The sequence below is a fragment of the Mobula hypostoma genome, chromosome 13 (assembly GCF_963921235.1).
Source record: "Mobula hypostoma chromosome 13, sMobHyp1.1, whole genome shotgun sequence".
NCBI classification, from domain to species: Eukaryota; Metazoa; Chordata; class Chondrichthyes; order Myliobatiformes; family Myliobatidae; genus Mobula; species Mobula hypostoma.
Window position 1 is genome coordinate 54,013,793 of NC_086109.1, and position 72,089 is coordinate 54,085,881.

The following is a 72,089-nucleotide window of genomic DNA, read 5'->3' on the forward strand; positions in this document are numbered from 1 at the left end:
TTCTCTTTAGTTTTCCATGCTCATTTTCACTTGTGAGTTTCCCGAAAATATACCACATGGGTTTATTCTTTTTTCATTTTGGATAGAATTTTACTGCCTTTGATTGGATTTAACAGCCCATTGACATTAAAAGAAATGAATTTTACTTTGTCCTTAGCCATGTGTATTTATTTGTCAATATATCATTGAAATTAGCAGAATAAAACTTAATCGATCTACTCCCTGAAGAAATAGGAACCAAGAAACACGAATAATTTTTAAAAAGGCAGCAAAGGTGTGATTCCAAGGCTGAGGTCTCTAGTAGATGACCCCGGGTTGAGCTAGAGGAAACATCTAGCCGTGGGGGATAGCCCCTCCTCCCTGTGAGTTGGGGGCCCCTATTACAGTACCCATAAAAGTAAGTGAACAAGTCTATGTCCATTACACAGAAAAGATCTCCCTGTGTATTCCTTATATATATATATTCTCATTTAGGTGGGGAGAAAGGAGTGAATGAATGAATTTTAAAAATTGAGTAATATAAAATCCAGATTATAATAAGTAATTCTTGAAATAGGTACAGCACCATCTATTTTTGCTTCTGTTTATCTTATCAACACTTTTAAAGTTAGCCAAACCTTATGGCTCTTCTGGAGGGGGTGAGGGCTGTCTTCGGAAAACTCAGTCTCTTCCTCATATTCTCTCGCCCTCCTCCTGTCCTCTGCTTTCTCGGTTCTCTTACTATTTCCCAAGCAGATCGGGATAACTGCTCAGCCAGGCTTTCCCTCGGTTTGGTCACGCTGACGGGCAGCCCTCTGTTCCTCATGTCTGTAGTCGCCTCTTCCATCATCTGACACAGTTGCATACCATCTTCATAAAACACCTGCAGTTTAGCAGGAGTTTGGAATCTAATCTTTCTTTGCTTTAATATTTGGTTTATTGCAGAGTATTCTTTACATTTCTGCAGGACCACCAGGGGGTAATCTTGATCAAAATATATTAATTTCCCATCCAAAAAACATCTTCTTCTTACCCCAGGCCCTTCGTAGGATGTCCGCCTTGGTATTGTATTGAAGGAATCTAATTACTATTGAGCGTGGCTTATCTTCTCTGTCTCCAGTAGGCCTCGGGTCAAGCGCACGATGCGCCCTCTCAATTTCATGCTCCATAGTGGAGGGAACCTCTAGCACGTCCCACAGCAACTTTCCTACAAATTCCATCATAGGCAAACCCTCTGCTCCTTCGGGAACATTGTATATCCTGATATTTTTCCGTCGTGATCTCCCCTTCAGGTCAATCAGTTTACTTTCTTGTTGATTTAGTATTTTTATCATCTTACTTAGTATCTGTTCCACGCTTTGCACGTGATTTTCCACCTTCTCAATTCGAGTCTCTGCCACCGCTATTTTCTGATTGACGTTGGCGAGCTCTGACTTGATATCATTCAGTTGCTGTTTTATATCGTTTTGGAATCCCCGTACCTCTTCTAGAACTTTTATCATATCTGCCGCTTCACCTGAATGAGGCCCATCATCATCTTCACTAGCACGTGTTCAGGTAGGAGAGCTGCGCGTTGCACCTCTCTCATCCATAGGCTCTGCAGTGATGCTTTTTTTATCTCCATTCTTTTTCCCCATTCTTACCCACCTTATCAATTCAGATATATGCGTTTTTCCGGAGGAGCTATTGATTTAAGCTGCCATTCTGGACGATGACATCACCAGAACCCCAAGCTGCCTATATTTCAATGCTAGAAATATCATAGGAAGAGCAGAATATAGTGCTGAAAATGAGGTAGCTGGTTTGCAAGCAGAGGCAATGTGTAGTGAGGAGAGGCTGTTGATGGGGCAAAATTGCAGTCAACAGGATGAGTTGCAACATAAAAGGCAGACAAAATCGAAAAGGCTGAATACAGGACTGAAGATGTTTTTTTTGATGGTGTGCAGTATACAGAATAAGGTAGATGAACTTGTAGCACAGTTACAAATTGGCATGTATGATGTCGTAGGCATCACTGAATTATGGCTGAAAGAAGATTATAGCTGGGAGCTTAATGTCCAAAGATGCACTTTCTCACTTTCTATTGAAAGGATGGGCAGGAAGGCAGAGGAGGTGGCATTGCTCTGTTAGTAAACAAAATGAAATCAAATCATTAGAAAGAGGTTACATAGGATTGGAGGATGTTGAATCATTGTGGGTAGAGCTAAGGAACCGCAAGGGTTAGAAGACCCTGATAGGAGTTGAATGCAGACCCCCAAATAGTAGTAAGGATGTGACCTACAAATTACAACAGGAGATAGAAAATGTATGCCAAAGGGGGAATATTACAATCATCATGGGGGACTTCAATCTGCAGGTATATTGGGAAAACAGGTTGGTGCTGGATTCCAGGAGGGGGATTTTCCAGAATGCCTACAAGATGGCTTTTTAGAGTAGCTCATGGTTGAGCCCATTAAAGGATCAGCAATTCAGGATTGGGTGTTATACAATGAGCCAGAATTGATTAGAGAGCTTAAAGTACAAGAACCTTCAGAGGCAAGTGATCATAGTATGATTGAATTCACCCTGAAATCTGAGAGGGGGAAGCTAAAGTCGGGTATGTCAATATTACAGTGGAGTAAAGGGAATTATGGAGCATGAGAGAGGAAATGGCCAGAATTGATTGGAAAAGAGCACTGGCAGGGATGATAGCAGAGCAGCAACGGCTGCAATTGCTGGGAGCAATTTGGAAGGCACAGGATATATACATCCCAAAGAGGAAGAAGTATTCCAAAGGAAAGATGACACAATAGAGCAAAAAAATTAGTGGCAAGTTAGAGGATTGGGAAGCTTTTAAAAATGAACAAAAGGCAACTAAAAAAGTCATTAAGAAGGTAAAGATGGCATGCAAAAGTAAACTAGCCAACAATATTAAAAAAGGATACCAGAAGTTTCTTCAGATACCTTAAGTGTCACTCTGTACACAAGTTCGAGGACAGGGTGTCTTCTGTTCGTCTGCTTAATCATTGTGAAACACTCTGGTTTCCTCGGCTGTGTAAGTCTAGGGAAGACGATAACTGGCCCTGCCAAACCTGTGAAGTTGAGGCGCGAACCCCCTCCAAACCTCGGTTTGTGTGGATGTTGTGTCATTTACCACCCTGTTACAAATTTATGTCATGAAATAACAGACAGTACACTGCACACGATTAAAGGAATTAGATTTATGAATCTTAACTAAAAGGTTAGTAAAGAACCTTAAGTTAGAAAAGAAAAAGGCCCGTTCTAATTAAACAGTCAAACGTGCACAAGTTGGAGTTCATCTTAAACTTCTCTGTTGCTCCCATGCTGGGGTCTCAGTCAACGTGAAAGCACAACCCACCTTCCAAACGTCACTCGCAATCCATCTCAAACAAACGGGTCTCCCACCAGATCGTATGCTATGACCAGTTCTCCCCAGTGTCTTCTCTCCATCTCCTCTCAAACAAAAGCCCAAGACCAACCATATTGTCCCTCACCAAGAAAAACCTCCTGCTAATTGGATGGAACACATTCCACATCATCCCTTATCTTCAACAATAACCCAAACAGGCTGAAAGCAGATCAAACAGCTCTTACAGAGCGGCTAAATGAAATACCTACAGAATAACAGTAAAGATGTGAACCAGGGCATTACACTTGTCTTTGGCACTCCTCTAGTAACGCATCTTTGAGTAGGCAGTTTCCATCTGTATAAAGTACTCTGGTACAATACAGGTTCCATTTTGTTACAGAAATGCCATTTTGTTTCTACAAGTAAAGTACATTTCCACATTACAATCAGATCAGCTGAGCTCTTATTGCATGAGGGGGCAGTCCTCTTGTTCCCAATTCCATCTTGTCACAGGTAACTATGTATGGAGTAAAGTACAATCAGCCTTATCCCATCACAAATCCTGTACTCTGACCATGACATCCTTCCCGTCCCTTGGGACTGAGATGAACCACATCATTTCCATCCTTCATGTCACATATTCACTCCTTTGCGAAGGATGCCCACAGTAACCACCACACTCCGCCACCTCTCATTTCCTCAGCTAATCAGCTACACAAAGTCTTACCTTCACTTGTGGAATTATCCAGTGTAGATCTAGTAGTGTCATCCTCATCTGACCCCTTTCTTCCATCCTCATAAACTTATGTCACATCCTAACTTACAACACTCAATAGCATTAACCCCAGAAGCACCTCAATTATAAAGTATGATTCTCATTTAATTCCCACTTCCCCCAGTCCACTCATCTCCATAACCTTCACCTTCCCACAGCCCTCTTATCTCCATGACCCACTCCTCCACTCAGTCCTCTCATCTCCATAACTCTCCCCATCCCCACAGCCCTCTCACCTCCATTACCCTCCCCATCCCCACAATCCCCTCATCTCCATAACCCTCCTCATCCCCACAGCTGTCCAATCTCCGTAACCCTCCCCATCCCCACAGACCTCTCATCTCCATAACCCTCCCCATCCCCACAGACCTCTCATCTCCATAACCCTCCCCATCCCCACAGCCCTCTCACCTCCATAACCCTCCCCATCCCCACAGCCCTCTCACCTCCATAACCCTCCCCATCCCCACAATCCCCTCATCTCCATAACCCTCCTCATCCCCACAGCTGTCCAATCTCCGTAACCCTCCCCATCCCCACAGCCCTCTCATCTCCATAACCCTCCCCATCCCCACAGCCCTCTCATCTCCATAACCCTCCCCATCCCCACAGTCTCTCATCTCCATAACCCTCCCCATCGCTACAGCCCTCTCATCTCCATAACCCTCCCCATCCCCACAGCCTCTCATCTCCATAACCCTCCCCATCGCTACAGCCCTCTCGTCTCAGAAGAACATAAGAAATAGGAGCAGGAGTAGGGCATCCAGCCCGTCGAGCCTGCCCTGCCATTCAATAAGATCATGGCTGATCTGTCCGTAACTCAGCTCCATCTACCTGCCTTTTCCCCATAACCCTTAATTCCTTTACTATGTAAAGACCTATCTAACTGTTTTGTTAAATATATTTAGTAAAGAAGCCTCAACTGCTTCCCTGGGCAGAGAATTCCACAGATTCAACACTCTCTGGGAAAAACAATTTCTCCTCATCTCCATCTTAAATCTTCTCCCCTGGATCTTGAGGCAATGTCCCCTAGTTCTCGTCTCACCTATCAATGGAAACAACTTTCCTATTTCTATCTTATCTATCCCTTTCAAAATTTTGTATGTTTCTATGAGATCCCCTCTCATTCTTCTGAACTCCAGAAAGTATAGTCCCAGGCAACTCAATCTCTCCTCATAGGTTAACCTGTTCATCCCTGGAATCAACCTGGTGAACCTCCTCTGCACTGCCTCCAAAGCCGGTATATCCTTCCTCAAGTATGGAGACAATAACTGCACACAGTACTCCAGGTGCGACCTTACCAGTACCCTGTATAGTTGCAGCATAACCACCCTGCTCTTGAATTCAATCCCTCTAGCAATGAAGGCCAACATTCCATTTGCCTTCTTAATAACCTGTTGTACCTGCAAGCCAACTTTTTGTGATTCATGTACAAACACTCCCAAGTCCGTCTGCACAACAGCATGCTGCAATCTTTCACCATTTAAATAATAATCTGCTCTTCTATTATTCCTTCCAAAGTGCATGATGTCGCATTTACCAACATTGTATTCCATCTGCCAGACCTTGGCCCACTCACTTAACCTATCTATATCCCTCTGCAGACTCTCCACATCCCCTGTACCATTTGCTTTTCCACTCAGTTTAGTGTCATCAGCAAATTTTGCTATGCTACACTCAGTCCTCTCTTCCAAATCATCACTGTAAATGGTAAACAGCTGCGGACCCAGCACTGACCCCTGTGGCACCCCACTCACCACTGACTGCCAACCGGAGAAACACCCATTTATACCAACTCTCTGCCTTCTATTGGTTAACCAATCCACTATCCATGCCAGAACACTTCTTCCGACTCCATGCATCTGTATCTTGTGCAGCACCTTATCAAACGCCTTCTGGAAATCCAAGTATGCGACATCCACTTGTTCCCCTCTATCCACTGCACTCATTATGTCCTCAAAGAACTCCAGTAAGTTTGTCAAACAGGACCTGCCCTTTCTGAATCCATGCTGCATCTGTTTAATGGAACCACTCCTTTCTAAATGTTTCACTATTTCTTCCTTAATGACAGCTTCAAGCATTTTCCCGACTACAGGTGTTAAGCTAATTGGCCTATAATTGCCCGTCTTTTGCCTACATCCTTTTTTAAAAAGTGGCATGACATTTGCTGTCTTCCAATCCGCCGGGACCTGCCCAGAGTCAAGAGGGTATTGATAAATGATTACCAACGCGTCTACTATAACCTCCGCCAATTCCTTCAGCACCCTGGGATGCATCCCATCAGGACCAGGGGACTTATCTACCTTCAGGCCCTCTAGTTTGCTCACCACTCTCTCTTTAGTGACAGTGATTTTATCGAGGTCCTCACCTCCCATTTCATCCATAACATCTTCTTTGGCATATTATCTCCATAACCCTCTCCTCCCTACAGCCCTCTCATCTCCTAAACTCTCTCTACCACTCCAGCGTCTGGAGTTCCTAAAGCTATAAACTTGTGCACATTAGTTGTAATTACCACATCATTGGAAACTGGTCCAAGCTCATACAAAACTACCCTTGACTAGTGAATAAATACCCTTAGCAACACACACAAAAAGCTGGAGGAACTCAGATGACCAGACAGCATCTATGAAAAAGAGTAAACAGTCAATGTTTCAGGCCAATTCCCTTCATTAGTACTGGAAAACTACAAATTACTACATTGAGGCCCCAGCGGCCTCAATGTCTACAGACCGGTGGCATTGACCTCCCACATCATGAAGACCCTGGAGAGACTTGTTCTGGAGCTGCTCCGGCCTATGGTTAGGCCACATTTAGATCCCCTCCAGATCGCCTACCAGCCCCGACTAGGAGTTGAGGATGCCATCGTCTACCTGCTGAACCGTGCCTACCTGGACAAGCCAGCGAGCACTGTGAGGGTCATCTTTTTTGACTTCTCCAGTGCGTTCAACACCATCTGCCCTGCTCTGCTGGGGGAGAAGCTGACAGGGATGCAGGTGGATGCTTTCCTGGTGTCATGGATTCTTGATTACCTGACTGGCAGACCACAGTACCTGTGCTTGCAACACTGTGTGTCCGACAGTGTGATCAGCAGCACTGGGGCTCCACAGGGGACTGTCTTGTCTCCCTTTCTCTTCACCATTTACACCTCGGACTTCAACTACTGCACAGAGTCTTGTCATCTTCAGAAGTTTTCTGATGATTCTGCCATAGTTGGATACATCAGCAAGGGAGATGAGGCTGAGTACAGGGCTACGGTAGGAAACTTTGTCACATGGTGTGAGTAGAATTATCTGCAGCTTAATGTGAAAAAGATTAAGGAGCTGGTGGTAGACCTGAGGCACCGGTGACCCCTGTTTCTATCCAGGGGGTCAGTGTGGACATGGTGCAGGATTACAAATACCTGGGGATATGAATTGACAATAAACTGGACTGATCAAAGAACACTGAGGCTGTCTACAAGAAGGATCAGAGCCGTCTCTATTTCCTGAGGAGACTGAGGTCCTTTAACATCTGTCGGACGATGCTGAGGATGTTCTACGAGTCTGTGGTGGCCAGTGCGATCATGTTTGCTGTTGTGTGCTGGGGCAGAAGGCTGAGGGTAGCAGACACCAACAGAATCAACAAACTCATTTGTAAGGCCAGTGATGTTGTGGGGATGGAACTGGACTCTCTCACGGTGGTGTCTGAAAAGAGGATGCTGTCCAAGTTGCATGCCATCTTGGACAATGTCTCCCATCCACTACATAATGTACTGGGTGGGCACAGGAGTACATTCAGCCAGAGACTCATGCCACCGAGATGCAACACAGAGCATCATAGGAAGTCATTCCTGCCTGTGGCCATCAAACTTTACAACTCCTCCCTTGGAGGGTCAGACACCCTGAGCCAATAGGCTGGTCCTGGACTTATTTCCTGGCATAATTTACATATTACTATTTAATTATTTATGGTTTTATTACTATTTAATTATTTATGGTGCAACTGTAACAAAAACCAATTTCCCCTGGGATCAATAAAGTATGACCATGACTATGACAAAAACGGGAAGTGTGCATAAGAAGGTGGGGGAAGGGGAGGAAGAAGAATAAGGTGGTATGGATACTACCTCAGAATTCTCACTCTTCACTGGGGGACATGGACTGATTAGACATTCTAAATCCGACCACTCCTTCCCCTCACTCCCCAGAAACAATAGAGTCCTGTCTTTGAAACCTCAGCCCCCAGCTACCGTTACATTAGTGCTGGTCTGCATTAAAAACAGGAGCTGCCCCCGCCATTTTATCAAACCTCCGCCCACAATCACAACTTTAACAGTACATAACAAGTGAATTAACAATTCATCCAGAGAATGAATATCTGCCCCACTGGTTCATTGCTCAGGGTAATCACACAGCATCCAATGGAATCAATCCCAAACGTAGCCCCCACAATTGTAACTCTCGCTTCGGTTGGCTGCTTAAACCAGTGGATGACAGCTCCGGCCCAGCCAAACTTAAGAAATCTTGTTTGGGTGGATGCTGTGTGATGTGTCTCCTGTTACAAATCAGTACCACAATTAACAAACAATACACAATATGCAATTAAACGATTGAGCTTTATAATTCTTAATTTGACTATATGGTCAGTAAAGAAAACAAAAAAAGAAAAAGGGCCTATTCTCATGAAACAGTCTAGTGTGCAATGTTGGAGCTCACTGATAAGGCCGTTCGTGAACCATCAACCTCCTCCAATCGTCGCTGACCTTCGGACCCTCGCTCCAAGTCCACTCCGTCCGACGTCTACCAATTCTCTCCATTCGCGTCCTCTCTCCTCGTCACTGCCTGGCAAAAGAACCACGAAATTCCGGCTCCCAGACACACAAGGAAGAACAACATCCTGCTCATTGGCTAACATGCCCCATTATCTCCAGTCATAACTCAAACATTGTGCCTACAGAGAAACCATTACGTCAGCAGTGGAACATTACGGAGAAGCCATTACATTAGCAGTGAAACCTTCCAGCATGTTACAGTTGTCTGAGAATACAAGGTGACATACAATAAATCAACTGTGAAAGATGTACTTAGTTCAGATAAGTGGTAGGTTATGTATTTTGGGAGTGAGATTCTGAGAGGATGTACGGAGTAAGTGCTAGGTAGGTTAGGTGCATTAATGTACTGGTATAAAGACATCTTGGGATAGAAGTCCATAGCTCACTGAAAGTAACAAAACTGTGGATAGGGTAAGCAAGAAGGCCATTGGTATGCTTGCATGCTGATTAAACAACAACCATTTAAGGCAAAAATAATCTCATTATTTCTGTAAATTTTGTTAATTCCACATGGGATTCTGCAGGTCTTCACACTAAATCTACTGAAACATAGCATTTGCTCCCTTCATGGAGAGGCCTCAAGTGTCCACATCACATGTCCGGTGTTGTCTCTTACCCACCAAAAGGCTGACTCTCATATTAACTCTTGGAACACGGGGGCACGCCAGGCTTGTGCGATATAGTTGGGGTGTGCCCCGTAGGCATCCGCGTATATCCATTATTTAACACTTTGAACGTGAAGTTCGCTATACAAAAATTGCTTTTCTTTAACTAATAGCAATGAACAGCTTATGCATTTCTCACAATGGATGAAGTTTGCATACAAGTTGCATAGTATTTTGCTTTACACCTTAGGTCTATTGACTAGGACATCCAATAACATTGGATGTGGAAAATTATATAGGAAAAGTACAAATGGACAGGATTTTTAAAATTGGGATAGATTATTTTAATATGATGATGCTTAACAAGGTCTCCCATAGTAGGCTTTGGACGATTAAAAGGCTGATTAATCCCCGAGGCATGATGGGATGTATTCCTGTGATGCAAGGGAAGAAGTTGCTAGTGTCCTGATGCACATTTTTGCATCTTCAATTGCCCAAGTGTCAGAAAACTGGAAATAGCTGATGTTGATGCTTTATTCAGATGGCGACGAGGAAGAATAGATTGTGAGTGGTGTCACAACAACAACCTTGCACTCAGCATCAGCAAGACCAAGAAAATGATTGTGGACTTAAGTCAGGAGAACGCACACCAATCCTCATTGACCAGTCAGCAGTGAAAAGGATGACAAGCTCCTGGAAGTCAATCTCTCGGTGGACCTTCTCTGGGCCCACCATATTGATGCAATCATGATGAAGGCATGCCAGCACCTATACTTATTACGAGTTTGAGGAGACATTAGCAAGCTTCTACAGATGTACCATGCAAAGCATTCTGACTGGTCGCATCAGTCCAGTATGGAGGTGCCAATGCACAGGATTGTAAGAAGCTTTAGAGCATTGTAGACTCAGCCATCTCGATTACCGGCACAAACTGCACCATCACTGAAGACATCCTCAAAAAGGCTGTGCCTCAAGAATGTGGTATCCATCATTACAGACCATCCCCACCCGGAGCATGCCCTCTTCTCATGACCATTGACAAGGGCGGGGGTGGTGGGAGGGGCGATTACAGGAAGCTGAAGACCCACTTGCAACATTTTAGGAGCATCTTCTTCCCCTTGGCCATCGGAAAGCTGAACCTATGCAATTTCTCTTTTGTATTATTTACAGTATTTTTTTGTTTAGGCATTTGTTTATTTATTATTGTTACACAGAGTAATTTGTTATGCCTGCAATGTATTGCTGACAGAAAACAACACATTTCTGGAGTATCATGCACAAAATGCTGGAGGAATCAGCAGGCCAGGCAGCATCTATGGAAGAGTACAGTCGACATTTCGAGCCGAGATCCTTCAGCTGGACTAATGTCAGGGACAAGTGACTGCTTGCCAGTGAAAATTCCAAGGGACCTGATTTATCTGTGCTTGGAAAGGTGAGGATTGATTAAGAATGTTCAACATGGGTTTGTGAGTGGTAAGTCCTATTTCAACAATTTTGATGAAATTTTTTGTGAAGAAGTAACTAAGCACATCGATGACAGCAATATGGTAGATATTGTCTGCACAAACTTCACTAAGATCTTTGACAAAGTCCCACATGATAGGCTGATCTAACAGGCAGGAGTCCATTGTATTCAAGGCAGGCTGGCTGGGAAAATAGATACAAAATTGAGTTGTTTTCTCTGGAGTGATGGAGGCTGCGGGAAGATCTGATAGAGATTTATTAAATTATGAGAGGCATAAATAGAGTAGACAGCCAGTATTTTATTCCCCAGGGTTGAAGGGTCTAATGTCAGAGGGCAATCATTTAAGATGAGAGGGGGTAAATTTAAAAGAGGGATATGGGGCAATTTATTCTTAGACAGAGAGTGGTGGGTGGCTAAATGTGCTTTAGTGGGTAGTGTGGAATCAATATGATCTGAAACACAGCCAGAGGTGGTGAAGGCAGACCCCTCACAATCTTTAAGCAGCACTATTTCTACAGTTCTGTAGACATATGTACATGGAGAGCATTCTGGCTGGTTGTATCACAGTCTGGTATGGAGGCTCCGATGTATAGGATTGAAAGAGATTGCAGTCTCAGCTACCTCCATTGAAGCCACAACCGAACCCACCATCAAGGGGTGGTGCTCAAGAAGTGTCATCTCTCACTGAGGACCTTCACCATCTGGGACATAGCCTCTTTGATTACTATGATTGTGGAAGAGGTACAGGAGCCTAAAGACCTACACTCAACATTTTAGGAACAGCCCCGTTCACTTCACCATCAAACTTCTGCTGAATGTTCCATGAATCTGCGAACAATACCTTGTCATTCATCCTTTGCATTCTTTTCTTATTTGTGCAACTTAGAGTAGTTTTTATGTCTTTCTCTGTACTGCTGCTGCTAAATAACAAATTTCATGACATCTGTCAGTGATAATGAGTCAGAATCTGATTCTGAGACGAGCATTTGAATTGCCATGGTATAGAAGGCTAAGGATCTAATGTGGGCAAATGGGATTGACATGGATCAACATGGAGGATTGAAGTACCGTGTGACTATGACTCAAAGTGTAGCTCGAGACCACGGCTAGAATTGAACCAAGCAACACAAGAATTCAATTATTATTTCTAAGTCACACATTAATTTTAACATAGCTTGATTTTTTTTAAACTGGAAGAACTTTGAAAGCAGACTAGTCCTATTGGCTGCAGTGTAGCAGCACAAGAAAGACTTCCACTATGCAGGGACATTATCCCAATGTCACTTGATATAATATACCATTTACTTCCACTAAATATGGAAACTTTCATGACAAAAATATAACCAAGCTTTGATTCAGATGGATGTTTAAAAAAAACATTTACAGATGCTGGAAATCAGAAATATGAGCAAATGTTGTAGGTTCTCAAACTGAGTTGCCAGCCAAGAAAGAAACAGTTCATATTCTTCTCTACAATGGAGAAACCAAACATGGATGGGCTTACTGCTCTGTTGTACATCTCCATTCAGACTAAGGGTTCTAGTTGCCTATCTGTGCTGCCTTATTAGTCAGTTATTTTATTTGTCATTTAGCACCCTTTGCTGGTAGTTTTGTATAGCAGTCATTTAGGTCATGTGATCTGTGTCTCTAGTTGATCGAGACGGTTCTCCATGTAGAGTTGAGGGAGAGCTTGTGCCTTTTCATCCGACATCATCCTGACGTTCAGGTCTTTGAAAGCATCGTCTTTATGTAAAAGTAATCTTTGGGTTTATTATTTATTGACATATATGTATATTTCCACAAATCAGAGATATTTGAATAGTTTGTGTGCAGATAAAATACAGATTTCATGCGGGCCACATGTTCTGGCTAACCTGTAGCGAGAAAATGTGTATAAGATACATTGTATGCAGCAACACCTTGCTTACCAGTATCCTATCTTTATGATAGATTTGGAACTTAACAGTATCTTGTGTATTATTTTGTATCTTTTCTGGTATACTTAATGCTTGCCTTGTACCATAATGGGAATTTGGACATCTTTTGATTGTATGTTTTTCTTTCTGTCAGTTTTACCCTAGCGCCAGTTGCTACGTTAAAGAACGTCAACTTGGAACGTCTTTGTCAGTGTAGTAATTGGGGATGGAGCTCATCTGCCTGTCAATTCATGCAGCGCATGTGAAGAGGACAGGACACCATCACTTCACTTCTTCATCCCACTCAGAATTGCTTTTAGCATCTTATTCTAACTCAATGTAAACCAACACAAGATTAAGGAACACCAACTCAAAAAATTCAAAGTTCAAAATAAATTTATTATCAAAGTACATATATATCACCTTATACAACCTTGAGATTCATTTTGTTGTGGGGATATTCAATAAATCCAATAAGCATATTAGAATCACTGAAGGAGTGCACTAACTGAGCGTATAACCAGTGTGCAAATACAAAAACAAAGAACAGACAGACAGGTAATAAATAAATAAATACTGAGAACCTGAGATGAGGCCCCTTGAAAGTGAGTGCATAGGTCATGGGAACATTTCAGTGATGGACCAAGTGAAGTTGTGTGAAGTTATCCCCTTTGATTCAAGAGCTTGATGATTGACAAGTAATAACTGTTCCTGAAGCTGGTGGTGTGAGTCCTGAAGTTCCTGTACCTTCTTCCTGATGGCAACAGTGAGAAGAGAGTATGTCCTGGGTGGTGGGGGTTTCTAATGCTGAATGCTGCTTTCCTATGACAACACTCCATGTAGATGTGTTCAATAGTAGGGGGCGGGTTTTACCTGTGATGGACTGGGCTGTAGGATTTTCCATTCGGGGTATTGGTGTTCCATACTAAGTTGTAATGCAGCCAGTCAAAATACTTATCACCACATAACCACAGAAGGTTGTCAAAGTTTTAGATATCATGCCAAGTCTTCATGAACACCTAAGGAAGGAGAGGTACTGTCATGTTTTCTTCATAAATGCTGTTACAGACTGGGCCCAGAACAGGTCCTCTGAAGTGAACACACCGAGGAATTTAAAGTAGCTGACCCTCTCTACTTCTGACATTCCAATGAAGACTGGTTCATGAACCTATGGCTTTCTCCCTCTGTAGTCAAAAATTAACTCCTTGGTCTTACTGACACTAAATGAGAGGTTGTTGTTGTGACTCCCCTGAGCCAGATTTTCAATCTCCCTCCTATACGCATTGTCAACAAACTTGAATATGGCATTGGGGCTGTGCTTAACCACACAGACATAAATATAAAGCAAGTAGAGCAGAGGGCGAAGCACACAGACTTGTGGTACACCTGTGCTGATGAAGATTGTGGAGGAGATGTTGTTGCCAATCCAAATTGACCTGGGATCTACAAGTGAGGAGATTGAGATCCAGTTGTAGGCATTGAGACCAGGGACTTGAAACTTATTGATTAGATTTGAGGGGATGATGGTATTGAATGCCAAGCTGCAGTCAATTGTGAAGGGATCCTGAATTACCCCTATTAACTGTGCTTTTGAAAAGAGAGAGAGAGTTATTTAACATTGATATCTTGTTTTGAAAGAGAGAGAGAGAGATGAAGACTAACTGTTGGACTGCCACTTTAAGAACTGGTTAACTTTTGGATTTCTGCTGAGGTGGAGACAGCACCAAGCAACTCGTAAGTTGCTATGGTGACCGGGGGTATTATTTAATGGACACTCGATGATATGATTTTCGGCAGGTTGTTGATACTTTCTTCAAGGATTTTTGCCTGCTTCCATTTCTTTCACGGAGAGAGGAAGGAGGAGTTATTTGAATGACAGATGATGCTCAGCATGGGAAGATAAAATAGGAGGTCAGATGATAGACCTCAGACACATGTTCTGGACACTGAATGAGCATTGTTGTGCCTGCAGGAAAAGTGGGTTCTGGAGGATCGATCAGGCGGATTGATCCATTGCTCTTGCAGTGGAAAGAAGGAAATAGGGGTTGACTGGTGGGGAGTTGTCCATGTGTCCACCCTCACCTGGGGGATAGCTCCACCACAGAAAACCAGACCCCTTTGTTAAAGTCACAGTCGGTGACTTTCAAAGGATTTCAAAGGACAATGAGAAGATCGACAGCGTCAGCTCACCTGAAGACTCAAATCTCTCCCTCTTTCTCTCTCCATCACTATTCAACTCAATACCACGAACTGAAGTGAACTGAACTTTACTCGTCATCGTAAGACTGTATCTTTTTACCCCTAGACTTAAAGAAGCTTGGTTTTTCATACATATATATTCCACTCTTACTTTTATGTAATCATTGCTAACCTGTTTGATTTACATACATTTATATTACTGTATTGCGTAGTTATTAATAAATATTATTAGTTTATAGCAATACTGGACTCCAAAGTGTTTTCCATCTCTGCTGGTTCTTCATTCCTGTCACAGGGTTAGTGACACAATAAAGAGCATCCTAATATATCATACTTGCTCCACGGTTGAATGAAGAGGCAATGAGATGGCCTCTGCTGTGGACCTGTTGTGCAGGTAGGCACATTGGAATGGATCCAAGTTGCTTCTCAGGCAGGAGTTAGTATGTTTCATCAAAATATTTTCAAAACGCTTCACTTCAAGTGCTGCTGGGCGATAGTCATTGAGGCAAGGTTACCATGCACTTCTTAGGCACTGGTGTAATTGAAGCCTGCTGGAAGTAGTTGGGTACCCCAGACTGCTGAAGCAAGAAGTTAAAGATCTCAGTGAACACTCCAGCTAGTTGATCAGCACACATCTGGCCAAGTACTCCATCCGGGCTGGATGCTTTCCATGGTTTCACCCTCCTGAAGGCTGCTCACACGTCAGCCTCAGAGACTGAAATCACAGGAACATCAGGGGATGTGGGAGTTTGTGATGCTTCCTCCATGTTTTGATGAGCATGGAAGGCATTGAGCTCATCCAGAAGCGAAGACCTGTTGTCGCCTATGTCACTTGATTTTACCTTATAAAAGGTGATACTATTCAAGCCCTGCCACAACTATCGAGCATCCTTCATTGATTCCCGTTTAGTCTGAAATTGCCATTTGCCTGTGAGATGGCTTTTTGAGGGATCATACCAAGAAAGATAGAAGAGGTCCAGCAATTCCAGACTAAACTTGAAACAATGAAGGATGCTCAACAGTTGTGGCAGGGCTTGTATACAATCACCTTTTATACAATAAAATCAGGTGGCACAGGCAACACCAGGGCTTCATTCTGTTCCAGATGAAATCTCAGACCCCAGTCTGCCGTATTCAGAACTCACAATTTAGTATCATTTGTCATAACCAATTTTTCTGATCATCATCACTAATAGAAAGTCAAGAACCTGTAACTCACCACTTTTTTCTCCCTTCCCAGATGCTGACTGGCCTGTTGAATATATCCAGCAGAATCTGCAGTATTTCAGATTTCCAGCACCTGCACTGTTACACGTCTCAGCTCTAGGATTGTTTTGCATTTTTTCTCCTTTCTAAGTTTTCATTTACCTCCTCAATGTAGGCTATGTTTAATATACTTTCCCCGCCTACTCTCATCCAGCACCACTGCCAGTCATTCAGTTTATTAAGCTCCATCTTGTCATGTCCACCCCCTTTGTTTCCGCCCTATTTCACCCCAACTTTTCCAAATTGAAAACATGTTTGACTTTCAATTTTTATCTATTCTAAAACATTAACTATTTTCTGTCCACAAACACTGATATGCTGCTCATGCTGTTTTTAAAATTAGATGTTCCATCTTAGTTCCAAGAGGAAAGATATCTGAATAACTGTTACTGAAATGTGTGGATCTATTTCTTTTAGAGCAATGACTACATATGGACTGTTGTCTATGTACGCGTATTGCTCTGTCTATGCATGCGTATTGCTCTGTCTATGCATGTGTATTGCTCTGTCTATGCATGTGTATTGTTGCTGTCTCTCACTCTCTCCCTGTTACTGCAATGTAAATAGACCATCTCGTATGTGTGTGCTTTTAATTGATATGTAGTTGCAAGGACACAACAAATTGGCGATGAGTACGAAACGGAATGTCAGAGAATATCACCAACTGCACTGACAGTTATGGGACGACAGACTTCGGAGAGAGACAGTGAGAGGAAAGAGTTAAATAGTATGGAGTTTGCCATCACAGATGCTAACAAAGGGATACGCAAGGACACTGCATAGTACATATGCACAACTCTCAAATAACGTGACGATGGCTTTAGTCAGTAAAGTTGATGAATTTAATAGTGCTAATGAAGACTGAGAGTTGTATATCGACAGGGTCCAACTGTATTGAAATGCTAACAATGTGGATGAGGTAAAGAAAGTTTCCACATTTCTTAGCTTAATGGAAGCTATAACGTACAGTCTCTTACGCAACTTAGTAACTCCTGAAAAGCCAAAGCAAGACATTTAATGAAATTGTTACAATTTAACTTGAGACCTAAACCACTGGTAATAGCTGAGAGATTTAGATTTTACAAAAGGAAGCAGTCGAAGGATAAAAACCTTTCTGAATACATTAGAGAACTGTGCAAACTTCCCCAGTACTGGGACTTTAGAGATGAACTTTCTGATGCATTAAGGGCACGGGCTTGTATGTGGCACGCATAGTCAAAATGCCTCTGAATGTTGAAGAAAGCCAAAAATGTTATCAATGTAGCAAATCCTCCCACGATGCAAATGACTGCTGTTTCAAAGAAAAAGTTTGCAGAAAGTGTCACAGACAAGATCACATAGAGAGAGTGTGCAAGGCAGACAAAAAGTATCACTGAGTGAAAAGTTTCAAACACAAAACTAAGCAAGTGCATAAAGTGACCAAATGGGAAACTGAATCAGACAAAACAGAGTTTGACAAAGGTGAACTGTTATGCCTAGAACTGCACAGTATTACTGAAACAGATCACAAAATCATATGGATCACAATAGATGGGTCGGGTGTAAAACTGAAAATGGAACTGGATAGTGTTCAAAATTGCTGGAGCTGATGTGACGCCAAAGACAAGACGATAATACTGGAACAGTCCCTTATGAGTGTTGATAGTGAGGAACTTTCTGCTTCCCAGATGCTCCAAGATAACCCAGGAACACAATGTCAGCTTTGTCTATGATTCCAGAGGCTAACCACAACAGACTGTTTCTAAGCTACCATTACAGAAGACCTCAGTGATGCTAAAGGCCTATACAGGCAAAAAAGTGTCTCCCAAAGGCAAACTGGTGAATGTATGGAGGCTAATCACAGCAGTTAGAGCTTTATGTATTGAAAAGTGAAGGGCCAGCACTTTTTGGATGTGAATGCTTTGAGAAAAAACCGACTAGACTGGCACTCAATCAAAGCTCTCAATATGTCAGCAGCAGGCAACTGCAGCCCAAATGGCAGCATTAACCAGAAACAGTCACAGCTGCTTAATGCTAATGAGAAGGTGTTTGAGAAGGGGATTGGTAAATTCAAAGGCATGAAGGCCAGAATTGAATTGAATGAAGCAGATTCCATAAAGCGCACCCGGTGCCTTACGCTCTATGTCCTAAAGTGATGCTGAATTGCAGAGCTTGGAGGTGCCTGGAATTCTCTCCAAGGTGGACTGGAGCGATTGGGCCACACCCATTATTCCAGTGATCAGAAAAGGGAAGGCCAGAGCTGTTTGCATGCAAGTGAGCTTTGACCTGATGCTGTGTACTGTGCAGTATCTCCTGCCACGAAAAGAAGACATTTTTTTATCATTGGCAGGTGGGGAGAGGTTTTCAAAGATTGACTTGTCACAAGCCTATCTGCAAATGGAGATTGAGGAATCAAGCAGAAGTTCCTCACAATCAACACTCACAAAGGACTGTCCCAGTATAATCGTCTCATCTTTGGTGTCACATCAGCTCCACAATTTGGCAAAGAGCAATGGACCAAATGCTCCAAGATACCCCAGGAACACAATGTTACCTTGCTGACATCATCTTGACTGGCAAGAATAATGAAGAGCCCCTCCAGAACCTTGGTAAAGTACTTACCATGCTGAGTGAGTATGGTGTGCATGCAGAGAGGGAGAATTGTGAGTTTTTCAAGAATGAAATCTCATATTGTGGATATGTCATTGACAAGCATGGCTTACATATGTCACAAGAGAAGATTGAAGCAATGCTACAGACACCCAAACCGGAAAATGTGTCACAACTCAGGTCATACTTGAACCTTGTAAACTACTACCACCAGTTTCTCCCAAACATTGCTACAGTGCTGCACCCAGTGAAAACACTGTTGTAGACAGGAGCAAAGTGGGAATGGTCAGAAAGATGTGAAAAAGCATTCAAGGGAAAAAGGCGACTAATAACGTCAGTGAACTCCTCACACATTATGACTCATCAGACTGGCACGTGATGCATTGCAGCCATTTTGTGACACATTATTAAAGATGGATCTGACATCCAATTATGTTTTGCTTCAAGATCACTGACGAGTGCAGAACGCAACTATGCACAAATACACAGAGGCCCTTTGTCAAGTACGAGGAATAAAGAAGTTCCACTACTTAACTCTATGGACAAAAGTTTACTCTAGTGACAGATCACCAGCCCCTTGTGTCCATTTTCAATCCCAGGAAGGGAATTCCAGTGACATCTGCTACCTGGTTACAACATTGGTCACTGTTCCTAGGAGCTCATTCTTATGGAGAGTTCAAGGGTAGGAAACAATACAGCAATGCTCACAGCTTGTCACTGTTGGCAACTGAAGAAGGAAAGCCTTCATATTGTGTCCCAGTTGAAGTGTTCCACACAGCATTGGTGAACCAGTTGCCGGTAACAAATTCTGAAATACAAAGGGAAACAAGGAATGACTTGACATTGTCAAAAGTCAATGAAGTCACCGTGGCCATCTCATGGTAACCCTGTTTCCAGAGTTCTCAGTGAGCCGAGACCAACTGTCGGTATGTTAAAGGATGCTGATGTGTGGATCACGTGTTGTGGTTCCCTCTAAACTGCAAACCAGAATGTTAAGAGAATCTGCATGAAGGATATCTGGTTACAGTCGAGATGAAGAGTCTCGCTCAGAACCATGTGTGGTGACGGGGAATAGATAAACAGATTGAAGACTTGGCCAAAATCTGTTCAGGAAGCCAAGAAGTTCAAAATGCACACCCGTAGGCACTGTTACACCCATGGGAGTGGCCGTTGTTACCATGGCAAAGAGCACATCTTGACTTTGCTGGGCCATTCATGGACTCCATTTTTCTGATTGCTGTGGGTGCTCATTCGAGGTGGCCGGAGGTTATACCAATGAAGCCAACCACCTCAGCAAGGACTGTCTCCGCTCTGAGGACTATCTTCACCAGAAATGGCTTGCCAGAACGAATTGTGAGTGACAACAGACCACAATACATGTCAGAAGAATTCCGACTGTTCATGAAGAAAAATGACTTCAGACATTTCAAGTCAGCTTCTCACCACCCAGCAACAATTGGGTTAGCTGAAAGGTTTATCCAAACTTTCAAGAAGTGCATTAAAGCGATGGACAAGGAGGTCATTTCTCTACGGCACAAGGTGGACAACTTCCGTTTTGTGTATCAAACCTCTGTTCATGCGACCACAAATCAAACACCTGTAATGTTGTTCATGAGCAGGAATCTAAGATCTCGCATAGACCTCCTGAAACCAGATCTATGGAGGGAAGTGCAGAATAAACAGCTCAGCCAGTTGCCAAATGAACTAGCAAGGAACTGCAAGGTTGGACAGGAAGTCCTAGCTTGTGATTACCGAGAAGACATATGGACATCCGGTCGGATAACTACAAGAACTGGACCACTGATGTACCCAGTTGATATTGGAGATGTCATGTGGACCAGATACTGGATGCACAATTGAAGAACACACCTGAGTTGATGGCATTCAACAAGACAGACACATTACAGCCACTGGACTTGTCTGTCAGTAATAATCATATCACTGACAGTAATGTGACATTGGCAACCGGGAACATCATCTTTGACAAGACACGTGCCAAACCTGATGCCACTCCACAGGCCCAGAGGCACCATCCTGAAAGAAACAGAGCACCACCCAAAAGACTGAATCTTTTGAACAGTGAAGCTAGCTATGGACTGTTTTTGTGAAAGCATATTTATTTGGAATATGGTTTGTGAAAGGGAAATCGAATGTTCTGTACATACAGTTTTATGCTGCATTAATCTAAAGGGGGAGGAAGCATAATGTATGGATCTATTTCTTTTAGAGAAATGACTCTCCTTAGCACTACATATGAACTGTTGTCTATGCACGTGCATCATATTCTCTCTCTCACCCTCTCACTGCTATGTGAATACACCATTCAGGTGTGCATGCTTTTATTTAATTGATTTATTTAATTTATTTAATTGCAAAGACACAACAGTTACCATATTGGCCAGGAGACCAAATGTGTCCGAGCAGCTGAAATATTTGATTTTAGAAATAGCTAAAGCAATTTAGCAAAGCCAAGATTTTCCCAAATCTCTGGAACCATAGAAATGGGCAATGTCATTTCTTCATTCTACCTTGTTAGCAACCATTCCTGCTTTTTTTTTAAAAAAGCATGCTTCACATGCTAAACAATAGACAAGTTGACTACGTTATGCTATGGGTTGCTTCAAAGGAAAACTCTCACTCAGTATCTCAAGAGAACACTGGTACTCAGCATGTATACTTCAAACCAGCAAATGAATCAATTTTACCACAAGAGTACTCAGTGTTGAACAGAGATAATATAATTTTTGAACAACTTCACAATTTATTGTCTTTTCCCAATACTTCACTTAAGTATCCCCTCATACTTCTGGAAGTGAAGTAATGTTGAAATGAGTTTAAATACCCATAGGTCAGCCAATATCATTGGAGAGAACAGAGCAACATTTTAGTTTAATGACCTTTCAACAGCACTGAAAAAAATGATAGGGTGACACTTCATAAGTACACCTTTTCCTACAGTCACACAGTCTATTGTTTCTCCAGTATAATTATTTACATATTCAGCAAACAACTTTCTGTACCGGTGCCTCTGAGCCTTCCTTTTTCCTTACCTGTCCCTTTCCTCTACTGTTGTTGACAGGGTCTTGATCGTCTGCTTTATTTCCTGCACTGAATCTCTAGCTTCTTCTCTTCCCAGCCAAGGAAGAGTGGATCAGCTTCCACCTCACTAGCCTCCCACTTAATTTTTTAAAAATGTGTCCTCTTTTACAAGATTGCAGTAGCATAGACATCTTCCCTCCTTTCCTGTCAGCATTCTGAATGGATTCTCTCTGACTCCGTTTTCTTTCTTCAATAATAATCACTCTATCCTCACAGCATCTTCATATAACTGCAAAAGGTGCAACATCCTCCTCTCTCACCATCAAGGCCTTTCATCTGAGATGTATTACATGCAGTACTTACAACATGGGTCTCCACTAGACTTAAATCCAGCCAGACTGATTGACTGCTTTATAGAACACCTCTTCAGTCTGCAACTAACTTCTAGTTACCCTACTTTCCATACCACTCTGACCTGTCTTTGGCTTCCTACACTGTTCTGATCCAGGCAAACATCCCAACTTTCATCTAGACACGTTCTTGCCTTTGGACTCACAATGCATTCAAATTCTTCAGATAACTCAACTTGTATCAGAACAGCAAGTTGGGGTCCTTCCAAGTCCAGAAGACAGTGCCCAAAAGTCAAACCCTGCAAGGTTTGGAAGGCAAATCTGAAGGCCAAAATCCAAAGCCTGGAGATAGAAGCTTGATGATCCAAGTCCAAAGGTAGAGTCCCAAAAGAGTAACCAGGATCAGAGATCCATGCAAATCGATGCTTGAAGTGCTAAGTCCAAAGTTGGAGGTCTAATATCTGCAAGTCTAAGAACCCAGGGCCAAGGATTGGAGGCCCAGCAGCCACCTGTCCTGGAGGCATGTTTATGTGTGTGAGTGGGAGGGATGGGAAAGGGGCTTGTGTCGTTATGTGGAACATTGTGGACATACTACATTAACCCTGGAATGTATGACCACAGTTACAGGTTGTCCCAGCAGAATTGGAGATATACAACATAAAACAGGGCCTTCGGCCCAATTTATCCATGTCGACCAGGGTGCCTTCTAAGCTAGTTAATTTGCCTATAATTGGCCCAAGTTCTTTTAAGCCCCTCTTATCTATGCACCTATCCAATGGTCTTACACATTGTAATTGTATCTACAATGTTTAAGACAATCTGACAACTCATCCATGCACCCACTACCTGGGACGTTTTTCATTGGAGACGGGTGATCTTATAAATGTGTATAAGGCAAACAGCATAGATTTATTGACCCGGTCTTTTATCCGGCGGGGGGTGGGGGGAGAGAGAGGGAGAGAGAGAGATAATCAGGAACTAAAGGACATGGGGGGGGGGAATGTAGCAGGAATCGAGGGACATTTTCACCCAGAAGGTAGTGCATATTTGGAATGAGTTTCCATTAGTTGCTAGGCAGGACAACAACAACGTTTATAAAACACATTGAACAAGTACATGGTAGATTAAGGATTCCACCCCTTACTTAATGATATTTGTCCATGGCATTAAAAAAAGTTGGGAATCCTGGTTTAGAGGGACGTGGCTGAAATGTGGGCAAATGGCACGGATGAGTTGGGCTGTGGGGCCTATTTCCTGGGGTATATGACTGAGCATTTGGAATAAAATCTTAAAAATGCATCCAAAATCAGAAAAAAAGCTATGCATTTCTTGTTCATGAGAGTTGAAATCATAATGTGCAAGTTTAAATTTGGTGGCATTACACTTAAGTGACAAGAAGGTACTGCAAGAGACCAGATATCTGATTACTGAGATTGGCTAAAATGCTGACCATCTACATAGAACATTGGGTTTAATACATTGAATTAAGAAAATATACCCCAAGGAAAACAAAAGGTACATGGGGTAAAACTAGGGAGAATTTGAATGAACTGTAACTAGAACTGTGTGAATCAGAAATTCAGGACCAGGAGATGATGTTCCATACAAACAACATCCAAGGTTGGAAGAGAACTTGGGTGTCTGGAGCAGGGGGGGCAGAAACATTACCCCTGCACCACTGTGCCAACCTGCAGTGTAAAGCTGTTGGGATTTTCACACTGTAAATGAAAAGTTCAATTCACAGATTCAGGTCTCGTGATCAACAACGCCCACTAAACAGAGACTAGGAAAGAAAATATCTAAACTTTCAGGATTAAACTAAGAGACACCCAAGTACAAGATAGTTATTGAATAATTGAATTTATTAATGACCAAGATATTCTTCATTAAGAGAATAATAACATGAGACTAACTCAAGGGCAGTCAACCCATAGTGTGCCATTTAATAAAAGGACTAGCATAAAGCAGAAAGTAAAGTGATCTGTAAATAAGGTTGAATGAAGAGATCTAAGAGGTGTCATATACAACAAATGCTGCCACATTTTGCTCAGTAATGAGCCAGAATACAGTTCATGGAATTTAATTAGAAAAGTGAGAAAGCAAAATAATTGCATAAATATTACAATTCCCCAAACTCAATATATCAGTTTATTTTTAATTTAATGACTGACTAGAATTTTCCAGTCTAGCTTACACTTGAAGCTGGCAGATCAGTCACAAACATTTTAAAAATATACTTGTTATACTTATGGAACAGAACATTTATTATGGAACAGAAAAAAGGAGAAGTATCATCAGATTTTTCAAAACCACAGAGAGCATTTCCAAATGTTCTGTTTATCCACCAGTCATCATTCTTCCTACTGTCATTGAAGCAAAGAGCTTTCTTAATATTTAATAATCAATTTTACAGAGGTCAACTAGAGCCTGGAAGGACAAGACTAGGAAATCTGATGTGTGTCGGTCAAATTTGCAAAGGATTGTTATGTCACTAGAAGATAAATTAGATATATTTATATCAGTAGCTCAACAGATGGAAACTGATGGGATCTTGTATGTCATCAGCAGATACAGTTATGAATCTTCTGCCATTTCCATATCTTCCTGCAAAGTCTCCACTATCTTTTCCTCCAACTTCTTTGACTTTTCTGTTAAAAGAGAATGAGACTTGAACTATCAAAATAAAGTATGAAATGTCATTTCCAAATGACTTACAAATCACAATGTTAATTATCTACATTATGTATCTTGCTTGCAAGATTCTTATGATCGCTTTAAACACCAAGGAGCATTGTAAATTTCAGACCATTACCTGCATGAGGAGCCTTGATAAGATGGATATTCTGTTTGACCTCTTTGATGTCTGCCTTTGTCTCCAACTCTTTATTTTTCTTCAACCTTAGACAAATTTGAATACTCATTAGATCAGAAATTGTTTTTACTATACATCAGATATCAAAACATCAATGAAGTTTCAGCTGCTTATTCCAGTTGATCATGAATAACCAGATACTCCAATTAAGCAGCACTGCAAGATTAAACACCAAGAATACAGGACTAAATTACATAAATACAAATTATTCAAGAATAATTTTACTCTGTGTCCTATACTTAGCAAACTTTCCAATAGAAACAAGCACACATTTAACCTTGATTTTCATGAATTAGTCACATTGACATATACCTTCCCCGTATGATATGAATTCATCATGTTTTGAATAATTGAATTTATTAATGACCAAGATATTCTCATTAAGAGAATAATAACATGAGACTAACTCAAGGGCACAAAATTTCTGTAAATTCCCACTAGTTTTGCTCCTCTTTTCCAGCAAAACTTTCAACATGAAAAGGCAACTGGAAATATGACCAAACTGTCACTGGCTATCAGTGATTTTCACCCTACTTATTCAACTGCATCTCAAGAATGCATCTAAAGTGACGGGCTTCATTTCTTCAACTGAACAGGTAACAGGATCATACTCCAAAATTAAACCTCAAATATGATACTTCAAATGAATGAGCACTGTATTCAAATAAATTGCACTAAGGTTTCATCTATCTTTTATCGTTTGCAATAAAACAATCAGTGAGTTCACCCAGGAACATGTTTAACATTCATCTCACACAGGTTAAATGTTGTCCAGACTGCCAATCATCTCATCCACTGACTTGTGTACAACCTAGATAATACAGTACTGTGTAAAAGTCTGTAAAAAAAAAATTCTGTAAAGTGAAGGTGATTTGAAAAATAATGAAATTAAAAGCTTAAACATCAAATTACAATAAAGAGCAGTAAATAGTAAAAAAAAATAAAATCACTATTTGGTGCAACCACACTTTGCCTTTAAAACTGTATCAATTCTAATTAAACAAATTAGGGATGATGCAGGATCAGGTGATGTGCTGTAGCTGCATAATGTGGGAACTGTGGACCCCATTGTGGTTCCTGGTGACCACATCTGCAGCAAGTGTTGGCTGCTCGAGGAACTCCGGCTCAAAGTTGATGACCTAGAATCTGAGCTTCAAGCACTGTGGTACATCAGGAACGGGGAAGAGTTACCTGGATTCTCTGTTTCAGAAGGCAGTCACACCCATTAGATTAGCTGCTTCAAATTCGGTCTGTGGTCAGGGACAAGAGGGTGTGACTGCGAGTGAGGTGGTTAGTGAAACCCAAGAGACAGTGCTGGAGGAGCCTCAGTCCTTGAGCTTGTCCAACAGGTCTGAGATTCTTGCTCCTTGTGTGGATGAGAGTGGGAGCTGTAGGAAGAATGAGCAACCTAACTGTGGCACCATAGTTCAGGGAGCCATTCAAAAGGGGGGGGGGGGGAGAGAAGAGAAATGTAGTGGTAATTGAGCATAGTATAGGCAGGGGAATAGACAGAGTTCTCTGTTCCGAGGATAGAACATCCCGAAGACTGCCTGGTGCCCAGGTTTGGGACATCTTATCTGACCTGCAGAGGAATGTGCAGTGGGAAGGGAAGCATCAATTTGTCTTGGTCTATGTGGATACCTATGACATAGGTAGAATGAGGAAAGAGGGAATTTTCTGCTGAGAGAATTTGAGCAGCTAGGGACTAAATTACTACCTGAACCACGTGCAAATTGGCATAAGGTCAGAAGATTAGAGAGTTAAATGTGTGACTCAAGGATTGGTGTGAGAGAAGTGGGTTTGAATTCTTGGGAAATTGGCATCAGTTTTGGAGAAGGAGGGAGCTGTACCAATGGGACAGGCTCCACCTGAACCGGGATGGGACCTGGATCCTAGTGAATTGCATAACTAGGGCTGTGGATAGGGGTTTACACTAAATAGTCGGGGGGGGGCGGGGTGAAGTCAACAGACTGGAGAAGTAAGATTAAGATTAAAGATTAAAGTGACTAAAAATAAGGAACCTTGGTTCTCAAGGGATACTTGAACTCTGATAAAGAAGAGATGACAAGTATAGGAAACAGGGAGCAAATAAGGTGCTTGAGGAGTATAAAAAGTGCAAAAGAAGTACCTAAGAAAGAAATCAGGAGGGCTAAAAGAAGACATGAGGTTGCTTTGGCAGTCAAGGTGAAGAGCTTCTACAGGTATAATAAGAGCAAAAGGATAGTAAGGGATAAAATTGGTCCTCTTGAAGATCAGAGTGGTCGGCTATGTATGGAACCAAAAGAAATGGGGAAGATCTTAAATGGGTTTTTTGCATCTGTATTTACTAAGGAAATTGGCATGGAGTCTACAGAAATAAGGCATAACAAGTAGTGAGGTCATGGAACCTATACAGATTGAAGAGGAGGTGGTGCTTGCTATCTTCAGGCAAATTAGAGTAGATAAATACGCAGGACCTGACAGTGTATTCCTCGGACCTTGAAGGAGACTAGCGTTGAAATTACAGGGGCCCTGGCAGATATATTTTAAATGTCGGTATCTACGGGTGAGGTGCCGGAGGATTGGAGGATAGCTCATGTTGTTCCATTGTTTAAAAAAAGGCTCGAAAAGTAATCCGGGAAATTATAGGCCAGCAAGTTTGACGTCGGTAGTAGGTAAATTACTGGAAGGAGATAGGATCTACAAGTATTTGGATAGACAGGGCCTCATTAGGGAGAGTCAACATGGCTTTGTGCGTGGTAGGTCATGTTTAACCAATCTATTAGAGTTTTTCGAGGAGGTTACCAGGGAAGTGGATGAAGGGAAGGCAGTGGATATTGTCTATATGGAAATTCAGTAAGGCCTTTGACAAGGTCCCGCATGGGAGGTTAGTTAGGAAGATTCAGTCGCTAGGTATACATGGAGAGATAGTAAATTGGATTGGGCATTGGCTCAATGGAAGAAGCCAGAGAGTGGTAGTGGAGGATTGTTTCTCTGAGTGGAGGCCTGTGACCAGTGGTGTGCCACAGGGATCAGTGCTGGGTCCATTGTTATTTGTCATCTATATCAATGATCTGGATGATAATGTGGTAAATTGGATCAGCAAATTTGCTGATGATACAAAGATTGGAGGTGTAGTGGACAGTGAGGAAGGTTTTCAAAGCTTGCAGAGGGATTTGGACCAGTTGGAAAAATGGGCTGAAAAATGGCAGATGGAGTTTAATACAGACAAATGTGAGGTATTGTACTTTGGAAGGACAAACCAAGGTAGAACATACAAAGTAAATGGTAGGGCACTGAGGAGTGCAGTAGAGCAGAGGGATCTGGGAATACAGATACAAAATTCCCTAAAAGTGGTGCCACAGGTAGATAGGATCGTAAAGAGAGCTTTTGGTACATAGACAATAAGTGCAGAAGTAGACCTTTCGGCCCTTCGAGCCTGCACCGCCATTCAGAGATCATGGCTGATCATCTACTATCAATACCCAGTTCCTACCTTGTCCCCATAACCCTTGATTCCTCTATCCATAAGATACCTATCCAAACAACAGGAATTTATCACCCCTTGTTCAATCCCTTCCGACCTATGTTCGTGACACTTCTCACGCTCTTAAACTTTTCGATGATTTTAAGTTCCCTGGCCCCCACCGCTTTATTTTCACCATGGATGTCCAGTCCCTATATACTTCCATCCCCCATCAGGAAGGTCTCAAAGCTCTACGCTTCTTTTTGGATTCCAGACCTAATCAGTTCCCCTCTACCACCACTCTGCTCCGTCTAGCAGAATTAGTCCTTACTCTTAATAATTTCTCCTTTTGCTCCTCCCATTTCCTCCAAACTAAAGGTGTAGCTATGGGCACCCGTATGGGTCCTAGCTATGCCTGCCTTTTTTGTTGGCTTTGTGGAACAATCTATGTTCCGTGCCTATTCTGGTATCTGTCCCCCACTTTTCCTTCGCTACATCGACGACTGCATTGGCGCTGCTTCCTGCACGCATGCAGAACTCGTTGACTTTATTAACTTTGCCTCCAACTTTCACCCTGCCCTCAAGTTTACCTGGTCCATTTCCGACACCTCCCTCCCCTTTCTAGATCTTTCTGTCTCTGTCTCTGGAGACAGCTTATCCACTGATGTCTACTATAAGCCTACTGACTCTCACAGCTATCTGGACTATTCCTCTTCTCACCCTGTCTCTTGCAAAAACGCCATCCCCTTCTCGCAATTCCTCCGTCTCCGCCGCATCTGCTCTCAGGATGAGGCTTTTCATTCTAGGACGAGGGAGATGTCTTCATTTTTTAAAGAAAGGGGCTTCCCTTCCTCCACTATCAACTCTGCTCTTAAACGCATCTCCCCCATTTCACGTACATCTGCTCTCACTCCATCCTCCCACCACCCCACTAGGAATAGGGTTCCCCTGGTCCTCACCTACCACCCCACCAGCCTCCGGGTCCAACATATTATTCTCCGTAACTTCCGCCACCTCCAACGGGATCCCACCACTAAGCATATCTTTCCCTCCCCCCCTCTCTCTGCATTCCGCAGGGATTGCTCCCTACACAACTCCCTTGTCCATTCGTCCGCCCCATCCCTCCCCACTGATCTCCCTCCTGGCACTTATCCATGTAAGCGGAACAAGTGCTACACATGCCCTTACACTTCCTCCCTTACCACCATTCAGGGCCCCAAACAGTCCTTCCAGGTGAGGCATCACTTCACCTGTGAGTCGACTGGGGTGATATACTGCGTCCGGTGCTCCCGATGTGGCCTTTTATATATTGGTGAGACCCGACGCAGACTGGGAGACCGCTTTGCTGAACATCTACGCTCTGTCCGCCAGAGAAAGCAGGATCTCCCAGTGGCCACACATTTTAATTCCACATCCCATTCCCATTCTGACATGTCTATCCACGGCCTCCTCTACTGTAAAGATGAAGCCACACTCAGGTTGGAGGAACAACACCTTATATTCCGTCTGGGTAGCCTCCAACCTGATGGCATGAACATTGACTTCTCTAACTTCCGCTAGGCCCCACCTCCCCCTCGTACCCCATCTGTTACTCTTTTTTATGCACACATTCTTTCTCTCACTCTCCTTTTTCTCCCTCTGTCCCTCTGAATATACCTCTTGCCCATCCTCTGGGTCACCCCCCCCCCCCCGTCTTTCTTCCCGGACCTCCTGTCCCATGATCCTCTCGTATCCCCTTCTGCCTATCACCTGTCCAGCTCTCGGCTCCATCCCTCCCCCTCCTGTCTTCTCCTATCATTTTGCATCTCCCCCTCCCCCTCCAGCTTTCAAATCCCTTACTCACTCTTCCTTCAGTTAGTCCTGACGAAGGGTCTCGGCCTGAAACGTCGACTGCACCTCTTCCTATCGATGCTGCCTGGCCTGCTGCGTTCACCAGCAACTTTGATGTGAGATACCGATCTAGCTCCTTCTTGAAAGCATCCAGAGAATTGGCCTCCACTGCCTTCTGAGGCAGCGCGTTCCACACCTCCACAACTTTCTGGGAGAAGTTGTTCCTCTTCAACTCTGTCCTAGATGACCTACCCCTTATTCTTAAACCATGCCCTCTGGTACTGGACTCTCCCAGCATCTGGAACATATTTCCTGCCTGTATCTTGTCCAATCCCTTAATAATCTTATATGTCTCAATCAGATCCCCCCTCAATCTCCGTAATTCCAGCGTGTACAAGCCCAGTCTCGCTAACCTCTCTGCATAAGACAGTCCGGACATCCCAGGAATTAACCTAGTGAACCTACGCTGCACATCCTCCAAAGCCAGGATGTCCTTCCTTAACCCTGGAGACCAAAACTGCACACAATACTCCAGATGTGGTCTCACCAGGGCCCTGTACAAATGCAAAAGGATTTCCTTGCTCTTGTACTCAATTCCCTTTGTAATAAAGACCAACATTCCATTAGCCTTCTTCACTGCCTGCTGCACTTGCTCATTCACCTTCAGAGACTGATGAACAAGTACTCCTAGATCTCTTTGTATTTCTCCCTTACCTAACTCCACACCGTTCAGATAATAATCTGCCTTCCTGTTCTTGCTCCCAAAGTGAATAACCTCACACTTATTCACATTAAACGCCATCTGCCAAGTTTCTGCCCACTCACCCAGCCTATCCAAGTCACCTTGAATTCTCCTAACATCCTCATCACACGTCACACTGCCACCCAGCTTAGTATCATCAGCAAACTTGCTGATGTTATTCACAATGCCTTCCTCTAAATCATTGACGTAAATCGTAAACAGCTGTGGTCCCAATACCGAGCCCTGTGGCACCCCACTAGTCACCACCTGCCATTCCGAGAAACACCCTTTCACTGCTACCCTTTGCTTTCTATCTGCCAACCAGTTTTCTATCCGTGTCAATATCCTCCCCCCCAATGCCATGAGCTCTGATTTTACCCACCAATCTCCTCTGTGGTACCTTATCAAATGCCTTCTGAAAGTCAAGGTACACCACATCCACTGGATCTCCCGCGTCTATCTTCCTGGTTACATCCTCAAAAAACTTCAATAGATTAGTCAAGCATGATTTGCCCTTGGTAAATCCATGCTGGCTCGGCCCAATCCTATCACTGCTATCAAGATATGCTGCTATTTCATCTTTAATAATGGACTCTAGCATCTTCCCCACTACTGATGTTAGGCTAACAGGGCGATAGTTCTCTGTTTTCTCCCTCCCTCCTTTCCTAAAAAGTGGGATAATATTAGCCATTCGCCAATCCTCAAGAACTGATCCTGAGTCTAAGGAACATTGGAAAATGATCACCAATGCATCTGCAATTTCCAGAGCCACCTCCTTTAGTACCCTAGGATGCAGACCATCGGGACCTGGGGATTTGTTAGCCTTCAGTCCCACCAGTCTACTCATCACCGTTTCCTTCCTAATGTCAATCTGTTTCAGTTCCTCTGTACCCTATGTCCTTGGCCCATCCATACATCTGGGAGATTGCTTGTGTCTTCCCTAGTGAAGACAGATCCAAAGTACTTAAATTCGTCTGCCATTTCTCTGTTTCCCATAACAATTTCTCCCAATTCATTCTTCAAGGGCCCAACATTGTTCTTAACCATCTTCCTTCTCTTCACATACCTAAAAAAACTTTTGCTATCCCCCTTTATATTCCTAGCTAGCTTGCGTTCATACCTCATTTTTTCTCCCCGTATTGCCTTTTTAGTTAAGTTCTGTTGCTCCTTAAAAATTTCCCAATCATCCATCTTCCCACTCACCTTAGCTCTGTTATACTTTTTTAATGCTATGCTATCTCTGACTTCCTTTGTCAACCACTGTGGCCACTTTCCCCCCTTTGAATCCTTCCTTCTCCGGGGGATGAACTGATTTTGCACCTTGTGCATTATTCCCAAGAATACCTGCCATTGCTGTTCCACTGTCTTTTCTGCTAGGATATCCGACCAGTCAACTTTGGCCAGCTTCTCCCTCTTGGCTCCATAGTCTCCTTTGTTCAACTGCAATACTGACACTTCTGATCTGCCCTTATCCCTCTCAACTTGAAGATATAAACTCATCATATTATGGTCACTACCTCCTAATGGCTTACTTCAAGATCACTTATCAAATCCTGTTCATTGCACAACACTAAATCCAGAATAGCCTTATCCCTGGTCGGCTCTCGTACAAGCTGCTCCAAAAATGCATCCCGTAGGCACTCTACAAACTCCCTATCCTGGGATCCAGTACCAACCTGATTTTCCCAGTTCACCTGCATGTTGAAATCCCCCATAACTACTGTGACATTTCCTTTGCCACATGCCATTGTTAACTCCCTATTCAACTTGCATCCAATATCCATGCTACTGTTTGGGGGCCTGTAGATAACACCTATTAGGGTCTTTTTGCCCTTACTGTTCCTCAGTTCTATCCACACTGACTCTACTTCTCCTGATTCTATGTCCCCCCTTGCAAGGGACTGAATCTCATTCCTCACCAACAGGGCCACCTCACCCCCTCTGCCCACCTTTCTGTCCCTTCGATAGCACGTATACCCTTGTACATTCAATTCCCAGGTCTGATCCCCCATGCAGCCATGTCTCCGTTATCCCAACAACATCATAGTTACCCATTCGCACCTGAGCTTCAAGCTCATCCGCCTTATTTCTGACACTTCGTGCATTCAGATATAGAATTTTTAACCCATTTCTCCTCTCTCTGTTTAAATCGCTGCCTATTGTGCATAACCCAGCTCCCCGAACTCTCACTGGGTTATACGCCCCTCGAATTTTGTTGTCCTTCTTAAATTTACTTACTCTTTCTGCACATTTAACTCCATGCTCCGTTAGACCATCCCTCTGCACAGGTATCCTCCTTATCACTGGCCTTTATAAATCAAAGTACTGAATATAAGAGTTGGAATGTTATGGTGAGGTTGTATAAGGCATTGATGAGGTCGAATTTGGAGTACTGTGTGCAGTTTTGGTCACCAAATTACAGGAAGGATAGTGATAAGGTTGAAAGAGTGCAAAGAAGGTTTGCTGCTGGGACTTGAGAAACTGAGTTACAGAGAAAGGTTGAATAGGTTAGGACTCTATTCCCTGAAGCGTAGAAAAATGAGGGGAGATTTGATAGAGGTATATAAAATTATGATGGGTATAGATAGAGGGAATGCAGGCAGGCTTTTTCCGCTGAGGCTAGGGGGAAAAAAAAAGAGGACATGGGTTAAGGGTGAAGGGGAAGAAGTTTAAAGGGAACATTAGGATACTGTGTGCTCCTTCACACAGAGAGTGGTGCGAGGGTGAAATGAGCTGCCAGATGAATTGGTAAATTCAGGCTCACTTGTAACTTTTAAGAAAAACTTGGACAGGTACATGGATGAGAGGTGTATGGAGGGATATGGTCCAGGTGCAGGTCAGTGGGACTAGGCAGAAAAATGGTTCCGCACAGCCAAGAAGGGCCAAAAGGCCTGTTTCTGTGCTGTGATATTCTATGGTTCTATTGAAAAAAGGGCAAGATAAAAAAAGAGAAAAGTAAAAGTGAAGAAAACTCAAGTGCAAAAGAGTAAAAGATTACAAGGTTTTAAATGAGTGTAAGGAGACTTTATTTGAATGCCTGCAGTATTGAAAATAAGGTCAGTGAACTTGTGGCACAAATCTGTACAATAGGGGCCATTAGAGAGACGTGGTTGCAGGGTGGAGAGGGCTGAGAATTAAATATCCAAGGATATCAGGTAATACAGAAGGATAGGTAGGAAGGTAAGGGAGGTGGGTAGCACTCTTAATTAAAGATGAGATCAGGGCAATAGTGAGAAACGATACAAGATCTAAGGAGCAGAATGTTGAATCCATCTGGGTAGAGGTTTGGAATAGTAAAGGGAAAAAAAAAACTCACTGATGGGAGTCGTCTGTCAATCACCGAATAATAACATTACTGTTGCACAGCAATAAACAGAGAAATATGTGAGGCATGTAAGAAAGGAACAGCAGTTATCATGGAGAACTTTAACTTGCATGTAGATTGGGTGAATCAAGTTGGTCGAGGCAGTCTTGAGGAGGACTTCATAGAATGCATCCGTGATGGCTTTCTTGAACAGCATACAAGGGAACATGCTGTCTTAAATCTAATCTTGTGCAATGAGACAGGCAAAATTAGTGATCTTGGTAGTTAGGGATCCTCTTGGAAAGAGTAATCACTGTATGATTTTCTCATACAAATGGAGGGTGCAATAGTTCGATTGAAAACCAGGGTATTATGCCTAATCAATGGAGATTACAATCAGATGAGGGAGGATTTGGCTAGTGTAGACTGGGAACACAGGCTATATGGTGGGACAGTGGAGGAACAGTGGAAGACTCTCAAAGACATTTTTTTATGGTGTTCAACAAAAGTACATTACAGTTAAAGCAAGGTCTGTAAGGGTGGGGAGAGCCAGCTTTGGATAACTAAGGAAATAAAGGAAGGCATCAAACTAAAAGCTTGTGCATACAAAGTCATCAAGAGTAGTGGGAAACTGGAAGATTGGGAAAACTTAAAAACGAACAAAGAACCACTAAGCGAGCAATAAAGGAAGGGAAGCTAGATTATGAAAATAAACTAGCACAAAATATAAAAACAGACAGTAAAACTTTTTTACTAAAAGCAGAAAAGGGTGGCTAAAGTGAACGTAGGTCCCTTGGAGGATGAGAAGGAGGAATTGATATTGGGTAATGAGGAAATGGCAGAGGCTTTGAATGATTATTTTGTGTTGGTCTTCACGGAGGAGGAGACATCTAACATGCCAAAGAGAGATGTTTTGGATGCGACAGGAGGTGAGGGACCTTGATAAAATAGCTATCACTAAAGAGTTAGTGCTGAGCAAACTTGTGGGGGGCCTGAAGATAGACAAGTCCCCTGGTCCTGATGGAATGCATCCCAGGGTACTGAAAGAAAAGACAGAGGTTATAGTTGAGGCTTTACCAAAATTCTCTGGACTCTGGGCAGGTCCCAGCGGACTGGAAGACAGTGAATGTTACGCCACTGTTCAAAAAGGATGTAGGCAAAAGGCAGGTAACTATAGGCTAGTTAGTTTAACATCTGTAGTTGGGAAAATGTTTGAAGCTACCATTAAAGAAACAACGAGGTATCTGGAAAGAAATGGATCCATCAGGCAGGCGCAGCATGGATTCAGCAAAGGCAGGTCCTGTTTGACAAACTTACTGGAGTTCTTTGAGGATATAACAAGCGCAGTGGATAGAAGGGAACAGATGGACATTATTTACTTGAGTTTCCAGAAGGCATTCGATAATGTGTGACAAAAGAGATTTATAGATAAGGATGCATAGAGTTCGGGTGATGTATTAGCATGGATGGAGAATTGGTTAACTAACAGAAAGCTGAGAGTTGGGATACATGGGTGTAACTCTGGTTGGCAGTCAGTAGAATCTGAAAGAGAGGACCAAGTGTAGTGTATCTAAGTTTGCTGATGATACTAAATTGACTGGAAAAGCAAACTGCGCAGAAGATAGAAAGAGATAAAGATAGGTTTTGTGAGTGGGCAAGGGTCTGGCAGATGGAGTACAATGTTGGTAAATGCAAGGTCATCTACTTTGAAAGGAAAAATGAAAGACCACATTATTATTTAAATGGTAAAAAAAAATTGCAGCATGCTGCTGTGCAGAGGGACTTGTGCATGAATCACAAAAGGTTGGTTTGCAGATGCAGCAAGCTATCAAGGAGGCAAACGTAATTTTGGTCTTTGTGTTGGGCATGTGGCCAAGTGGTTAAGGCGTCGTCTAGTTATCTCAAGGTCGCTAGTTCGAGCCTCAGCTGTGACAGCATGTTTGTGCCCTTGAGCAAGGCACATAATCACACATTGCTCTAGTCTGTGCAAGGAGTGGCGCCCCACACAGACTTCCAATCTGCGCCTCGTAAGGCATGAAAATGCCCGGCGCAGGCCTCTCATGGTCTGAGTCGATGTTCCCTCATTGCTAGAGGGATTAAATTTAAGAGCAGGGAGGTTATGCTGCAACTGTACAGGGTACCGGTGAGGCCACACCTGGGTACTGTGTACAGTTCTGGTCTCCTTACTTGAGGAAGGATGTACTGGCTTTTGAGGTGGCACAAAGGAGGTTCACCAGGTTGATTCCAGAGATGAGGGGGCTAGGCTATGAGGAGATTGAGTCACATGGGACCGTACTCGCTGGAATTCGGAAGAATGAGAGGAGATCTTATAGAAACATATAAAATTATAAAAGGGATAGGTAAGATAGAGGCAGAAAAGTTGTTTCCACTGGTAGGTGAGTCTAGAACTAGAGGACATAGTCTCAAGATTTTCTGAGGTAATCTCAAATAAGATTGACAAGGGAGAGGCTGTGGATGTTGTGTATTTGGATTTTCAAAAGGCCTTCAATAAGAGGCTGCTTAATAAGATGAGAGCCCATGGAATTACAGGAATGATATTGAAATGGGTGGAGCATTGGCTGATAGGCAGAAAGCAAAGGGTGGGAATAAAGGGATCCTATTCTGATTGGTTGCCAGTTACCAGTGGTGTTCCGCAGGGGTTGGTGTTGGGGCCGCTTCTTTTTACAACGTATATCAATGATTTAGATTATGGATTAAATGGCTTTGTGGCTAAATTTGCGGATGACACCAAGATAGGTGGAGGAGCAGGAAGTGTTGAAGAAACGGCAATGTTGCAGAGAGACTTGGTCAGTTTAGGAGAGTGGGCAAAGAAATGGCAGATGAGATACAATGTTGAGAAATGTACAGTTGTACATTTTGGAAGAAGAATTAATTGGGCAGATTATTATTTAGATGGGGAGAAAATTCAAAAATCGTAAGTGCAAAGGGACTTGGAGATTCTCGTGCAGGATACCCTAAAGGTTAACCACCAGGTTGGATCGGCAGTAAGGAAAGCGAATACTATGTTGGCATTCATTTCAAAAGGAATAGTGTAAAAGAGTAAGGAGGTGTTGATGAGGCTCTATGGGGCACTGGTGAGACCTCATTTGGAATACTGTGTGCAGTTTTGGGCCCCCTATCTTAGAAGGGATGTACTGATGTTGGAGAGAGTTCAGAGAAGATTTATGAGAATGATTCCTGGAATGCAGGGTCTAACATATGAGGAGCGATTGTCGGCTCTTGGACTGTATTCATTAGAGTATAGAAGAATGAGAGGGGATCTCATAGAAGTATTTTGAATGTTGAAAGGGTTGGATGGAGTAGATGTGGAAAGGCTATTTCCCTTGGTGGGTGAGTCCAGGACAAGAGGCCACAGTCTTAGAATTAGAGGGTACCTATTTACAACAGAGATGAGGAGAATTTTTTTTAGCCAGAGGGTCGTGGATTTATGGAATTCATTGCCACATACAGCTGTGGAGGCCCGATCATTGAGGGTGTTTAAGGAGATTGATAGGTATCTAATGAGCCAGGGTATCAAGGGATATGGGGAAAAAGCCGGAAATTGGAACTAGATGGGAGAATAGTTTAGCTCATGGTGGAGTGGCAGAGCAGACTCTATAGGCCGAATGGCCTACTTCTGCTCCTTTGTCTTGTGATCTTGTGAAGATTCCAGGGGAGTAAATTTAGGATGGAGATGAGGAGGAACTGCTTTTCCCAAAGAGTGGTAAATCTGTGGAATTCTCTGCCCAATGAAGCTGTGGAGTCTACCTCAGTAAATATATTTAAGACAAGGTTGGATACATTTTTGTATAGCAGGGGAATTAAGGGTTATGGGGAAAAGGCAGGTAGATGGAGATGAGTCCATGATCAGATCAGCCATGATCTTATGTAACGGCAGAGCAAGCTCGGCGGGCCAGATGCCCCACTCCTATTTATTATGTTATGTTCTCTATAAAATCAGCTGGTAGGTTGCTGCAAGCAGCTTAAAGAACATTGCACAGGTCTTCTGCAGATCTTGGCTGTTTCAGAAAAGCTTAGTCAGCACATCTTGAAACTCCTGTCGCTGCAAAACTTCTGTTTGGGCGAGACCTTGCTGATGTAGGATGACCACCTTGTGCCTTGCTCTATACTCACTCATGCAGTGGTGGAAGATTAGATGATTTGAAGGTTAAACTATCACATCTGCCACAAACTCACCTTTCAGTTTGTTTTTCCTTTGTCTAGTCTGATTCCTTCTACACTTGTTTCTGTTTCAGTTAATCAGTTTAGTTTATTCAACTAATTAATCATTAGCATGTTTGTTATCTTTGTTTCATCATGCTCTATACTTACAAAGTAATGAAGTTTTTATTTGAAAAGAGGTCTATACTACTTTCTTTAACGAAATACAAAAAAATCTCAAACAAATTTTTTGGGAAAATGAATGTTTGGAAATCTAAAATTTGCTCTTTCTACTGAGATGCTAATGCAGAAGACAAAATAAGCATCTAAAACAAAATGTATATAAAAATCCAGGGAGCCCAAGATTTTTGCACACTGTACTTATCTAGCATTTTAGGACACATATGTCCACCACAGTTAAGAACAAGGTAAAATCTCTCTGCACAGTGTCATTCTATGAAATGAAATATTAAAGCAATAATTACACTGTAAATAATTATACACACCCATCTCTCTCTCACCTGTTCATAATAAATCTTGCTTGGCGCTTCTGCTTGATTTCCTCAACTGTCTTCATTGCTTTAACTGTTGAACAGAGTTTTATCATTAATTAAACTAAAACCATTTTTCTACAATGACCCAAAATGAGGGCAACAAAAATCTGCAAGATTCGAAAAAGTAGTGCTCAAAAGCAACCTGCAAGAGATAAGCAAGACTCCAAAAGACTATCCAATGTTTACTGAAAGATGTACAGAGACTAATTCTTAAATACATTAAAGTTCAGGCTAATACACTTGTCAAATGGCCACAAAAATGTAACCCAATAACTTCAAACCCAAACTGAAATTTTATTTAAGAACACTTTTATGAATTATATCAGGATTTTTATTTCACTCCACAAATCCAAACTTTTGGTATTGTCTCAGGGTATGTGTTGGTTTGAGAGCTTTGGGCAAATCATCCAAACAAAATTAAGTATTACATGATGATGCTTCTCTGAACCAAATCCAATATGGAACAAAGAATCAGACATATAATCTCCATTTTAGCTATTTACACCAGAACCTTAAGACATAAAATGATCATCTTAGTACTCTAGATAATCAGTTCATGTTTCTTTGCTGCCTCAATATGCTCTGTTGCTACCATTGACAAGACACAAGGCGTATCATGAATGTTAAACCTAGCAGCAATTTTCCATGAGATTTTAGATCATTTTAACAAGTCATCTTAAAAATCTTAGTACAGGTCAACCTTCACTAATCTGACTACCTGTAATCCAGTTCCTTGGGTAATCCGGCACTGATTTCAAATTTTCCGCACAACTGTAATTTCAAATTTCCCGGGGCCACCGTACCAATCTGCTGAGTAGTGTTTTGGTTGCGCTAGATCTGTTCACTTGTTGACGTGCTCTTGTAAGCATAGACAGGCAATTCCTGCTTGTTTTCCTGCATTTATTAATATCATTTGTGTGAGGCGCGGCCGCCCGGCACCCTTCAGCGGCGGGGGAGCTGGCATGCGCTGGGCTGGTCCGCCTTCTCGCACACGTGCCAACAGTCGCACACTGCCCTCCAGCGTCACCCAGCCAGCACTCCATTCTTTTCTGCCTACGACCTTAGATCAGACGTGGCGACCCATTGAATTTAGGCATATTACTAAGCAGAGGAAAAGAAACTAACGAGGATTCCCTCAGTAACTGCGAGTGAAGAGGGAAGTTAATTCCTGTACATTTACCTGTACCCTTTATTTTATCTGTGCCTGTACAGTATATTACTTCATTAAAATTTCACCTGCTACTCATGTAATATTTCTGTTTCATTATTATCTAACTTGCACTGATTTACATGACATTTTAAAAGTATGATGAGGCCGTTAGCTATTGCTTATTGTGATTTTTCTGTAATTCGGCATTTTCCCTAATCTGGCACTCCTCAGGTCCCAATGGTGCCTGATTAGTGAAGGTCAATCTGTATTAAAATAAACAGTTAACTGATGTGCTCAGCCCAACAGTAAATGTACTGCAAGCACTACCTCGCGCCAAGCACAATGACATTTTTTGCACAATACTGCCAATTCTATTCTCAGCCTGCAAAGACTAATTTCTCTTTAAAATGCAAAGTGAATTCATGTCAGCTCCTTTGCTTGCCCATGATTTACAATTCAAACAGAACCCAAAGCATACTTCCTCAGCTATTCACATTCCTCTAAAATACTTGAAAGCAGAACAGTATCTATGCCACATATAACAACATTTCAGCCAGCACTTTAGAGTTTGTTAAAGGTCTGTAGGAATGCAAATCTTCAGCACAAATCCGAAGTGATCCTATTCTTCACATCAGGCATACAGAATCCTATCAAATGTTGCTGCACTCTTTCTTCACATTAAGACCATCACTAATTTAAAATGGATCTGAAACATCAGAAAGCATTCCCACTAGTCAATTATTTAACAGTTAAGAAGTCTGCCTCACTTTCTCTCCAGACTTGTTTCATTGCTTTCTTTATATCAGAGAGCTTAAAAAATAGATTCTGTGCCAGTGCAACCTAAATAGCCAGGGAAGCACTATATAGATGTTGAAAAACGTAATTAAATTCATCAAGATTGCAAACATACATTTGTGGTGCACTGCAAGAACAGCTTACCTGACATAGACCACAGTTCTCTCTGGTACTTGACTGGCACATTCCTACGTTTTTCAAATTCAAATGAATTATCCTATAAATAAAAGATCAGGTGTCAAGAGCATCAAATTATAATGAATACCATGTAAATGAAGACAAGAATAACTTCTTACATACCACTGTCAATTCCTTGCCAGCTGACTTGCGGAAGGCCTTTGTCCACCTGACCTTTCTTGGGTTACGCTTCTTCTTAAAATTCTTATGACATTTTGATCTGCAGAATCTGAAAACCTAGAAGATGTTTCAATGATTATTTGTGTATTTCATGTGACGCTGACGTAACAAAAATTACAAACAAATTTTCCACCTCCTTCCCCCAAGTGAAAATCTGCCTTCCCTCCAACACCCAAATACCAGCCAGGTTCCTGATGAAAGGAGAGTTAAAGGGAAATACTGCATTTCCATACGCTGAATAGGATGGTGCCATTGAAGTGAAGGAAGTATTGACTGTGCTGCCACCCACCCCCACCCTCATTTTCCTCATTCAGGCTTTCCCCGGTGAGCACAGCACACTCTACTGCAGTGATAAAGTAACCACTTTGACCTGTAGCCGTTACTTCCACAGCCATGCTGAGTGTTGAGGATATAGACCCAAAGACTACAAAGAATTATGATTCATGATGTGCAGATTGAATGAGAAACTACAGGTGATGAAGCTCACAGGATTGGGAGATGTCATCAAAACAATCAAAGTGAGTAACTAGAGTGTAATTTGCAGAGAGCTTATTACTGTCATGAAATACCTAGAAATAACCTGGTTTGCATGGCCACCCAGATAAGACTTCGCACTCGGATAAAACCTGGAATTTCAGCTCTTCCCCTCTCTACAAACGCTGCCTGCCATGAACTTCTGGTTTTACTTCAGAATTCCAGCATCAACTGTTTTATTTTTAGTATCTAATTTGCAATGACTAGGAAGTGAAGGTATATCAGGATTCGATGGTCATAACTGAAAAGAAGGTGACCAGAAGATGCATAATGTCAGACTGGCAATGGAAATTAGGAGGATATAAACTGGTAAAGAAAGAGAAGTCAACTCAAAGAAAAAACAAATCCACAGGGGAAGATAAAACTAGAATATTGAGTCTCAGAACAAACCTGATCTCGGTAGAAAATAGAATCTGGCTGAGAGGATACTACTAGGTTGAAAAGATGGGAATAAGGTAGAAGAGTACTCAGGTAAGACCCAAAATGTCGTTTTTAGTTTTTGAAAAGAGATACTGAATTAGGAAGGTTACCTTAATCTGAAAATTTAAAAATTAAGAACTTTAATAGCCAAAGAAACAAAAGGGGAAGTATTACATTTCATCAGCTCTAGACTATATTTTGGGTTATCAAAGTTATACAGCATGGAAATAAACCCTTCAGCCTAAGACCAAATCCATGCTGACCATCAAGTAATGGGAATCCCATTTCCCAGTACTGGGTTCATTGAGTTCTATACCTTAGGATTCAAGTATTTGTTCAGATACTTTTCAAATGCAGTGCAAGTCTGCCTCCAACACCTTCTCAGACAGTACATTTCAAATTGCAACCACCCTGTGTGAAAAACTAAATTAATCACATCACCTCTAACCCCTCACCTTAAACCTATGCCCTCTAGTTTTTGGTTGCCCTTACCTGAGAATAAGATTAGGTGTGTCCACCTATCTATTCTCATGATTTTACACACCTCTCTCTCTCTCCTGCTTTCCAAGGATTAAAGCACCAGCCTACCCAACTTCTCTCTATAACTCAGGTCCTCGAATCCTGGCAGCATCCTCACAAATGTTCTCTGCACTCTTTCCAATTTGATGACAACTCTCCTTTAACAGGGCAATTCAATCTCAAATACGGGCACACCAATGCCCTATACAACTGCAACGTACACCAATACCCTCACCCATGATCTGAACCAAACAAGTGGCAAAAATGCCAGCAATTGGATCCTAAGATAACTATCATCTTTCCTCAGCCAGCTACAAGTCACCTGAAAGCATTCCAACTGATGATCAATGGTGCACGATTCACCCCTGAGCACCTGTTGCTGTCAGAATTTATTTCACTGTAGTCTTACAGAAACTTTGAGCTATTAACAAAACCTCAGATATCCCACAGAGACAAAAAAAAGTGATAAGCAGACAGTTAATTGAAGACCTTGCACCGAAATTATCTAGCTTCAATTCCTGCAAGTGGATGTTTAATTTCATCTGGACAATACCATCTCCTTCACAAGTTAAAACAAGAGAAACAAACTGTTCACCACCCATCCAATTGTAGTCCACTTCCCGCTAACACAGCAGGAGTTGCGGACACATCGCTGCTGATGTCAATGGTTTGCCAAACTCAGTATTCAGTTACTTCAGCCAGAAAAAGGAAAAAATGGTGGAGAAACATAACCCTTCACCACAGGCAGGGCAACACATTAAAATAGAACCCAACCACACTCTAAGCACATTGGGCTGCTTTCTTGATCTCAGTGGGGATTGCTAAAGAATTAAATTAAAAAACCTTCTGCCTAATAAATTACAGGCACATGCCTCCCCACTATCGATAACATCCACAACAGACACCGCTTCAAGAAGGTAAAATCCAAAGACCCTCTGCCATCTTCTCACATCTAACATTATGCAGGAGACACAGAGACGCCTTAAGTCCCACACTACAAAATTCAAGAATGGCTCCTACCCTTCGTCTATCAGCTCTTCAATCAATTGGTGCCCCCCAATCACTAGTTTAGCAACAGTATGACCACTTCGATTACTTAGCACCAAAATGTACTCATTTTTGTTGTTTAAGCTGCATTTCTTCTTGTAAAAATTGCGTATGGTTTATGTTTTTCCTTGTGAATGGTGCTCATATGCTATGTGCTTGTGATAGTAGTTGCATTGATATACTTGTGCACATAGGAAGGGTGGGGTTACCCAAAACTTGCAAAACTCAACAATATAGTCCTGCTTAAACCTGAAACATAGCTGCTGCCTGACTTTCTCAGAATTTGATTTCAGAGGTCTTAACCTGGTATTTTAACACATTAAGCTTAATTTGCTTCACAAAGTTCTTTTAAATACTTTGACATACTTTTAACATTGTATCAGGTCACACTGCAATGGGTCAAGTGGTAATTGTGCTACTAAACTGATTGAGTCTGGAAACTCCAATACTTAATCCTAACTGTCTTGCGCTAGCTTGGTAGATGAACATGTTTCGATAAATTTCAGCTTTCCCAACTGGAGTGGGACTAAGCAGGATCTCTTGCATGGATTGGATCCATAGAATTAGATCATTAACAGCATTAGCAGCAGACCAATCAGTTCCAAGAGAGAGCGAGCTTCGCACAGGTCAGAGACAAGAGTTTTAAAAAGGTGTGTTCCGTGGGGCTCAGCGCATTAGAATAGGGGGTATGACTGCAAGGCCAGTTTTCTGTTCTGGGCGTCAGACATGGGATGTCCAGGAGACTTCCAGCCTCCCCAGTGGCCAATCTGCACCAGCTGCATCGAGCCGCATGCAGCTCCTCAGAGGACGAGTTAGGGGACTGGAGATGCAGCTCAATGACCTTCAGCTTGTTAGGAATAGTGAGGATGTGACAGACAGGAGCTACAGGCAGGTAGTCACCCCGGGACCACAGGAGACAGATAAGTGGGTGACTGTCAGAAGAGAGGGTGTCAGGTAGTAGAGAGCACCCCTGTGGCTGGCCCCCTTAACAATAAGTACTCCATTTTGAGCACCATTGGGGGAAATGACCTACCTGGGTGGCCCTGCCTCTGGCACTGAGTCTGGCCCTGTGGCTCAGGAGGGTAGGGAACAGAAAAGGATGGCAGCGGTAATAGTGAATTCTATAGTTACAGGGACAGATAGGCAATTCTGTGGGTGCGAAAAAGTAACAAGGGTAGTAGTTTGCCTCCCAGGTGCCAAGGTTCGTGATGTTTCTGACCTCATCCACAACATCCTGAATTGAGAGGGTGAGCAACCGGAGGTCGTGGTACATATCGGTACCAACGACATTAGTAGAAAAAAGGTGGAGGTCCTGAAAGCAGAATACAGGGAGTTAGGAAGGCAGCTGAGAAGCAAGACCTTAAAGGTAGTTATCTCGGGATTGCTGGCTGTGCCATGCGACAGTGAGTATAGGAATAAAATGAGGTGGAGGATAAATGCGTGGCTGAAGGATTGGACCATGGGGCAGGGATTCTGAATTTTGGATCATTGGGATCTCTTCTGGGGCAGGTGTGACCTGTACAAAAAGGACGGATTGCACTTGAATCCGATGGGGACCAATATCCTGGCAGGGAGGTTTGCTAATGCTATTGGGGAGGGTTTAACGCAAACACGAAGAATTCTGCAGATGCTGGAAATTCGAGCAACACACATCAAAGTTGCTGGTGAACGCAGCAGGCCAGGCAGCATCTCTAGGAAGAGGTACAATCGACGTTTCAGGCCGAGACCCTTCGTCAGGACTCCGGCCTGAAACGTCAACTGTACCTCTTCCTAGAGATGCTGCCTGGCCTGTTGCATTCACCAGCAACTTTGATGTGGGGAGGGTTTAAACTAGATTTGCAGGGGGTGGGAACCCAAGTGAAGAGGCAGAGGATGGAGAGTTAGAGACAGCTTGTAGGGAGTTTGTGAGGAAGGATAGGCAGATAGAGCAAAGATGCACTCAGACTGATGGTTTGAGATCTGTCTATTTTAATGCAAGGAGTATTAACTTGAGCTTGGATCAATACGTGAACTATGACATTGTGGCCAATACAGAAACTTGGATGTCTCAGGAGCAGGAATGGCTGCTGAATGTGCCAGGCTTTAGATGCTTCAAATGGAACAGAGGGAGAAGCAAAAGAGCTGGGGGCATGGTATTGCTAATTAGGGATAGTGTCACGGCTGCAGAAAAGGAGGAAGTCATGGAGGGATGGTCTACTGAGTCAGTGTGGGTGTAAGTCAGAAACAGGAAAGGGGCAATAACTCTACTAGGTATTTTTTTATAGACCCCCCCCCCCCAACAGTAATAGGGATATCGAGGAGCAGACTAGGAGACAAATTCTGGAATGGAACAATAATAAGGGTTGTTGTGATGGGAGATTTTAACTTTCCTAATATTGACTGGCATCTCCTTAGAGAAAGGGGTTTAGATGGGGTGGAGTTTGTTAGGTGTGTTCAAGAAGGTTTCCTGACACAATATATAGATAAGCCAACTAGATAAGAGGCTGTACTTGATCTGGTATTGGGAAATGAACCTGGTCAGGAGTCAGATCTCTCAGTAGGACAGCATTTTGGAGGTAGTGACCACAACTCTATCTCATTCACCATAGCGCTGGAGGGGGATAGGAACAAACAATTTGGGAAAACATTTAATTGGGGTAGGGGGAATATGATGCTATTAGGCAGGAACTTGGGCGCATGAATTGGGAGCAGATGTTCTCAGGGAAGTGCATGTCAGAAATGTTGCAAATGTTCAGGGAACACTTGTATGGAGTTCTGAATAAGTATGTTCCATGGTGACAGGGAAAGAACGATAAGGTTAAAGAACCATGGTGTACAAAGAATGTAGAAAATCTAGCTAAGAAGAAAAGCTTACAAAAGGTTCAAGAAACTAGGTACTGTTAGAGCTCCAGAAAATTACATGGTTGCTAGGAAGGAGCTTAAGAATGGAATTAGGAGAGGCAGAAGGGGCCATGAGAAGGCTTTGGTGGGCAGGATTAGGGAAAACCCTAAGGCATTCTACAAGTATGTGAAGAGCAAGGGGATGAGCCGTGTGAGAATAGGACCAATCAGGTGCGATAGTGGAAACCTGTGCATGGAATCGGAGGAGGTAGTGGAGGTACTTGATGAATACTTTGCTTCAGTATTCACCAGTGAAAAGGACTTTGATAATTGTGGGGATGACTTACAGCGGACTGAAACGCTTGAGCATATAGACATTAAAAAAGACGATGTGCTGGAGTTTTTGAGAAGCATTAAGTTAGATAAGTCAACGGGACCGGCTACTGTGAAAAGTGAAGGATGAAATTGCTGAGCCTCTTGCGATGATCTTTGCATCATCAACGGGGACGGGAGAAGTACCAGAGGATTGAAGGGTTGCAAATGTTGTTCCCTTGTTCAAGGGAGTAGAGATAACCGAGGAAATTATAGACTAGTGAGTCTGACTTTAGTGGCGGGCAAGTTGTTGGAGATCCTGAGAGGCAGGATTTATGACTATTTGGAGAGAAACAGTCTGATTAGGGACTCACCGCACCTTGTCCCCATTCCAACCTCACTCCTTCGGAACGCTCTGCTCTCCACTCCCTCCACACTAATCCTAACCTTATTATTAAACCTGCTGATAAGGGGAGTGCTGTTGTAGTCTGGCGTACTGACCTCTACCTTGCCGAGGCACAGCGACAACTCGCGGATACCTCCTCTTATTTACCCCACGATCGTGACCCCACTAAGGAGCACCAGGCCATTGTCTCCCACACTATCACCAACTTCATCCGCTCAGGGGATCTCCCATCCACTGCTACCAACCTTATAGTTCCCACACCCCGCACTTCCCGTTTCTACCTCCTACCCAAGATCCACAAACCTGCCTGTCCTGGCCAACCTATTGTCTCAGCTTGCTCCTGCCCCACCGAACTCGTTTCTGCATACCTCGACACTGTTTTATCACCCCTTGTTCAATCCCTTCCGACCTATGTTCGTGACACTTCTCACGCTCTTAAACTTTTCGATGATTTTAAGTTCCCTGGCCCCCACCGCTTTATTTTCACCATGGATGTCCAGCCCTTATATACTTCCATCCCCCATCAGGAGGGTCTCAAAGCTCTACGCTTCTTTTTGGATTCCAGACCTAATCAGTTCCCCTCTACCACCACTCTGCTCCGTCTAGCGGAATTAGTCCTTACTCTTAATAATTTCTCCTTTTGCTCCTCCCATTTCCTCCAAACTAAAGGTGTAGCTATGGGCACCCGTATGGGTCCTAGCTATGCCTGCCTTTTTGTTGGGTTTGTGGAACAATCTATCTTCCGTGCCTATTCTGGTATCTGTCCCCCACTTTTCCTTTGCTACATCGACGACTGCATTGGCGCTGCTTCCTGCACGCATGCAGAACTCGTTGACTTTATTAACTTTGCCTCCAACTTTCACCCTGCCCTCAAGTTTACCTGGTCCATTTCCGACACCTCCCTCCCCTTTCTAGATCTTTCTGTCTCTGTCTCTGGAGACAGCTTATCCACTGATGTCTACTATAAGCCTACTGACTCTCACAGCTATCTGGACTATTCCTCTTCTCACCCTGTCTCTTGCAAAAACGCCATCCCCTTCTCGCAATTCCTCCGTCTCCGCCGCATCTGCTCTCAGGATGAGGCTTTTCATTCTAGGACGAGGGGGATGTCTTCATTTTTTAAAGAAAGGGGCTTCCCTTCCTCCACTATCAACTCTGCTCTTAAACGCATCTCCCCCATTTCACCTACATCTGCTCTCACTCCATCCTCCCACCACCCCACTAGGAATAGGGTTCCCCTGGTCCTCACCTACCACCCCACCAGCCTCCGGGTCCAACATATTATTCTCCGTAACTTCCGCCACCTCCAACGGGATCCCACCACTAAGCACATCTTTCCCTCCCCGCCTCTCTCTGCATTCCGCAGGGATCGCTCCCTACACAACTCCCTTGTCCGTTCGTCCCCCCCATCCCTCCCCACTGATCTCCTTCCTGGCACTTATCCGTGTAAGCGGAACAAGTGCTACACATGCCCTTACACTTCCTCCCTTACCACCATTCAGGGCCCCAAACAGTCCTTCCAGGTGAGGCATCACTTCACCTGTGAGTCGACTGGGGTGATATACTGTGTCCGGTGCTCCTGATGTGGCCTTTTATATATTGGTGAGACCCGACGCAGACTGGGAGACCGCTTTGCTGAACATCTACGCTCTGTCCGCCAGAGAAAGCAGGATCTCCCAGTGGCCACACATTTTAATTCCACATCCCATTCTCATTCTGACATGTCTATCCACGGCCTCCTCTACTGTAAAGATGAAGCCACACTCAGGTTGGAGGAACACCACCTTATATTCCGTCTGGGTAGCCTCCAACCTGATGGCATGAACATTGACTTCTCTAACTTCCGCTAAGGCCCCACCTCCCCCTCGTACCCCATCTGTTACTCATTTTTATGCACACATTCTTTCTCTCACTCTCCTTTTTCTCCCTCTGTCCCTCTGAATATACCTCTTGCCCATCCTCTGGGTCACCCCCCCCCCCGTCCCGTCTTTCTTCCCGGACCTCCTGTCCCATGATCCTCTCGTATCCCCTTTTGCCTATCACCTGTCCAGCTCTTGGCTCTATCCCTCCCCCTCCTGTCTTCTCCTATCATTTTGCATCTCCCCCTCCCCCTCCAGCTTTCAAATCCCTTACTCACTCTTCCTTCAGTTAGTCTTGACGAAGGGTCTCGGCCTGAAACGTCGACTGCGCCTCTTCCTATAGATGCTGCTTGGCCTGCTGCGTTCACCAGCAACTTTGATGTATGTTGCCTGATTAGGGATAGTCAGTATGGCTTTGTCAAGGGCAGGTCATGCCTTACAAGCCTGATTGAATTCTTTGAGGATACAACAAAACAAATTGATGAAGATAGAGCAGTGTATATGGATTTCAATAAGGCATTTGATAAGGTTCCCCATGCAAGGCTCCTTCAGAAGTTAAGGAGGCATGGAACCCAAGGAGACCTTGCTTTGTGGATCCGGAATTGACTCGCCCACAGAAGGCTAAGGGTAGTTGTAAATGGTTCATATTCTACAAAATCAGTGACCAGCGGTGTTCCGCAGGGATCTGTTCTGAGAACGTTCCTCTTTGGATTTTTATAAATGACCTGAATGAAGAAGTAGAAGGGTGGGTTAGTAAGTTGGCTGATGACACAATGGTTGGGGGTGTTGTGGATAGTCTGGAGGTTTGTCAGAGGTTACAGTGGGACATCGATAGGATGCAGAACTGGGCTGAGAAGTATGAAGTGGTTCTTTTTGGCAGGTCAAATTTGAAGTCAGAATATAATATTAATGGTAAGACTCTTGGCAGTGTGGAGGATCTGAGATATTTTGGGGTCTGTATCCATAGGACACTCAAAGCTGCTGTGCAGGTTGACAACGTTGTTAAGAAGGCATATGGTGTGCTGGCATTCATTAACCATGGGATTGAGTTCAAGAGCCCAGAGGGAATGTTACAGCTATATAAGACCTTGGTCAGACCCCACTTGGAGTACTGTGTTCAGTTCTGCTCACCTCACTACAGGAAGGATGTGGATACTATGGAGAGAGTGCAGAGCAGATTTACAAGGATGTTACCTGGACTGAGGGCGTACTTTATGAGAACAGGTTGAGTGAACTTGGCCTTTTCTCCTTGGAGCAACGGAGGATGAGAAATGACCTGATAGAAGTGTATAAGATGATGAAAGGCATTGATCATGTTGATAGCCAAAGGCTTTTTCTCAGAGCTGAAATGGCTAACACGAGGGGGCAAAGTTTTAAGGTGCTTGGAAATAGGTACCGAGGCAATGTCAGGGTTAAGTTTTTTTTACGCAGAGAGTGGCAGGTGCGAGGAATGCACTGCCGGTGGCGGCAGAACCGGATACAATAGGGTCTTTTAAGACAGGGGTCCCCAACCTTTTTTGCACTGCGGACCGGTTTAATATTGACAATACTCTTGCGGACTGGCCAACCCCGGGGGAGGGGGGGAGGTAGGGTTGCCAACAGACAAGAGTAGCAGTCAAATACGTTGTGTATACCCCGAGAAAGACTACAATGACCATGAAGACATGCGTGGGCACCTGTGTGCACATGCGTGTACGTGCCGATTTTTTCTACAAATCGTTTTTGGCGATTCTGTTCGGGGGGTGTTAATCACGACTGGAATATCGGTGATAAGTGGCTAATACACTCAATTTCATTTCTAAAAGGGTTTATCTAACAAATTTAATATTAAACACAGCACATATTTTCCTCACATGAATATAGTCATAAGTCAATTTCAGGGGAGTTTGAAATAAGTGTTGAAGGAACTTCCAGTAGAAGTGGTAGAGGTAGGTTCGATATTATCATTTAAAGAAAAATTTGGATAGGTATTTGGACAGGAAAGGAATGGAGGGTTATGGGCTGAGTGCAGGTCGGTGGGACTAGATGAGAGTAGCGTTCGGCACGGACTAGAAGGGCAGAGATGGCCTGTTTCTGTACTGTGATTGTTATATGGTTATATAAGTCACTTATAAGTCAATATCATAACACTTTAAGTAACGTCCGGATATTAAACACACAGCACATATTTTCCCCTATGAACATATAAAATCATTGCAACACACCAATATCGCTGAATCAGTGGGAGCCCTGGACTTGTTTCCTGCAACAACACGGCGATGGGAGACAGCGATACTCAAAGGGGGTTCCTTACGTCCACTCTGTTCCGCAAATTTAGTTTTCGTTGCATTCATTGCAGATATGTTGGAAAGAGAAGCAACGTTTTCAGTGCTTTCGTGGCTATCTCAGGATATTTAGCCTTGACTTTGATCTGGAATGCTGGCAGAGGTGTTATATCAAACATACTTCTCAGCCACCATCATTTGCAGAGGAGTTAATCTCCTTCCCATGCTGACACGGATGACACGCGGGTAATGACCTCACGTGCATTCAAGCGCAACAGTGGGCATGACAGGGAATGAGGAAAGGTTCCGCTGACTCATATCGCCAAATCATATCGTTTCCTCGCGGCCTGGTAGCACATGCTTTGCGGCCCGGTACCAGTCCACGGCCCGGTGGTTGGGGGCCGCTGTTTCAAGAGACTCTCTGATAGGTACATGTGTTCTATTAACAATAAAGGAACTACATCATCATAGAATTGGAATATTACTATCTCATGTACAGAGATATAGTGAAAACATTGTTTTGCAAGCCAATCATACATATCACTTCAAAACACATGTCCAACAAGGCAGTACAAAGGGAAAACAATAACAAAAAACTGTGTATGAATGTTGCAGTTACAGAAAAAGTGTAGTCAAAATTGACATTTAGGTCACAACAACGTGGACGGAGAGTCCTCAGGTTGAATTCATAATCTCTGCTCAACTGTTTATATGCTTTGCCAATGTAGTGAGGGAAAATCATTGAGTTCTTGAGTTCCTGCTGAACTTTCTACCCAGTAACTTCAACACAAAATAGATGTAGCCAGGATCAGTTTAATCACCACCCAGGGTTAACTGAGCAAGATATATGGGTAGTCCATTTCTATTAACCTTGGCTCCACAGACCAATTTCTCACTCGTGTTTTATTGGAGGTTTGGACATTGCACAGTCACACAAAAGAGCCTATTCTCTTTTCAAATAGATGCACGTGTGCCAAGTTACTCATGACCCACGTGACTGTCAGGGCACTTTACAGGTGGTCTCCATCAAAGAGCAATAAACTACAGAAAAATCTCTTTACACTCTGCACGTTTGCCTTAGTATAGGAGACTGTTGAAATATTTTACCAATGGATGGTTCTGATACTGGGAAACATTTTTCCTATCTACTCCCATTAACACTTTGGGATCGCCTGTGGGTTCATCTCCTTTAGTAGCAAATACCGTAACACTGCTCAGTAAGAGAATCCCCAGGAGACATTCTTTGTGAAGGTTGCTTTTCGTCTCCGAATCCAATCTAAAGGGGCAACACACAGTGTATACCCATTAAATACAAAGACTAAGGCGCTGTATTTTTACACGTAGTTTCACACAGGGGCAGACTATGGCGAAGTCCGGTCCACGCAGTGTTAATAGTCACAAAGCCATACAAACTCTGGACACACAGAACGTGCCCCCGCCACATCCATCCATGTCCAACCCCAGTGACCCGGCACCAGCCCCTGCCCAAAACCGGTGACCCTGCATCCCGACCCTCCTAAACTCAGTAACACGGCCATCGGCCCAAAACCGGGCCGAAGCCTGTCGGCTGAGGTAACGGATCGGGCTGTGTGGAAACTAGCCAGCGTTGCCGGTGCAGTGCGGTGCGGGCCCCGCCTCACCTTGCTGTCGTTGCGGACGAACATGACGCCGTGGCCCGGATACACGGGCGCCGAACAGAAATAGCACTTCTCGATCCTCATTTTGCCACACGCCCGCAAGGTAGCGGCGTTACACTTCCGGCACTGATGTCACTTCCGACTTGGACACGCTCCTCCAGCACCACCAACAGGCCGGAGATCCACAGCGCATTTCCACAGTTGCGACGCCCGGACTCGGCTGCCCCTTGCCGCTCGGGACGGGGGGGCAGCGTCCCCTGTCGTGTGGGAAGGCGCAGTTCACCGGGTGTGTATCTGCAACCACCCAAAGTTTTGGTTCCCCTTTCTTAAAAAGCATACACTGACATTGGAGGCAGACCAAAAGCAATTCACCACATTTATTCCGGAGATGAGAGTATTGCCAATTGAGATTCTCCAGTCATGCTGGAATCGAATTTCATGGATTGACCATTTAGTCCAGAACTGCTGCACCTAAAATAAACCCAGGTCAGGCAGCATCTGTGAACACAGTTGGCACTTCAGGTGAATGAATCTTCCTGGTTCTGATGAAAAGGCTTTGCAATGAAACAACGATTCCCTCTTTCAGCTTTCAAAATCAGATTATTATCACAGACTTGTATAGAGTTTATTATTTTGCAACAGCAATACAAAACAAAAACATAAAATTACTATAAATTGCTTAGTTATTTTATAGAATTTGCAGGGATTAACAGTGAAAGTTAAGATCCTTAGGAGAAGAACGGGGATGTTGCTACAAATGGAAGAATTAGACAAGGGGCAAACCCGAGGAAATCTGCAGATGCTGGAAATTCAAGCAACACACACAAAATGCTGGCAAAACTTAGTGCCACCTGTGCCCTCAGACCTAAGTAAAGAATGAATCTTTAGTGTAGTGACGTTAGTTATGGAATGTTATTGTCAAAGCAAGTTTATTTGAATATAGTTCGTTAAAGGGAAATAGAATGTTTTGTTACATGTACACGTTTATGTTACATTAATCTAAAAGGGGGGAGGAAGTTTAATGTACAGATCTATTTCTTTTAGCGCAATGACTCTTCTTAGCACCAATTATTGATTGAGAACTTACGCGCTGGCATTGACTTGTTCCTTTCTGAAAAGTGAATATACATGTTAACTTCTCCTCCGAGTGTGGCCCTTATAGATTTGATTTGTAGTTGTACAGACACAACAAGTGTTATCTCACATACACTGACGTAGCATGCCCACAATGCTTGATCAACACAGAACACGAGGTTCAACAAAACAACAACAGCAAAAAGAAGCTCCTTTCCAACAACAGCAGAACCAGCCCCTTTTCTTCCACCCGCACACACAGACAGTCCTCCAGCCTCAGGACATGCCACCGGCCTTCCAGTCTCCAAGCTTTAACCATCAGTCTTCTGATCAACCTTCGGGCTTCGATCTTCAGTATCAAGCCCTGGACTCCAGGCCTTGTACTCTGGGCTCGCCTTCTCGCCAGCACTCAAGCCTACTGCTCAGCTGGGACAGGCTGACAACCACAGATATCCTTCGCCACATGTCCACGTCACTGGCCTACGAGCCTACCTGGACTCCGCATGTCCTTCATCAGCCATCCATGTCACTGGCCATTGAGTGTGGAGCAGAGGCCCGGATTCCAGCTGTCCTTTGTGTCGCAACTGTGTCCCCTTGTCTTATTGGAACACAGCAGGCCAGGCAGTGTCTATAGGAAGAGGTACAGTCGATGTTACGGGCCGAGACCCTTTGTCAGGACTAACTGAAAGAAGAGATAGTAAGAGATTTGAAAGTGGGAGGGGGAGGGGGAGATCTGAAATGATAGGAGAAGACAGGAGGGGGAGGGATGGAGCCAAGAGCTGGAAAGTTGATTGGCAAAAGGGATACAAGGCTGGAGAAGGGAGAGGCAAAAGGGATCTTCTCCTATCATTTAGGATCTCCCGGCAACCCCCCCCCACCCACTTTCCCCCAGTGACGTAGATGGCTGATGAAGGACATGCGGAGTCTAGGTTTCCACTCCATGCCTGTAGGCCAGCGACGTGGACATGCGGTGAAGGCTATCTGTGATTATCAGACTGTCCCAGCTGAGCAGTAGGCTTGAGTGCTGGCGAGAAGGCGAGCCCAGAGTACAAGGCCTGGAGTCCAGGGCTTGATACTGAAGATCGAAGCCCGAAGGTTGATCAGAAGACTGATGGTTAAAGCTTGGAGACTGGAAGGCCAGTGGCATGTCCTGAGGCTGGAGGACTGTCTGTGTGTGCGGGTGGAAGAAAAGGGGCTGGTTCTGCTGTTGTTGGAAAGGAGCTTCTTTTTGCTGTTGTTGTTTTGTTGAACCTCGTGCTCTGTGTTGATCTGTCAAGCATTGTGGGCATGCTCTGTCAGTGTACGTGAGATAACACTTGTTGTGTCTGTACAATTACAAATCAAATCTATAAAGGCCACACTCGGAGGACAAGTTAACATGTATATTCACTTTTCAGAAAGGAACAAGTCAATGCCAGTGCGTAAGTTCTCAATCAATAATTGGTGCTAAGAAGAGTCATTGCGCTAAAAGAAATAGATCTGTACATTAAACTTCCTCCCCCCTTTTAGACTAATATAACATAAACGTGTACATGTACCAAAACATTCTATTTCCCTTTAACAGACCATATTCAAATAAACATGCTTTGACAATAACATTCCATAACTAACGTCACTACACTAAAGATTCATTCTTTAGGGTGGCCCTCAGTTCCTTTTAGGATAGCACCCTTGGACATGTGGAATGGCATTAGGTTTGGCAGTTGTGTTGTCAAAGATAACTTTTCCAGTTTCCGGTGCCACACTGCTGTTAGTGACATGATCATCACTGAGAGGCAAGTCAAGTGGCTGTAATGTGTCCATCTTGTTGGATGCAGTCGACTCAGGTGTGGTCTCCACTTGAGTATCCAGTATCTGGTCCACATGACATCTCCATGTCTGATCTCCAACATCCATTGTGTACATTTTTGGCCCAGTTGTTGCAGCTATCCTACTGGGTGTCCAACTGTCTTCTCTGTAATCACTCGCTTCCTGTCCAATCTTGAAGCTCCTTGCTGAGTTGCTTGGTAAGACCATAAGACAAAGGAGCCATTCTGCTCATCGAGTCTGCTCTGCCATTTTATCATGAGCTAATCCAGTCTCCCATTTAGTCCCACTCCCCCGCCTTCTCACCATAACCTTTGATGCCCTGGCTACTCAGATACCTATCAATCTCTGCCTTAAATACACCCAATGCCTCCACTGCCACCCATGCCAACAAATTTCATAGATCCACCACCCCCGGCTAAAAAAATTTCTTCGCATTCCTATTCTGAATGGGCGCCCTTCAATCCTTAAGTCATGCCCTCTCGTACTAGACTCCCCCATCATGGGAAACAACTTTGCCACATCCACTCTGTCCATGCCTTTCAACATTCCGGATGTTTCTAAGAGGTCCCCCTCATTCTTCTAAACTCCAAGGAATACAGTCCAAAGCAGACAAACGTTTCTCATATGTTAACCCTCTCATTCCCGGAATCATTTTAGTGAACCTTCTCCGTACCCTCTCCAACGTCAGCACATCCTTTCTTAAATAAGGAGCCCAAAACTGCCCATGGTACTCCAAGTGTGCTCTCACCAGCGCCTTATAGAGCCTGAACATCACACCCCTGCTCCTATACTCTATTCCTCTAGAAATGAATGCCAACATTGCATTCGCCTTCCCATTGCATCTCAGAACTTTGAATTCTCTCCCCATTTAAATAATAGTCTGCCCGTTTATTTCTTCTGCCAAAGTGTATAACCACACACTTTCTAACATTGTATTTCATTTGCTACTTCTTTGCCCATTCTTCCAACTATCAAGTCTCTCTGTAGACTCTGTTTCCTCAGCACTACCAGCCCCTCCACCTATCTTCGTATCATCAGCAAACTTAGCCACAAAGCCATCTATTCCATAATCGAAATCGTTGATGTACAATGTAAAAAGAAGCGGCCCCAACACGGACCCCATGGAACACCACTGGTAACCGGCAGCCAACCAGAATAGGATCCCTTTATTCCCACTCTCTGTTTCCTGCCAATCAGCCAACGCCCTATCCACATATGTAATTTTCCAGTAATTCCATGGGCTCTTATCTTATTAAGCAGCCTCATGTGTGGCATCTTGTCAAAGGCCTTCTGAAAATCCAAATATACAACATCTACTGCATCTCCCTTGTCTAGCCTACTTGTAATTTCCTCAAAAAATTGTAATAGGTTTGTCAGGCAGAATTTTCCTTTAAGGAAACCATGCTGAGTTCTGCCTATCTTGTTATATGTAACTGGCTGACCTGTTTATTCTGCACTTCCCTCCTTAGATATGGTTTCAGGAGGGCTATGCGAAATCTCAGATTCCTGCTCATGAACAGCAGTGCAGGTGTTTGAGTTCTGACAGACAAATAGGATGTTGTCCACCCTGTACTGTAGAGAAATGTCCTCCTTGTCCATCACTTTAATAGACTTTTTGAAGGTTTGGACAAACCTTTCAGCTAACCCATTCATTGCTGGGTGGTGAGGAGCTGACTTGAAATGTTTGATACCATTTTTCTTCATGAATAGTCTGAACTCTTCTGACGTGCATTGTGGTCTGTTATCACTCACAATTTGTTCTTGTAAGCCATTTCTAGCGAAGATAGTCCTCAGAGCGGAAACAGTCTTTCCTGATGTGGTTGACTTTATTGATATGACCTCAGGCCACTTCAAGTGAGCATCCACAGAAACATGGAGTCCATGAAGGCCCAGAAAAATCAATATGTACTTTTTGCCTTGGTGATGGCAGCCACTCCCAAGGGTGTAAAGGTCCTTGTCGGGTGCACTTTGAATGTTGTGGCATCCCAAAACGCTTTTGGCCAAGTCTTCAATCTCTCTATATACTCCCAGCCACCATACGTAGCTCTGAGAGAGACCCTTCATCTTGACTGTACCCAGCTGTCCTTCATGCAGATACTCTAGCACTCTGATGCGCAGTTTAGAGGGAAGAAAAACACGAGATCCACATATCAGCATCCTTTGACATACAGACAGCTGGTCTCATCTCACTGAGAACTCAGGAAACATAGGATTACCATGAGCTGACCATCCTTGCATGGTGATGTCATTGACTTCTGACAATGTTGGGTTTCTCATTGTATTTCAGAATTTGTTACTGGCAACTGGTCCGCCAATGCTGTGAGGAACACCTCTGCTGGGTCACAGAATGAAGATTTTTCTTCTTCAGTTGTCAACAGTGGAAGATGTGACAAGTGTCAGCGTTGCTGTGTTGTTTGGTACCCTACAACTTTATGTCATAAGAGTGGGCTCTTAGGAAAAGTGCCCAATGTTACAACCAGGTAACAGATATCACTGGGATTCCCTTCCTGGGATTGAAAATGGACAGAAGAGGCTGGTGATCTGTCACTAGAGTAAACTTTTGTCCATAGAGGTAGTGGTGGAACTCTTTGACTCCCCATACTAGACTAAGGGCCTCTTGGTCAATCTGTGTGTAGTTGCATTCTGTGCTCATCAGTGATCTTGAAGCAAACACAATCAGACATTCAGATCCATCTTTCATAGTATGTGATAAAACGGCACCAACGCATACGGGGACACATCTCACACCGGTCTGATGGGCAGAGATAGATCATTATGGGTAAACAGTTCATCTGATGTTATTCGTCTCTTTGTTTCCTGGAATACTATTTCACATCCTTCTGACCATTCCCGTTTGTCAATGGATACAACACTGTAGCAATGTTAGGGAGATACCAGTGGTTGCAGTTTACAAGGTCCAAGTATGCCCTGAGTTGTGACAGATTTTCCAGTTTGGGTTTGCAGCAATGCTTCAGTATTCTCTTGTGACTTATGTAAACTATGCTTGTCAATGACATCTCCACAATATTGGATTTCATTCTTTGAAAAACTCACATTTGTCTCACTTTGTACACAGACCATACTCAGACAGCCTGGTAAGCAGTTTACCAAGGCTCTGGAGGTGCTATTCATCATTCTTGACAGTTACAATGATGTCATCAAGGTAACATTGTGTTCCTGGGATATCTTGGAGCACTTGGTCCATTGCTCTTTGCCAAATTGCTGGAGCTGATGTAACGCCAAAGACGAGATGATTATACTGGAACAGTCCCTTGTGAGTGTTGATTGTGTGGAACCTCCTGCTTGACTCCTCAATCACCATTTGCAGATAGACAAATCAATCATTGAAAAATTCTTCCCACCTGCCAACAATGCAAAAATGTCTTCTACTCATGGCAAGGGATACTGCACAGTATACAGAACAGAGTTGATGCTCACTTTGAAGTTCACAGCTCCAGCCTTCCCTTTCTTGATCACCAGAACAATGGGCATGGCCCAATTGCTCCACGACCTTATAGAGAGAATGACAGAAGCTTCCAAGCTCTGAAGTTTAGCTTCCACTTTAGGACGTAATGTGTAAGGCACTGGATGTGCTTTATTGTATCTTGGTGTTGCTGCTTCGTCAAGTTTAATTCAGGCCTTCAAGCCTTTGAGTTTACCAATTCCCTTCTCAAGCATCTTCTGGTTAGCATTGAGCATCTTTGGTTAGTGCTACAATTTGGGCTGCAGCTGCTTGTTGATGACACATTGCGAGCTTCGATTGCATGTCAGTCTAGTTGGACTTTTCTCAACCACTCATGTCCAAAAAGTACTGGCCATCCACTTTTCAACACATATAGCTCTAACTGCTGTGTTTTGCCTCCACATGTCACATTCACAGTGTCTCTTTGAGAGACACTTTTTCACCTGTGTAGGTATTTAGCATCACTGAGGTCTTCTGTAATGGTGGCTAAGAAAACAGTCTGTTTCAGTCAGCCTCTGAAATTATAGACAAAGCTGACACTGTATCCAGCTCCATTTTCAGTTTTAAACCAAATGCATCTGTTGTGATCCATATGATTTTGTGATCTGCTTCAGTAATGCTATACAATTCTAGACATGAGAGGTCACTTTTGTCAAACTCTGTATTGTCTGATTCAGTTTCACATTCGGTCACTTTTTGCATTTGTTTTGTTTTGTGTTTGAAACTTTCCACTGTGTGGATTTTCTCTTCGGTTTTGCTTTTTATCTGACTTGCGCACTCTCTCCATGTGGCCTTGAAAAGTGTCTGTTACACTTACCGTAAACTTTTTCTTGAACCAACAGTCATTTGCATCATGGGAGGATTTGCTATGTTGATAACTGTTACAAGGAGGCGTTGGGAGCGGACCCAAGTGCACAACACAGACACAGTCGTAGTATAAACAGAACAGTGTTTATTGCTAGTTACTAGGAAGGCCAGGGAGCGAGGACAAAATGTCAACATGGATGTAAACATTGGATAATCAACTGGTAAAACCTGGACTTGACCTGGACTAGGACTTGACCTGGACTCGGAACTTGGATCTCGACTTGGACTCGGAATGTGGATCTCGATGTGGACTCGGAACTTAACTGGAACACAGAGCCTGGAACAGGAACACGGCTTGGAGCCTGGAACAGGAACACGGCTTGGAGCCTGGAACAGGAATACGGCTTGAAGCCTGGAACTGGAACACAGCCTGAAGCTTGGAACTGGAACACGGCTTGGAGCGTGGAACTGGAACACGGCTTGGAGCGTGGAACTGGAACACGGCTTGGAGCGTGGAACAGGAACACGGCTTGGAGCCTGGACTTGGACACAGGTCATGAGCTTGGACCTGGACACGGACCACGAGCCTGGACTTGAAGGACTTGGACAACAAGAAGACAGGCTACCCAACTAGGAATAGCAGCAAACGGCTGGATCTACTCAGCTGGAAGGACTTGGACAACGAGGAGACAGAATACCCAACTCGGAGTAGTGGCAAACGGCCGGACCCACTCAGCTGGAAGGACTTAGACAACGAGCAGACAGAATACCCAACTCGGAGTAGCGACAAATGGCCAGACCTAAGCTGGAAGGACTTAGACAATGAGGAGTCAGAATACCCAACTTGGAGTAGCGGCAAATGGCCGGGCCTACTCAGCTGGAAGGACTAGGACAGCAGGCTCTCGATTCGACCCAGGAACTGCGGATGTCAGGCTCTCGACTCGACCCAGAAACAGCAGATGACAGGCTCTCAACTTGACCCAGAAACAGCGGACGACAGGCTCTCGACTCGACCCAGAAACTGCGCACGGCAGGCTCCCGACTCAACCCAGGAACAGCCGGGCATGAAAACGACAGAATTCGTATCTTACTTGGAGTAGTGGCAAAATGGCCAGCAACTCAGCTGGACACAAAAATGACTGAATTCACTAAGCGGCCACAGCACTGAAGCAACTAGAGTCCACGCTTCTTGGCGGCCCCGAGACAAGCATAGCCGACTTGCTGAGATGACTGGCTTCCAGTGACAAACTTCTGATGATGGTCCAGCACTGAGTAGCTGTAACTTGGAGCCTCTTATGATGCCGGTTCGAAATGGAGATCAGGCGCCTTAATCAAGGCACCCAACAGAACACAGGGAAAAGGAAATAACTGGAATAAGGAGCCCACAGACCAGACCGTGACAATAACATTTTTGGCTTTTAGCATCATCCAGAGACATATTGTGCGTTTCACATTCTAAACTCTTTTTCTTTAGTTCTGCCACATCATTTGCTGCTGTCTCCAGTTATACTGCAATGGTCAATGCCCATTCTCAGGTTAGGTCTCCTTCTGACAGTAGCCACTCTTGAGTGCCCTGACAAAGCATGCCACATACAAGCCTGTCCCTCAATGTGTCAGAAAATCCATATCTAAAGTCAAAGTATCAAGAAAGTTTGCACAGTTCTGCAATGTATTCAGAAATGTTTTCATCCTTTGACTGTTTTTTTTGTAAAATCTAAATTGCTCAGCTATTACTAGCAGTTTTGGGCTCAAGTGATTTTGCATAATTGCAACAATTTCGTCAAATGTCTCGCTGGCTTTTCAGGAGTTAGTGAGTTGCGTAAGGATGTACGTTTTAGCATCCATTAAGCTAAGAAGTGTGGAAACTTTCTTTATCTCATCCACATCGTTAGCATTACAATACAGTTCAACCTTCTGGATAATATCATTCCCAGTCCTCATTAGCACTATCAAATTAGTCAACTTTCCCAACTAAGGCCATCGTCATGATTACTTTAGTTTTGCTAGTTGTGCGTTTCTCACTGTGTATTGTGCACTGTCACTCACATGCCCTTTTCTAGCATCTGTGACCACCTTCTCCATACTGTTTCACAATTCCTTCTTGCTGTCTCTCTCCCTTCCTCCAAATTCTGTTGTCTAATAACTGTTGGTGTAGTTGGTGATATCCACTGATGTTCAGATTTGTACTCATCAACAATTTGTTGTGTCTGTACAACTGCATATCAAATAAATAAAGGCACGCACTCAGAGGAGAAGTTAATGTGTATATTCACTTTGCAGTGAGAGCAACAAATCAATGGGCATGTGTAAGTTATCAGTCATTAATTAGTGCTAAGGGGAGACATTGCATTAAATGCACTAAAAGAACTAGATTCATTCATTACAACACTTACGCACTGCCCCAGCACATCACTAGATTGTGTTGGTTGTTAACACAAATGATGCATTTCACTCTATGTTTCAATGTGCATGTGATAAATAAATGAATCTGAATTTGAACTTAAAACTCCATAGTGAGCTTCACAGAGGGTGGTAACCTTCTGGGAGTCCCTACCCTGGAAGGCTGTGGTGGCTGGATTATTGAGATTACTTAAAGAGAATATAGGTACTTTTTTAATGATCTAAGAATTGAGGGCTGTGAGGAAACCAAAGCATTAAGACACAGGGAGAACATGCAAACTCCGCACAGACAGCACCAGAGATTATGTTTGAACTCTCGACTCCTCAATCTGCAACAACTTAGCAATATTTCCCTATTTATTGAAATTTCCGCGGTAAGCTGTTTAAAAATAAGCAGCCAGCATTTAATTAACAATTTACTACTCAAGTGCACTTCGTGATTTTTCAATTTGTTTTGGAGGAATCACAGGGCAGGTAACAAGTGCAATTTATCCTACTCCCTGCTGAGACTGGTATCAGGCTAACAGCCATCAACTGAAATGAGGGATAAACCTCTCTTCCACTCAGATACAGTACATGTATCATCAAGTCCATTATGAACCCATTTTATGAGACTGCCGCTTTATTCCTTGGGAATCAGTTGAACTACAGGTAGGCATAGGCAAATGTTGATTATCTGTAGTAGATAGTCCCAATAATCCTACCAAAAGTACATCAACAGAAAGGAAATTCTGCTTTCTTTGCACATCCACAGCTAAGTATGGGTTAATGGAATCGAACAGCTGCTGTAGTTGAAAGTGAACAAAAGTTTAGCAAGTAAATTCATATCCAAAAGACTTATGATCCAGCAACATGTGTTTCACCTCATTAATCAGATTTGTAAAATTAGATTGAAATTAATTTGGAGCTCTATTCAATGCATTGCAGGATTAGTTCAGAACAACTTCTTTTTGATTCAGAACAACACTGAATATAGAAGCAACACACATCAAAGTTGCTGGTGAACGCAGCAGGTCAGGCGGCATCTATAGGAAGAGGCGCAGTCGACGTTTCAGGCCGAGACCCTTCGTCAGGACTAACTGAAGGAAGAGTGAGTAAGGGATTTGAAAGCTGGAGGGGGAGGGGGACATGCAAAATGATAGGAGAAGACAGGAGGGGGAGGGATGGAGCCGAGAGCTGGACAGGTGATAGGCAAAAGGGGATACGAGAGGATCATGGAACAGGAGGTCCGGGAAGAAAGACGGGGGGGGGGTGACCCAGAGGATGGGCAAGAGGTATATTCAGAGGGACAGAGGGAGAAAAAGGAGAGTGAGAGAAAGAATGTGTGCATAAAAAAGAGTAACAGATGGGGTACGAGGGGGAGGTGGGGCCTAGCGGAAGTTAGAGAAGTCAATGTTCATGCCATCAGGTTGGAGGCTACCCATACGGAATATAAGGTGTTGTTCCTCCAACCTGAGTGTGGCTTCATCTTTACAATAGAGGAGGCCGTGGATAGACATGTCAGAATGGGAATGGGATGTGGAATTAAAATGTGTGGCCACTGGGAGATCCTGCTTTCTCTGGCGGACAGAGCGTAGATGTTCAGCAAAGCGGTCTCCCAGTCTGCGTCGGGTCTCACCAATATATAAAAGGCCACATCGGGAGCACCGGACGCAGTATATCACCCCAGTCGACTCACAGGTGAAGTGATGCCTCACCTGGAAGGACTGTTTGGGGCCCTGAATGGTGGTAAGGGAGGAAGTGTAAGGGCATGTGTAGCACTTGTTCCGCTTACATGGATAAGTGCCAGGAGGGAGATCAGTGGGGAGGGATGGGGGGGACGAATGGACAAGGGAGTTGTGTAGGGAGCGATCCCTGCGGAATGCAGAGAGGGGGGGGAGGGAAAGATATGCTTAGTGGTGGGATCCCGTTGGAGGTGGCGGAAGTTACGGAGAATAATATGTTGGACCCGGAGGCTGGTGGGGTGGTAGGTGAGGACCAGGGGAACCCTATTCCTAGTGGGGTGGTGGGAGGATGGAGTGAGAGCAGATGTACGTGAAATGGGGGAGATGCGTTTAAGAGCAGAGTTGATAGTGGAGGAAGGGAAGCCCCTTTCTTTAAAAAATGAAGACATCTCCCTCGTCCTAGAATGAAAAGCCTCATCCTGAGAGCAGATGCGGCGGAGACGGAGGAATTGCGAGAAGGGGATGGCGTTTTTGCAAGAGACAGGGTGAGAAGAGGAATAGTCCAGATAGCTGTGAGAGTCAGTAGGCTTATAGTAGACATCAGTGGAGCAGACCATCTGGCTCACAGAGTTGTGCCGAACCAGCTACAAATGATATCAAAAACTCCCAAACGCTACTCCGTTCTACCTACACCATGTCCATATCCCTCCACCTTCCTTACATCCATGTGCCTATCCAAACATTTCTTAAAAGCCTCTGATGTATTTGCCTCTACCAACACACCAGGCAGCACTTTCCAGGCATCCACCACTCTCTGAGTAAAAAACTTACCTCTCACAACCTTCTTGAACCTATGCCCTCTCACCTGCATGCCCCCTGGTATTAGACTTTTCATCCTTGGGAAACAGACAATCTCTGTCCACTCTATCTGCATCACTCATAATCTTGTAAACCTTTATCAGATCTCCCCTCAACCTTTGATTCTCCAGAGAAAGCAACCCAAGTTTATCCAGCCTCTTGTGATATCACATGCCCTCTAAACCAGGCAGCATCCTGGAAAACCTCTCCTGCAATGTCTCCAGAGCCTCAACATCCTTCCTATAGTGAGGCAACCAGAACTGTATGCAATACTCCAGATGTGGCCTAATCAGAGTTTTATAAAGTTGCAACATAACCTCTTGACTTTTAAACTCAATGCCTGGACTAATAAAAGCAAGCATTCCATAAGCATTCTTAACCACCCTATTGAACTGTGTAGTTACTTTCAAAGAGCTATGAACTTGGATCCCGAGCTCTCTCTGCTCAGTAACACCATTAAGGACCTTGCCCTTAATAGTGTGCTGTCTCTTTGCATTTGCCCTACTGAGGCGCAATAGTTCACGTTTATCGGGGTTAAACTTTCTCTACCACTTCTCAGCCTATATCTGCAACTGATCTATATCGTGCGGTATTCTTTGCCAGTCTTCTATACTATTGATGTCATGGTCCAGTCCGTGAAATCCGTATTCCGGTTCACAGTCTGGTCCATGTTCCTTATTCCAGGTTTTCTGGTTTCCCCCAGTTTGTGTTGAGGCAGCTGATTCTCATTTGTGCTGGCTTCATAAATAGCTTCAGTATAGCCTCTGGCTGTACTGTAAGTGTAGAGTGCTGATTGGAGTTAGGAGTTGAGAGGAGATTGAGTGTGTGTTGGAAGCAGTGGGTTGCGACAGCTGTCTGGAAAATGGTGGAGAGAGAGAACATCAAGGAAAGAACCAAGCTGTTGAAGGAAGCTTTTGGTGAGAGTGGAAGTGAACTAGAGATGGAGGTTGGTGGGAAAGAGGAATGGAATGGAAAGAGGAAGAAAAGAAAGCAGAGGTACAGGATATCAAACTCTGAGGAGTCAGTGGATGATCAAAACAGGACAGCAAAACAATGGAAAGAAGATGAGATTAAAGCAATTATAAAACTAAGTGAAGATGGGGTGTCTTTTGGTGATTGGAACCCAATTCATTTGATGAAGATGCTCAACAAAATTATAGGTGAGATTAAAAGAGCAAAGATTTTATGAAATGGATCGCTATTAGTGATTTGTCTGGATAGTGCTCAGCAAGGCAAAGTAATAAGATTAAGTAAAATAGATGGCCAAGAAGTACAATGCTCAATACCCAACAATAGAAAGTGGACTAGAGGAGTTATTTTGGGAATACCAACAAAAGTTACTATGGATGAGATAAAACAACATAAAAGGAGCAAAAATTATTGAGGCCAAATGTTTGAAAGTTACAAGAAATGGGAAAAAGTGTGATAGTTTATCGGTAATGATTAACTTTGATGGAGAGATTGCCGACTAATGTTTACTTAGGGTATATGTGTTATGCGGTTAGAATATATATACCACTGCCCTTAAGACGCTATAAATGTCAGAAATTCAGGCACATTGCAGTGGTCTGCAGAGGAAAACAAAGATGTGGGAAATGCACTGGAGAACATGAATATGGGAAATGTGAAGCAGGAGCTAGGCTGAAATGCTGCAATTGTAGCGAGGAACACAGCGCAGCTTATTGAGGGTGCATTTATAGTAAGAAGGCAGCTGAGATACAATATGTAAAAGTAACTCAAGGAATCAGTTATGCAGAGGCAGTGAAAGAATTTGCTGAAAAAAAGGCTGCTAAGCAAACAAATACAGGGAATAATAAACTGGTGAATTGTGAGAGCTGTAATATGAAAAATAAGGATACACTATTAATGAGTAGAAAGGATTTCATACTTTTTATGGTGGATGCAATTAATTGTTCAGTGCAAACAAGCAAAAGAACTGAGAAAATCAAAATTGTAGTCAAGTCTGCAGAAAAGTATCTTGGTATTAAAGGGATTAGGTGGAAAGAAGTCAAAGAAACACTGAATGGAGGATCCAACAGTTCACAGGCAGGGGAGATGGAATCTTAATGGCGGTATATTTATTGCAAATGGTCAAGAATTTAAGAAATATGTTTCAGAACTTAAGGAAAATCCTCAGATTTTATGGTTGAAGCCCAGCATAAATATGCAGAACTCCAACAACAAATAAAAGTACCCGACAAGAACAACTGTGAGTTGGAAAGAGATTGGAAAATGGAGGAAATTATTACAAGGATATAAAATGAAAAGGAATTTGTTGCAAAGTGAATTATCTACATTCAGATTACAAACATGGAAGCAAATGAAGAAGAACTCCGAGGTCTCAGTAAACAACTGCAGGCTACGATCTAAGAAAAGGAAAACCTGAAAAGGCGGATAGACTTGGAAAAACAGCAATTTAAGAAGTATAACATGTGATAATTACTATTCTTTAATAAGACGATTTTAGTCTTACAAGTGATGTAGATGAAATCAATGTATTTGAGGTAATGTAACTACATGAAAATGTGACAAAATTAGGGAAGAATAGCAGCTTGTGGCATTGTCTAATGAGTGCATTAAGCATTCACGAGGAATTGCAACTACAGAGTGATGCTAATAGAGAAGAAGAAGAAGAAGCCGCTGCCTCTGGCTGCTGGATTGTTCCTGTCCTTACCCCCGTCTGAATCCTTTCCCTTCCCTTTCCTTCTGTTGCCTTACCTGCACTGTTGTCAAGTTCAAACGCCGGAGCAAGATAAGGAACTATCTATTGTTGTTTTAAACTGTCTCTGTGTCCATGCCTTCACTAGGTAGGTCCAGCCATTTGCTGCTACCTAGTGTTGGGATCTGTCTATGTATCCACACCTTCGCTAGGTAGGTCCGGCCGTTTACTGCTACCTAGTATTGGGAACCGTCTGTGTTCATGCCTTCGCTAGGTAGGTCTGGCCGTCTGCTGCTTCCTTGTGTTGGAAACCATCTTGTCGTATTCTGCGTTCTGTGTAATGAGTCCTGGCCCTACTTCCTGTACCCAAGGAGGGGTACCGGCTCTGTGTTCTGTGTATGAATCCCGGCCCTACATCCTGTTTCCATGTTCCTGTCTCTCTCTCGACCAAGGCTTGGCTTCGGGGTCTCGTCCAGTCCTAGCCACAATCCAAGAACCTTGTCCTGTCCAAGCTACAGCTTTGGGTTCTCGTCTTATCCATGTGTCTCACCCAGCCCAGGAGTACCTTGCCCAGCCTGGTGCTGGGGTTCCCTCGAACTGTCCAGGAGTCTCATGTCCAGTCCTGTTGCCTCTCCTCATCCTGTAGCCACGTCTTGTCCTCACCAAGTTCTGGAGTCTGAGCCCGAGTCAAGTCCCAGGTTCTGGGTCCTTGCCCAATCTCTGGCTCGGAATCCATGCCCAAGCCCCATCATGTCCTCGCCTCGAGGAACGCAAGCCCCATCATGTCCTCACCTCATTCCGGGATCCGAGCCCGAGTCAAGACCCGGGTTCTTGGTCCTTGTCCAGTCTCTGGCTCGGAGTCCAAGCCCAGGCTCCTAGTTCCTAGTTCCCAGTTCCATGTCCTGGTTCCGCTATCCTAGTCAAGTCCTAGCCCTGGCCCTGTATCTTTGTCTCGTCCAGGACCTGTGTCATGTCCGGCATCATTTCTTCCTGTCGCACCTTGCTACCTTGATATCCTAGTCCTGTTCCTAGTAGTTCAGTATCTGTGTCTTGCATTTGCGTCCACTCCCAGCAACCCCCACATGACAATTGATAACTCTAACCACCTTGGTATCATCTGCAAATTTACTACTCCACACATCTACATTTTCATCAGGTCATTTATATATATCACAAACAGCAGAGGTCCCAGCACAGATCCCTGTGGAACTCCACTAATTACAGACCTCCAGCACGAATAAGTTCCTTCAACCACTACCCTCTGTCTTCTATGCATAAGCCATTTGTGAATTCAAACAGTCAATTGGCTACAGATCTCATGCCATGGATTAGCCTCCCATGAGGGATTTTGTCAAATGCCTTACTAAAATCTATGCAGACAATGTCCACTGCTCTACCCTCATCAAACTCTCTCATCACATTGTCAAAAACTCAATCAAGTTTGTAAGGCGTGACCTGCCACGCACAAAGTCATGCTGGCTCTCCCTAATTAGGCCATGGATTTACAAATGATCATATATCCTATCCATAAGAATTTTCTCCACCAATTTCCCTACAACTGATGTGAGACTCACCGGTCTATAGTTCCTCTAGGACCTTGCCAGTGCCTAGTGAGGACACAAAGATACTAGTCAAGGTTTCCAGCAACCTCATCAGTTGCCTCCTTCAATAACCTGGGGCAAATCTAATCAGTTCCTGGGAGCATCCACTTTAATACTCATTAGGATGCCAATATTTCTTCCTGGACCTCTAAGCACCTCTTTTGATTTTCAAGGCCCATGTCCATTGTTTAACAGAGTTAATGAATTCATCATATACCCCTTCTCTTTCCCCACAGGGCTATAAGTTTTCCATTCTATTGCCCATTAATTTAGATAGCTGTCACTGAAGGAATTGTGTCACTTGTTAAACTGTGGATCTGAAATAAATGATTTGCCATACCCTGGCAAAATGTTTCTATTGTTAATAGATGAGGTGGTTTAAAGGTTGCACAGAGGTTTGATACAATTAAAGTGATACAATGTTTCATAACGTAACTGTCCTCAATATGTTTTGATAATTGTATTAGTTACTCATTTCAAATTTCAACATTCATATTTCAAGTCGATACCATTAAAACCTTTTTGCTGTTGTTTGGGGAAAGACAGAAAAACACAGACATTCTGTTTTAATTTCATCAAAATTCTTGTCTACTTTTGAAAGTTTGACTGTACACAAACTGGCACATTTATTATCTTCATTGATGTGTGTCATCAAAATTATAGTTTTTTGAGGGAGGTTTCTTGATACATTTCTCATTGTGGTGTTCTGGACTGGTTGACAGCTGTCAGCTTTCTGTTATTGGGAGAATTATACTGCCAACCATTCAACTGAGCTTTGAGATCTGAAGGAAGGCAAGAAAATTAGTCTGAACATTGCAGTACAATAGAAAGATGTGGTAGGAAATAACAGCAATTTCTAGAGAAAGGTGAAAGCATTTCATTTTATTTCAGCTGCAGTATCCCATTGCTAACTGGTAGCCCTGGCTCATTGTTGAAGCAGAGACCTGAAACAAAACCATAATTACTTCCACAATTCTTTGAAACAAGATTGGTATTGGTATATAATTGTCACACGTACCAAGATACAGTGAATTCTCCACAACTTCCAGCATCTCCAACGGGATTTCCCCACTGCCCTTTCCCTCCCCCCCCCCCACTTTCTGCGTTCTGCAAGGATTGCTCCCAACGTGACTCCCTTGTCCATTTGTCCTTCCCCATTGATCTCCCTCCTGGCATGTATCCTTGCAAGCAGAACAAGTGCCACACCTGCCCCTACACCCCCTCCCTCACAACCATTCAGGGTCCCAAATAGTCCTTCACCTGTGAGTCTGTTGGGGTCATCTGATGTACCTGCTCCCAGTGTGGCCCCCATATATCAGTGAGACCTGACATAGATTGGGAGATTACTTCGCCGAGCACCTTCTCTCTGTCCGCCAGAAAGAGCAGGATCTCCCGGTGGCCACCCATTTCAATTCTCTCTCCCATTCCCATTCCAACATGTCAGTCCATGACCTCCTCTACTGCCATGATGAGGCCACACTCAGGTTGGAGGAGCAACACCTTGTATTCCGTTTGGGTAGCCTCCAACCTGATGGCATCAACTTCAATTACTCCAACTTCTGGTAATTGCCCCCTCCTTCACCATTCTCCATTCTCATTTCTGTCCCTCACCTTGTATCCTTACCTGCCCATCACCTCCCTCTAGTGCTCCTCCCCCTTTCCTTTCCTTCCATGGTCTTCTACCCTCTCCTATCAGATTCCTCCTTCTCCAGCCCTTTATCTCTTTCACCAATCAACCTCCCAGCTCTTTACTTCACCCCTCCCCACTCCCGGTTTCACCTATCACCTACCACCTAGTACTTCCTCTTCCCCTCCCCCTACCTTCTTGCTCAGACTTCTCATCTTTTTTGCAATCCTGAAGAAGGGTCTCGGCCTATGTTCCCTCTAAGCTGTGCACGTGCGCACGCGCACACGTTTTTCAACCAGTGCACAAAGGAAATTAACGTGCGCACAAAAGGTTAGTTACCTAAAATAACGTAGTAATTAATAATTATACTTGTTGAAAATAATCTTTTAGCTAAATGTTTCTGTTAACTAGTTAGTCAGTTTTTCAAATACCACAATGCATGTCACTAATTTACGTCACCTCACCTTTCCTGTTCCGGTTTGTACAGCTGCATCACGGCGGCAGCCATCTCTGGCAGACTGTGTTCATATCGTAAAGTTTACAAAGATCTGTTTACAAAGTTTACAAAGTTTTGCTAAGCCAACAACGTGAAGAAAACGTCACAGTAGATACAAGTTCGCAGTTGACTTTTATAAATAGTCTTTGTGTTCATTTAGAAGAAAGGTTGCCTGAAGATGAGGTACAGGAATGGTCAGCTTTTGATTTCTCCGCAATTGAAGATTGTGACTTCACATTTGGCGATGAACAAGTTAAT

General features: G+C 43.5%; 1 protein-coding gene across 1 annotated transcript; it reads right to left on the reverse strand.

Annotated features, from left to right (window-relative positions):
* Positions 1–24,189: 24,189 nt before the first annotated feature.
* Positions 24,190–53,521, reverse strand: rsl24d1 (ribosomal L24 domain containing 1). The gene is made up of 6 exons (XM_063066500.1): positions 53,377–53,521; positions 41,499–41,612; positions 41,343–41,415; positions 39,221–39,284; positions 25,158–25,243; positions 24,190–24,993 (listed from the first exon to the last, which is right to left on the reverse strand). The coding sequence occupies exons 1-6, from the start codon at positions 53,455–53,457 to the stop codon at positions 24,920–24,922; spliced, it is 492 nt and encodes a 163-aa protein (XP_062922570.1). The 5' UTR covers positions 53,458–53,521; the 3' UTR covers positions 24,190–24,919.
* Positions 53,522–72,089: the final 18,568 nt, after the last annotated feature.

What these genes read in the sequence shown, in the direction of transcription:
- rsl24d1 (XM_063066500.1), bottom strand. Translation starts at nt 53,457, where the DNA reads ATGAGGATCGAGAAGTGCTATTTCTGTTCGGCGCCCGTGTATCCGGGC. An exon ending in TCGTCCGCAACGACAGCAAG is followed by an intron (nt 41,613 to 53,376) that starts GTGAGGCGGGGC and finishes AACATCTTCTAG; the next exon opens with GTTTTCAGATTCTGCAGATC. An exon ending in GCAAGATTTATTATGAACAG is followed by an intron (nt 25,244 to 39,220) that starts GTGAGAGAGAGA and finishes AATTTGTCTAAG; the next exon opens with GTTGAAGAAAAATAAAGAGT.